The sequence below is a fragment of a genome, unplaced genomic scaffold (assembly GCF_019419815.1).
Source record: "Pyrus x bretschneideri cultivar Hongxiangsu unplaced genomic scaffold, Pyrus_bretschneideri_v1 Contig5, whole genome shotgun sequence".
Lineage (NCBI taxonomy): Eukaryota > Viridiplantae > Streptophyta > Magnoliopsida > Rosales > Rosaceae > Pyrus > Pyrus x bretschneideri.
In genome coordinates this window covers 4,808,561-4,880,649 of record NW_025999787.1, presented here as the reverse complement: position 1 = coordinate 4,880,649, position 72,089 = coordinate 4,808,561, and the positions used below count along the sequence as shown (strand labels likewise).

At 35.9% G+C, this 72,089-nt stretch overlaps 3 protein-coding genes and 1 long non-coding RNA gene across 4 annotated transcripts; all 4 read left to right on the top strand.

Annotated features, from left to right (window-relative positions):
- Positions 1-1,744: 1,744 nt before the first annotated feature.
- Positions 1,745-9,513, top strand: LOC103956789 (vacuolar fusion protein MON1 homolog). Its single transcript, XM_018649755.2, has 14 exons — positions 1,745-2,466; positions 3,966-4,045; positions 4,189-4,260; positions 4,395-4,434; positions 4,983-5,084; positions 5,267-5,388; positions 5,978-6,110; positions 6,243-6,334; positions 6,629-6,710; positions 6,834-6,898; positions 7,037-7,339; positions 7,449-7,540; positions 7,976-8,040; positions 9,196-9,513. The coding sequence occupies exons 1-14, from the start codon at positions 1,978-1,980 to the stop codon at positions 9,289-9,291; spliced, it is 1,833 nt and encodes a 610-aa protein (XP_018505271.2). The 5' UTR covers positions 1,745-1,977; the 3' UTR covers positions 9,292-9,513.
- A 17,637-nt stretch (positions 9,514-27,150) lies between these two features.
- LOC103956766 (double-stranded RNA-binding protein 2) lies at positions 27,151-30,032 on the top strand. Its single transcript, XM_009368796.3, has 3 exons — positions 27,151-27,505; positions 28,479-28,698; positions 29,079-30,032. The coding sequence occupies exons 1-3, from the start codon at positions 27,260-27,262 to the stop codon at positions 29,843-29,845; spliced, it is 1,233 nt and encodes a 410-aa protein (XP_009367071.2). The 5' UTR covers positions 27,151-27,259; the 3' UTR covers positions 29,846-30,032.
- Positions 30,033-51,369: 21,337 nt separating this feature from the next.
- Positions 51,370-58,244, top strand: LOC103956765 (homeobox-leucine zipper protein REVOLUTA). The gene is made up of 18 exons (XM_009368794.3): positions 51,370-52,553; positions 52,878-53,037; positions 53,282-53,367; positions 53,482-53,572; positions 53,707-53,802; positions 53,927-54,040; positions 54,138-54,221; positions 54,368-54,523; positions 54,597-54,671; positions 55,035-55,141; positions 55,288-55,471; positions 55,975-56,163; positions 56,362-56,442; positions 56,548-56,682; positions 56,842-57,176; positions 57,289-57,394; positions 57,525-57,674; positions 57,780-58,244. The coding sequence occupies exons 1-18, from the start codon at positions 52,321-52,323 to the stop codon at positions 57,927-57,929; spliced, it is 2,532 nt and encodes an 843-aa protein (XP_009367069.2). The 5' UTR covers positions 51,370-52,320; the 3' UTR covers positions 57,930-58,244.
- Positions 58,245-68,454: 10,210 nt separating this feature from the next.
- Positions 68,455-69,353, top strand: LOC125470479. The gene is made up of 2 exons (XR_007252754.1): positions 68,455-68,890; positions 68,990-69,353. It is a non-coding gene; the product is annotated as an uncharacterized LOC125470479 (long non-coding RNA).
- The last annotated feature ends 2,736 nt before the right edge of the window (positions 69,354-72,089 follow it).

Below are 72,089 nucleotides of genomic sequence, written 5' to 3'. Positions count from 1 at the left end.
AATGTCCTATGTTAATAAGATAAAAAAATGTGGATAGATTTTTTTCGTCATAAATCCTCTAGTTATTGGCACGGAAATCATTGTAACGATGAATCTATACCATACAAGTTGTCATCTTTAATCCGAGGTGATTACGTGAAATAAACCGTTATGCTCGTGTCATATACTAGTTCAGGATAAACCTACTATTGAATCTATTTTACCATTCAATCAAATGATCACACGTGGATTAGGAGATGCCTCTTTAATGAAAATTCTCTTGAATCGTGTAATTTTCTAAGGATAATATTAGGGAGATTAAATTTGTATAAATTTTTTGAAAACTAAAGGACATGAAAGTTGATGATTGATTTATTACTTAAGCGCTGATAAATGTACTCATTCTTATTGGTGACACATCATTTAGTTTGCAAAATTTTGTTTCCAAATTTAGTCTCTCTTGCATTTAAAACATAGGTCCTAAATAAAGATACTTGATAGATCACAACATATTATGCTTTGGTAAACGTGATGAGTTCGACACAATCTGCTTAACTATGACCACAGGCAGGATGAAATTTCTCATATTCACTCCGAGATTGAAAGGAGTGAATAATCATAATTTACAACTAGTTATCTAATTTTTAAAGAAAAATAAATAAATAATACAATAAATCAATGGTAGATAATTCTAGACCATTAAAGAAACTCGAATCTTATAATTAAAGTTATCCTGCCCCATAATCTTTGTTGGCAAATGGTCTAACATGCTAAAAGACAATTTGCTATGAGTTGTTGCGAGACAATTTGTTTTTATTTTAATTTTATTTTTTAGACTGTCAATTTGAACCAGATAAGGTGATATCTGGTAAAAATGTATGAACATCCAAATAGATAATCTGGCAATATAAAATTCCAGATATACGATGAGAAATTATTTCCATGTATAGAAACGGTTTAGTTGAGATGTTCATAAGTCAAGAGTTATGCTCTTATTAGCCAGTTTTGACATGTTATTTTATAAATTTAAAATATTAATTAAATAAATATATGTTTGAGTGTCCAACTAGATATTGATAAAATTCAATAGCCTTACCAAAAGTTAACCTGTAAGATTTTTAGGTATGATAAAGAGACTGTTAAAACTCAAAAATAACAACAATAATACTTGCATTTTCTCTGAAGTTAAAATTAAAAAATAATAAAAATAATCTTGCGTTCCCCTATGGGTGAATACACATATCTTATTTCTTTTGAATAACGAATTTTCATCATGTAAATTTTATAATCATAACAGTTTAGTTTCTTAATCCTCATTTGAAGGTCATTTCTACAGAAATCATTTGAAGCGAAGATCATTTAGTTATTCAAATGTACGAAACAAATCAACGGTGTGATTACCAAAAAGCATATTTATGATGAACCGTCAATTTCTTTCATACAGTTTGATGACTAAACGATTTCCAATTCGAATAATTTTTTCGTAAGGATGATCTTCAAATGAAGATTAAGAAATTAAAAGTTTCGATTATAGAGTTTATACGATAGAGATACGTTATTTGCAAAAGATGGAGCTCATTTTCTAATAAATTCTGTGCAGAAATTGAGATTTGTCGAGTGTAATCATATTGTGATGACAAGCCCGGTCAACCTACAATTTTCAGAAGCTTTGGGCTTGGCCCAAAAGCTCCTTTGACCTGCCCCAACCCAAAAGTATAAAATCCGAACTTTACAAAACGGCCCGTATCGTACTAGCACGGCTCAGTTCGGATTTCGGAGCCACCCACCTACTGGTCAGAGCCGCGTTGCGAATGGAGTAATTTGCAGCGGAGCACAGACAGAGCCAACGACTGGTAGACGAGCCCCTCTCTCTCTAGTCTCGACCCCTCTCTCTCTCTCTCTCTCTCTCTCTCTCTCTCTCCAAGCACACTCGATTGGAGCCCTAATTTCTCACTTTCACCAAAGCTCACCGTGATACCCTAACCTTTCTGGTTCTCCATGTCCTCCGAATCGGGAGCTTCGACCTCCGGCGACGAAGCCTCCGAGCCAAACCCTAACCCTGACCATACTCCCAAACCCCCCGAAGACCAATTGGCAGCCCTCGCATTGTCGGAGGTCGATAGCCACGGGAATGGCGTCGGACATGGATCGGCCGCGGAGAACAATCACCAGGAGATCGAAAGCGACGAGGAGGAAGTCCAGGTCAATTCGGTTGCTCCTGGTTTAGCTGAGGTGGAGGAGGCGAGCGAGGGTTCGCCACGTGGTGGAGTCGGCGGTGGTGTTGTGTGGGCGACGACCAATTCGGAGCTGGAGATTGATGGGCCGTCGAGCCCTAGCAGCAGTGGGTATGCGGGTGAAAGAGGTAGTAGTGCCAGTAGTGGTGGCTCTGGAACTGATGAGATTTCGGAAGTGAGGAAAGATGAGATTGTCGATAGGTTTCCAGATTCGCAAACCCCGTGGGTGCCCAGTAAACGGCATGTCGATGAGGTATTGCGTTCTAACAACTCCTTGGTTGTGTAATTTGTCTGAAAATTTGATTGCAATTTAGTATTGCAAAATAAACAGTAGTGATTGAGAGAGAAATTGTGAAGAGATTTAGGTAATTTCCCTACGAACTTCTTCCGGAAATGGTATTGAAAATAGCTCAAGTAGTCGGTTCATTTGTATTTTTGTGTAGTTCACGAAATTCAAAATTTCAAAAGATTTTAGTTTAGAATGTGATCAATATTTAGTTGCCTTAGAGTCTTAGACAAATATAATGGAAATAAGAATTATGATTGAACACTTTGCATTATTGTTGTCTGAAAGTACACAGAAATGTCCCTTAATGTCTGAGAATACTTGCTACTACTATAAAATAGACCAAAATCTACCGCTAATGTTACAATGAATATTTTGAAATTGAGACAGACAATGTTTTTCTTTTTGACATGTATTTATACCTTCTTTTGATGAAGCCAGTTTTGCACCTTTTTAGACGAACTCACAGTATGGAGTTATACTTAATTGTTGGAGCCAAAATTGCCAAATTTTTTACCTTTAGACTGCCCTTAACTGCTGAATGATTTGGTGCTTACTCAAACAATCTTGTTGAATTTTCACAATGCCTTAACCATATCAATGTAACTGCCAAAATTCACACCATTGTTTAATGATGAAACGGTTCCAAAGGTAGAAGGGAAGGTGTAATAACAAATTAATAATGTGTTTCTTGGACTTGAATAATTTCATTTTATTGGGAATTCAATCAATACATGAGAAATAGCTTTCATTTCTTTCATATCAACAGACGATCCAATGTCTAGGATGTTAATTTTGTGTTTGCAGTAAAAAATGCTTCAATAAAAGACGAATTAGACAATAATTCAGATTCTAAGATAATACAAAATATCCAAGGGGTATAGGCTTACTTGTAGGGGTGCTATGCATCGAACATTGTTCTACTGCTGGTGTTCTTGTTGACTAGAATAAGTGTAAATAGACTGTCTAATGTTCAAATTTAAGATATTTGCATGTACTTGTGCACCTGAATAAGGCATTCAGATTTTGAATGATAAACGTTTATTGTTCTCAGTTTTTGTAACTCTTTGGGTCTATATGGTCATATAAATTCCTGTTTACGAGAAATCTTAGTTGAGTTACAGAGCTAAAAGCCTTAAAGTTTTGATAAAGGAAAAAAAAGGATGGCTTTCCAATTTTTGTTCCCTAGCATGGTCAGTGACATAAAATAGCATATAGCATGTTCTGCAATAACTAATAATACATCATAATAGGTATTGTACAGGATGATCATATATTGCGCATTACTGTGGCATTTAGTCCTTAAACCTTGATCTTCAATAGAGAACTTGATTGAAAATAATATGCTGTTCAGTGTCTTTTTTATTCATCCACAGTTCGCTACATGCACATAGCTTTACTTTCACTGGAAAAGTGATTTTCAAGGATAACTGCAATGGTCTGTTTGATTTATAATTGAAGTGCAGGATGATGCTTCCATATCATGGAGAAAGAGGAAGAAACACTTTTTCATACTAAGTCACTCTGGCAAACCAATATATTCCAGGTTTGTCTCAGGTGCCTCAACTATCTTTTTAAATAAGTGCAAAATTTACAATAATCTCTATGGAAAATAAAGGGAAACCAGTTTATCTATATTCTGCAGTCGTGATATATTTGTCTTCTATTGAATTTCTTATTTAATGGCAGATATGGAGACGAACACAAGCTAGCAGGATTTTCAGCAACATTACAAGCCATAATTTCCTTTGTGGAGAATGGGTACACACCTTAACCTTTCTGAGTTGATTCTCTTCTCCAATTTCTTAATTATTAATTATTTGTCCACTCTTACAGATTTACTTTAATGAAAGGTAAAAAACTTCCAGTGATTTGGTTCCTTAATTGTTTTACAGTGGGGATCATGTCAAATTGGTTAGGGCTGGAAAGCATCAGGTCTGTTTTGTTCCTTTATGCGTTTAGAATTTTTGTTCTTCAAGTTATCTCTTCTATAAATAATCCACGATTGCTAGGATGATCAAAAGAACTACTTTCTCATATTCCTGGTTGTATAAACTTAACATGATCTCGCTTGAATTCTATTGACCATCCCCCCGAACAGAAAACAACTTTAATTTTGAACTAGTTGTTGTAGCTGCGCCGTCCATCCTGACACTATCTTCGGCAGAGTTTGGTCATAGTGATATTTGCATGTTATTCTACAAAAAAAATATATGGCAAGGGACCTTAGGCTTGTACTTTTTGAATTTGATTATATGAATTGAAATGAGTTAAGTTTTATTCCTGAGCATCAACTTATGTATTTTAACTTTTAAGGATATAAACATAATGTTCATCGCCTTCAAAATGCCTAGTTGTTATTGTTTTATGGACGTCTAGAATGAATGACATTATTTTACTTTGTACAATACAACTCACAGTTGTAAGTCTTATCTTTTTGGAATCAGTTAAATTAAATTGGCATGAAATATTTGTATGCTCAGGTGATTTTTCTTGTCAAGGGACCAATTTACTTAGTATGCATCAGCTGTACAGAAGAGCCTTACGAGTCTTTGAGGGTGCAATTGGAACTTATTTATGGTCAGGTAGCATTGGGTTCTTCCCTTCGTCAAAAGTCTTTATGCATAATATGTTTGACTGTTAGGTCATATTTTGTTAATGATTTGTTGAATAACCAAAATATTCTGCTTGTACTTTCCTTTTAATGGAATAAAATATCTTATGTTAGTAACTGCACTTCATTTAAATTTTTTTTATGTGGATGCAGATGCTACTTATTCTTACTAAGTCAGTAAATAGATGTTTTGAGAAGAATCCGAAGTTTGATATGACACCGTTGCTAGGAGGAACAGATACTGTCTTCTCATCCCTCATCCATTCATTCAGTTGGTTTGTTTCTCTGCTCCCCTTGGCATGCCGAATTTGGAAAATGGATTTTTTCTCTTTTCTTTTTTGGTTTTGAAAAACCATCCAGTATACTCTTGTGGTCGTCTTTATTATTTAAGTGTTTTAACACAAGTAGTATGTTACAGATAATGTTATATTGGTGATGAAATATTGTAGTTCAGACAGTAACAGATCATCCAATTTAATGAAGGGGCTGCTTCCCTGATTCAATATTATTATCATATCAAACCTGATCTGTTTTAAACTGATTGTTCACTTTCAAAATTACATGTCTGGAGATCATAAAAGTTTCAAATTAAATTTTCTTTGTAAAATTTTTAGAACATATCTGATAAAACTATGCTTTTCAATATGAAGTTTACATAAACAAAGTCATTGTTGTCTTGAAATGTGATATATATTAGATGCTGTGCTACTTTCTCATTTACTTTTTGGGTTACTACTATTGATATCCTAATTTTTCTTGTTATTATATGCTGCCAATGTGATTCTCATTGCCCCGGCCAAAAAATAAAATAAAAAATCTAAAGCAGATGATGCTTATACTATTTACTTCTTTCTGTATTTTCAGGAATCCTGCCACTTTTCTTCATGCATACACTTGTCTTCCCCTTGCTTATGCAACAAGGCAAGCAGCAGGTGCCATATTGCAAGATGTTGCTGATTCTGGTGTTCTGTTCGCAATACTGATGTGCAAACACAAGGTTCTGTCATCCACCTTATTGTTTATAATTGGGAAAACCTTTTCTTTAAGGACATTTTAAAAAATTTATATTTCGTGGCACAGTTTATGAGCCTTTTGCAGTTGCAATGTAACAACTTGAAATTGATTGCAGGTTATCTGTCTTGTTGGTGCTCAAAAGGCCTCTCTTCATCCTGATGACATGCTGCTACTTTCCAACTTTGTCATGGCATCAGAATCATTTAGGCAAGTAGATTAATTGAATAGGTCTGGTGTCATATTTTCAGTAATTTAAATGAGAATGGGAATCGAAACTGGTACGATATGATACAGTAAATACTAAGTGCTAGTTTCAATTTCCAATCCCATGTACTTGTTTCAGTTTCCAATCACAAGATTTTCAGTTTTTAAGGACAATCGTACACTAAAATGCCATATGGTACTTTCTTTCTGCTAACATGGTTTCAATTGTGGGTGATAATTATTTATGGACACTTTCAGGTGCAATAGTCTTAAAATTCTCCTTTTCTCTTTATGCAGGACATCTGAATCTTTCTCTCCAATTTGCTTGCCTAGATATAATCCCATGGCATTTTTGTATGCTTATGTCCGTTATCTTGATGTGAGTGACATTTAGGTTCATGACATTTCTTAAGTAAATTTGCGTACACATATAGTATACCTTGCCTCATGTCAGCCTTTTCTAGTTAAAATATCATGACACGATAATACTTTCTTGTGGCAGGTTGATACATACTTGATGTTGCTTACTACTAGTTCAGATGCCTTTTATCATCTCAAGGATTGCAGGTATGTTATAGAATCATAGATATTATTAAGGATATTTGTGCTGTAGGAGGGCTTCATGTGGCAATTTCTTATCCTGTTACATAGCAAATCATTAACTAGTTTTTTCTTCCCTTTATAATTTTTCCTGTGATCTTATAGGATTCGTATTGAATCGGTTCTGTTGAAGTCAAATGTACTTAGCGAGATTCAGAGATCCATGCTAGATGGTGGGATGCGTGTTGAGGAGTTGCCTCTCGATCCTTTGCCACGTGCTGGATCTTTTTCTCCTCATTTGGTTCAACATACAGTTCAAACAGATTCTCCTGACAGGTTCAGGGAACCATATATTGGCGTAGGCGGTCCCGCTGGACTTTGGCATTTTATATATAGGAGTATATTTTTGGATCAGTATGTATCATCCGAGTTCTCACCGCCAATAAGTAGTCCTCGTCAGCAGAAAAGGTGACAGCTGAATCTAACACTACATTTAAGCATAAAATCGAATGTCTCCCACAATGAAGTCGTGTGTCACTTTTTGTTGTAGGTAGATAATTAATTCTTTTTCCTGCAGATTATACAGAGCTTATCAGAAGCTTTATGCTTCCATGCATGACAAAGGAATTGGGCCACACAAAACCCAGTTTAGAAGAGATGAGAACTACGGTACTTTTGAATTTATACTGCATCATGCATATGTGGAAAGGAAAAGTTGAAACACCGAAAATTTTTAATATTGTGGATGCACTCTCATTGCATCGTCCAAATTTTGGCTTTTTAACCATGATTGTATCATTTCAAACCTGAATATTAATGTTGGCTTTTCAAACGACCGGCATTTAATGGCCAGTACTCGAGGTATTTTGAAGTCATAGTTTCTCAACTAGCCATTTGTTTGTTGATCCCTTCACATTTATGACTGTAATTAATAAAAACTCTATGGTAATCGAACTTGATCTTTACTGTGTGTCATTGTTACTGTTTCACATTACATTTTTATATAGGATACCACGGTTGACTTTTGCTTTGATCACATCATACTTTGTGTTGACATGCATGATACATTCCTGATGAAGTTATATGATCATATTGTTTTGTCAGTTTTACTATGCTGGGCCACCCAGGACTTTGAGCTTTATGCAGCTTTTGATCCACTTGCAGACAAGGTACGATTATTCTTAAGGTTTTATTGTTTCCTACCCCTTTCCACTATGCATACTTGTCCACTTTTACATATGCCAAAGGGAATAAAAGGAAAAGGGTTGATGCTTTTTACTTCCACCGGCCTCGTTTGGTTTTATTAGACAAAAGGGAGGGCAAGAATATAAAAAAGTAAAAAGTCGTGGGTCCCAGCTTATGTTAAGTAATATAATTCCCCCCCCCTCCCTGCGAATTTTTTGGCTGCCTCATTTCTCCTACAAACAGTGAATTTCAAATTGTGGGCCCAGTGAAGGGGTATATATGCAAATCCTTGCCCTTCCATCCAAATTTTTTGTTTTTCCATTTCTCTAGACTGAATATAGATTTAGGGATGAGTTGACAAGAAAGGGTTTTTCTGAATGAGGCACGATTGCTTATCCAAAGAGCATTATAGTGTTCATCTCGCGGGATAGGGGTTGAGATGTGTTTCTGGTTAAGCAGCAGAATAAATGGGCAATGCTAGAGCTTGTCACTAGTGTGATCAACTCATAGGTTATCAACGTTTTGTATGCCCTGCTTATATTATCACTAGGCTAACGCAATCTCAACCAAGTTAGTGGGACCGGAGATGCTCATAGACAAAAGGAGAAATCAGAGAAGTGAAACAGAACACCTTAGAAGATAAGAACTTGTAGCAAAGTAAGAAATAACTGCGGTAATGTGAAATGAAAGTGAAAGAAATTGAAGAAAATGAATGGCAGGGCTACCTTGAGCACTGAAAGACTGATAGTAAACGGGCCCTACAATGCACATGAAACTCAAAACCCTGTGATTCATTCATGTGTCGTTACACTTCGACATTTCATTATAATCACTTAGGGTAAGGTAGATTCAGCTGGTTACATCCACTTATTAGCATGTGACAAACAGAAATCTGCCCTTCACAAGGTGCATTTTCTTTAATGTCAAGGCATTGAGGAAAATCAACTTCTCGTCAAGCCAGTGGGAGAAATGGGCTTAGGACTTTTTCCTTGACAAAAGATTTTAAGCTTATATTATTTTTGTTTTGGCTATAATTAATATTTCTTGGAGAAGCAAGTTGTAGCTGATTTGGATTTATCTTTAGATGCATTTTTTCTTCTTTAAATGCCTTCTCAACGTAAATTCGTACTGGTTTTCAGGCATTGGCAATAAAGACTTGCAACCGGGTTTGTCAGTGGGTGAAAGATGTGGAAAACGAGATTTTTTTGCTAGGAGCAAGCCCCTTTTCATGGTGATATCCCATTATATTCTGTAATACTTCCTGTACCATAGTTCTGTTTCTTTAACAAAGTTCAAGTTATCATTTTTGTCATACGCATTTGAAATAGCAGGCGATGTTGATCTTAACTTACCACGTTGTTGCTTCAGCTTCAAAAGGTTTGCATTTGGCACAGATGTAAAAGCAGTTACAAAAACAATCCTTTTAACACATGGTTATAAGTTTTTTCACACGCAAACTTTTGTGTAAGAAAGGGTTCCATTCTGTCTGTCTGTTTTTCTCTTTTCCGGATTGAGGTCTGCTGGATGTTTGCGAAGACACTTCAGGATCATTTTAAGCCTTGTTTTCGTTGACGGGTGTAGGGTTTAACGTATGAAATTGCCATGAACAATGCCTTAATCAGCACCATTTGTCACTGCACATCTTGTACTTGTTTCGTTGTGTGTTTGTGTTTCTTATATTTGCTCTTTTGGTGCATTATTGGCATTTTTTTTTAGAGTATCCAGGCTCATGGTCCTTGATTGCCATTCTTTTCCAAAGCTAGAGTTTATGTATTTAGGGTCTGTTTATTTTTTTATTTAAAATTGAATATTAACAGTACCTGACAAAAACTGGTCGCACGATGGACGATAAACGGACACGATTGGAGGATCACTGAAATCCTCACAAAGAGGATATGGAGAGGATCCTCATTCGATGTATACACCTAAATGTTACAACTTTGACTCGGGCTTTAACATTGAGTTTGTGTATTGTTAGAATGACTTCTTTCCATGTTGGCATGAACTCCACGTCAGACTTGAATATTTACGGTCGAAGAAGCACCGTTACGGTCGAAAAATTTGATCGTTTTCGCCTTACCGTTCTTCCTCTTTGGAGATGCTACAGAATCATGCACCTTGTATCCAAACTCAAAACCCTATTGAATGTTGTGCTCCATGCATAATTTGCACCAATGACCAAGAATCTCTCTCTCTCTCTCTCTCTCTCTCTCTCTCTCTTGCTTATTTGAATGGGAGTAATGTAAATTATGTAATCAAGTGATTGAGGCCTTAGAGGCATATGTTGTGTTCACATCATTGATTAGGGTTTTGTTAATTAAACATTTGCAACTAATCTTCACAAGAATACTGTTAATTAACATGTTGGACCTGGATCCAACAATTGCGGGACAAAAATTGATCGACCTGCGATACTTAGCCAGAAGATCTCTCTCTCTCTCTCTCTCTCTCTCTCTCTCTCTCACGCAGTGATAGGATCCCGTGACTAAAGCTCTCTACTTAGTACAACTTTCGTGTGTTCAAACTGAAAGCTATCATTTTAGTTTCAACGGAAAATTTTAGCAATGGTGTCTTCATTATGCGTTGTGTTTTTTATGCCCATGAAAAAATAGGTACCTTTTCACTTGATTAGTTTTAACACTTAACAAAAAGCTTAACGAAAATTGGTAGTAGATGCCACAAAAGAAATTTTACAAAGTGTAAAAGGTGTGACAATTCCAACTGTTTGGTAAAGAGTAAAGTATAACCCGAATTACAATTCAAATGGGCATTACTAATTTTTTATTTTTAAGGTGAAACGATAGCAGTTTCTTTAAAACATTAAGAAAATTTAAAAACTTCATAGACGGCATTCTGGATTAAATCTAGTAGCTATCATATATGTTGATATGTGAGCATGACATGCATGAGAAGCAGCTAAGGAAATCAACCATCACTCTAAAAGTCAAAAGCGCTTTGATCTTGATAATTGGAAATTCAATCACTTCATAACCTAACTACATAAAAGATTATGCGCCAAAACCGCCAACAAAACTAATAAGAAAACACTCTCTATATTAGTACAACATGGTATGATCATTTAAATATCATTCCAAGTGACAAATGATATTAGTACTATAACATTGTATGATCATTTTCAAGTTTTTCTTTTCTTGCATGCCTATAAACAAGCTCCATTGACTTTGACCAATGATCAAACTCGTCTAGGATTTCACATGATGCAACAAAATAATATATATATATATATGTGTGTGTGTGTGTGTGTGTCTATATATATATATGTATGTATGTATGTATCCTCGTTTTTTTTCAAAAAAATGGGGATTAGGTGTGTGGTTCACTTCACATCGAACTTCAATGATCCGAACAGTTTATTTTGTAAGTCTCGTTTCATAGATCATCCTTACAAAAATTCAATTCAATCCGAAACCATTTGCTTATTTAATTATCAAGATAAATTTTCATTGTTTCTTATATAACAAAGTATTCGTTAATTTCTTTGAACTCAATTAGATGTCCTAAACATTTTCGATTTGGCTAATACTTTGCAAGGATGATCTATAAGGTGCAACTTAAAATATAGACGGTTTGGATCGTTAAAATTTGATGTGGTGTGAACTCCACAACTAATCCCCATTTTTATAAAAAAAAATAAGGATCCCTTCCCTTAAGGGTTTCATATATATAGTGAAGTGCCGATTTAGTCATGGAATTATTATCTCAGTGAAAATTAGATCATTGAATTAATTTTTCGGTAAAATAAGTCCCTAAATTCATAAAAATTGCTAATTTTATCCAATTTTTCGTCAACTTAAGTCACTTGACACACTTTAGAATATAATACCATCATTTTTTCACCTATAAACCCTTAATATTTTATACAGGTTGCGAATCTAATATCTATATTATCCTCCAAAGTTAAATCCATACACTAATTCTTTATGAAAAATTGCCAATCTACCCTTTAATGTGTATCACATGCAAATAGTATGACTTAAATTGATGAAAAATTGAATATATTAGTTTCAAATCTAATATTAGAGATGTAATTGAAAGATTTTTATAATTTAATGATTGATTTTTCTAAAAAAAAAAAAAAATAGTTTAGAGACCCAATTTTCACTTAAGTGATAATCTATAAATCAAGGGGAGCATTTTTGCTCACCATCATTTAGTGTCATGTATGCTCATTACCCTATTTATCACCGTTAGATGAATTTGAATTTCGAGATTCGTGTAGTAGATAAGCATAAATCTCAAAATTTAAACTCATCTAATGATAATAAATTAGGTGGAGGGCATACACTACACTAAATGATGGTAAGCAAAAATGCACTCATAAATCAGGACGTACAAAATAAATGAGTCGGATCGTTGAAATTCGATATGAAATGGGTCCCATAATTAATCATTTCCCTTGTTATTTGTAAGATTAATTATCTTATAAATTTGGAAGATGGTGCCCTCCTTGTTAGGCTACGGACATCATTAAATGCCTAATTGAATTCCATCATCATCGGCAACAACAACAGGAAGATTTAAAAGTTAGTGGGAATGCTTTTTCAAACTTTTCATTTACTCGTCCATCTTCTTTGTGGACTAACTTGCAATTTTGGGATTTGGAATTGGAACCCGGGGGCGCTATCCCCCAAAACGTCTTCCAATTTCCTTCCTCAAAAGTATAATGACATTTTCTTGAAGAAGACTATGTTTGGAGGAAATTTTTTTTTTTTGAAATTTAGATTAAAGTCAGAATTTATAAATTAACATGTACAAATTTTTTTATTTGGATTTATAAATATAGAAATTTTGACTTTTTGCGTGGAAAAAAACTTGGAATTGAGACCTTCAATTCCCAAGTTTAAATTCCATGTAAATATGTGTCATTTTCCAATTTCTATGATTGAGAGTTTAAAATTAAAAAAAATTCATATTCAATTCCATTGTTTTATAAGGTTAATCAAACAAGAAAATTTACAAATTCTAAAAAATAAAATCCCGTCATTTTAATTTCTATCATTTTAAGATTCCTTAATAATCTTAAATTTCTTCATTAAAAAAATAGTGTTAGTACTACGGTTCAGTAGTATTCATCTTTACTTGTGAGGTCTTAGGTTAGATTCTCGCCAAATGCGAATTTGAATCACATTATTATCGCTAGTCCATTGTGAGACTTGACCTACTCTTCCCTCCCCTTAATATAGATAATATCGTTTTTTTTAGTGTAGATAATATCATTTGTTAAAAAAAATATATATAGCATTTTCGGAATTTCATATTATAGTCAAACATCATCAATTTCGGAGGTTAGAGAAGTTTTTGTTTTTGTTTTGTTCCCCACTTTTACTTGTCCGTGTATCATGACCATAACACCCTTGGACAGTTGGACAAACGACTTAACTTTATGAAAATTAGGGGGCAATTTGATCATTTGATGACATTGGTGCTGGAGATTCCATGCTCCTCTGAGTTGGGAATTATAATAATGTGCATGAAAGAGTGCACTATTGACTGGCCGATGTCGACCGTGGAGGCGTTGGTTTCATGGTGTTGACACGAAACAACTGCGAGTAACATTATATGTAACATATTTTTGGTTTTAAAACAAGGATCCTGGATTATCTGCACTTCTCATTTCATACCTTTTTTATCTTCTCTTATTTATGTGGTCACGATTAACTTACGTCAACATTTTATATTTCCATTGTTTTTTATCTTATTATTTCTATAAAAAAATCAATATAAAATATTTATATGACTTAACCGTGACCACAGAAATAGAAGAAGATGAAAATGGTATGAAATGGGGAGGGCAGACAATCCAGGTTCTTAAAATAAAGGGATTTTTACTTCTTTTGTTGTACTTTGTTTAAAAGTTTGAAGGGACATGGTGCATCTGTTGTTAATAAGAGCATCTCTACCTGTTTATAGAGGGTGATGGTAATTAGAGGGTAAGGATAATAAAACTCTTACTTTTCATTTTAAACAATAGTTATCTTTGTGCAAGTTCATCAATTTGGAAGGAGGAATGGTAAATGCAGTTACTATTCACAAAAACAATATTTTGATATCTTTTTTCATCTTATCCCCACATATCATCACCGTAGATTTTTGGATAATTTTAAACGTTTAATTTGCGAGTGTGTTGAATTTTGTAAGATTTTTAAAGTGTGAACATTGTAAGTTTTATTTTAATTTTTAAATAACTTTTTTGGTAATTTATATAATTTATATTTTATTTTTACATGCCTCCCGTTTTGTGGACTGCCGGAGGAGTTTTTTTTTTAGGTGAAGGGCAACTTAATCCAATTGTCCTTGCAATTGGATGACTGGTGGAGATGCTCTAAGGGCCAACTCGATCCTCTTGCCCAAGGATCCTAGATGGAACCCTAGGAGAGCCGCCTACTCTGGCTAACGAGCATGCACAATTCATACTAAATATGATCAACTGCACATTTTATTTTCTCTGCGTTCCTGACAACCAGTAATTGTCCAGATAAAGTCTTCCGGTTGCATACCATGGATTAGAAAGACTAATATCATACAATGTGGGCAGTAGTTACGATCATAAAATATGATTAGTCTAACATTACAACTCATAAGAAGATGAAACCAAAAGGTACAATGTTAGTGGTGGCACAAAAGAAATGAGTAGGAGGAGTATCACCATTGCCAAGAAATTTGGGCATTAAAGTTGCCTGAGTAGTAGAATCTCTTCTCTTGGATATGCTTTTGACTGATGCAGCAGCTGCATGAGGTTTAAATGCATAGGTTTAATGCTTTGTACACACAATTAAATACACAAAGAAAATCCCATTGATATTTTCACAAATCAAAACAAATTTAATAATTTTTTTTAAAACACGAACTTAGAAAAAAAAATCAAAACGAAAAACTTAATTAACGAAGTTGATTAAAACAATGTGCATTATATGTGAGTCTTACCTTCATTAAACTCGAAGTGGAAAACAAGATTCAAAATTCCTTTATGTAGAAAGGGAATTTAATACTGACCAAAAAAAAAAGAAGGGGAATTTAATAACTTTGAAATGATAATTAAATACATTTTATCCAAAATGGTTTTTGAAAATTAGAATAACTCCTCACTTTGGTTTCTGAAATTTGAAATCGATAGAAGTGGTATTTGAATTTGTTCACCATCAATTATTTTGATTTGTTATTCAATGAAAAATCTCTGTTAAATAAGGATCAAATAACAAAAAAGCCAGAATTTATGTATTATTGATTAGATGGTGGTATTTATTATCTGTAAAAGGGTATGGCCCCAAACCAATCTCTAAAATTGTTCACCAGGGAAGGGGAGGGACCAATTTGGATTGGTCCACATGCTACATGGCAAAAGGCTTTTCATCCTCAAACACAATTAGCGGGCTTATTTTAATGATATATTATTTGGCTTAAAAAATTGAATTTAAAATTTTGATTTACCTGCATTATTCTTATATTTATTTTTTTATTTTTTTGAACAAATGATATTATCAATACTAAGAAAGAGGGAGTGAGTTTAGCCTCATAATGGACTAGCAGCTTATATTTTTATTTAGGATTGCATCACCTTGTCATGCAAATGCAATATACTTATGGAGCACAAAATTATGCAAGAAAAAGGAAGGGAAGGGTCACGTATGGATGACAACTTTTTGGTCCCTTTAAAAGTCTCTTGTACTCATCACCTCTATACAAAAAGATCTGTCCTTTGACCACAATGTCATTGACAAAATACATTGTGTTCATAACAAACTTGACATTCGTTAAACTCGTTCATATTCCCCTCTACCAAGAAAAATATTACTAATTTTGATTATATCTTTTACAAGATGGAAATCATTTGAGATGAATTTTTTTTGTGGACAAGAGCGGTTGCTTCTTAAACAATGGAAGCGTCGAGAAGATATTGATTATGCTTAGTTTTATTAAACTCTGATATCATCTATTAACATAATTAATTATATAGGGAGTATAATGACCGTTTAGAGTAAGATATTTCATCGTAAGGTAAGTGGTGGATTGTCTTGATAATTAAGGCATTTCTCTTTAACATACTGCGAATGTCTTATTTAGAGATTAAAATATGCCTTATCTAGAGAATAACACCTTGTTTGAGATCCATCTATATAAATGAAACTCACTCAAACGAAAATTCTTATGAATAATGTGGATTGTAAATATGATCCATATACCATTACACATTGTAATTGCAATATCTACCATTAATTTGCCACCGCAATGAAATTAGTGTGATTAATTGGGATTAGATACCAACTTAAGTAGAAATGAGGAAAGGGCATAGCACATTAGCAGAGGTAGGAGTGGGAGGTAGCTATTGTCTTCTCTAAATCAATCCAAAACAGAACAGGTAGCTATTGTTTTCTAATCAATGGAATTAAGATTTGTGGAAATAAAATTGGGTGTATATGTTAGCAACCTAAACCACAGGCCCACGCCGCAAATTGAAGTATACCTAAATTCAAAATTGTTTTATAACATTCAGCCTATGGTTGCTTTTTTTTTTTTCCTTTTCTTTTTTCAATTTTTCAAAAAAAACTAGTTGGTGAATTCGTTACGGCAATTTACTCTTTTGGGAATTGCAAAAGACACATACGCATTTCAACCTTCCTTGGTCACTATTGTGTCATTCACCAGTGCTAGGAATCGAACCCAAAGCATAAAATATGGACTTGATCACTAGGCCACCTATGATGGTTAAGAGCTACATTTAATTAAATAAATCTTTTCTGCTAAAATAGATATAAGTATTATTTTTTATCAAATGGGGGCTCGATTTTTCTTTCCTAGCCATTTATTTCTAGAGGGAAAAAAAAGAAGGAAAATTGGAAGTCCAAAACTCATGACTAAATAATTGATGGGCCTCTTTGATTCAGGTCAAAATATATGAGCAATTATTGAATTTAGTTCAGTTGCTCTTTTTCTCAATTTTAATATTTTTTATTTATGTTCTTTACTCAAAATTTTAAGTTGAATATTTTAATATAAAAGTCTAATCACTTTTGGTGAAAAATAGTTAAAAGAAAATATATAGATCATCATATATGATACCGATATTATAGATAGATGAAAGACATTTAACCTGTGTTAGAGGTTATACGAAAATAAATAAAATATAATCTATCTATTATCCATGAAAATAGTTTAAAGAAATTTCATCTTTCATACGTTCATAAATCCATATATATGTTGATAAGCTGATATATATAATACTACTACTTACAATATAAATTAGTTAAAACAGTTAACCTATGATGAAGTAGAAGGAAAAATTGAGATACAGATTAGGAGTAGGAATAAGGAGAAACAATATTTAATCCTAAAATTCAGTAAAAGATAATTATATAACTAAGGGGATACTTATCACAATTTAGTAAAAAGATAATAAAAATAAAGATAATAAGTGTTTGGACCTTATCCAACAAAGTAGATTAAATCCAACAAAAACTCATAAAATTGAACTTATATCAAGTTATGCTTGATAGCCCTCATCAACCACTAATTAAATTACGGACCCAAATTTAAAACACCAAACTAAAGTTAAGTTACCCCGAACAACTCTAAAAGTCCAAAATATAGACTGATGTGCAGCACCATTAGCTTGCTGACTGACATGGGAAGTTTTTGACGCATTGAAGCTCTGCATTATTACCCTTGAATTCTCGATGAGCCCACCTATCACTGAATTATCCGGTTCTTCCTTTTGCATTACCTTGACAACTTGTAAAGCATCATCCTCAAGAAGAACCTGGAGGTACCCTTGCACCGAAGGCAAAACAATCCCTCTTCTTGCTGCTAAAGCTTCAACATGAAATGGGGAAGTTTTTAGGATATGACAACAACAAATAACCTATTAACCTATGAATTCTCAATTTTCTAATCACCTTTCTTGCATGTGAAATAACCTAGTTTCTGGACTACCTTGGAAAAGCCTATAATACTATTGGCTCATTTACTAATTTCGAATTGTAAAGAGATGATTGAGGAGGAATCAGAATAGAAAGGAATAGAATTAAATTTCTTTTGAAGTTGTTGAAATTTTTTATGAAATAGAAGTGTAGTAAGTTGTTTTCTAATTCTCCTTAATCTAAATGGAGATAATGAGTTTCAACAAACGAACCTTGGATATGGGATCATCGAGTCAATAACGTCTCGCTACCAAAACCTAAGTCATCAGAATTTTTCAATCGCAGAAGCGCGCAATATTTCTGGCAAACGAAAACTGAAATTTCCAACTATGTCCAAATTTCACTAAATTTAACATAAAGATGACTCTCAACACAAGAAACAACTTTTATACCTGCTACGAATTACAAAAGTGGACGGAAGACAACGAAATCTCCTGAAAGCCCTCGAAAGGCACAACCACACCGCGTCTCTGTCCGACATTCGATGGACGATCATAAGATAGGGTTTTGAAGCTAGGGTTGATGCCAGCCTAAACGAGGTGGTGGTGACCGTTGCCACTTAATATATTTGTTGAAAAAAAAGAAGAGAAAAGGCCGTCAAAACTCTAGAAAGATCACGGCCTCGCACCGAAGAATGTGGTGGTTTATCGTATTGGAACTTTGGTAAGTTTTGTTCCCGGTGTCAAGGTGACACGTCCGACCTTGATATTTTCCAAACACTAGGGTAGGCACTTGCTGGCTGACACCCGAAGGTGACGAAGCCATAGTAGGATCTAGAAACAATTAACCGACATAAATAAAACTTGTAAATTTATGAATATGCAATTGTGGAACGTGTTCAGAGCATACAATTAATCCGAGACACTAAAAAGGAATAATATAAAATTGAATGAACAAAGAAATAGGTCCTACTCCAAGAGGACTAGAAGATGCAGATGCAGGAGTTCCTTGATGCCAGGATTGTACGCCTCGATTCTAAGTCTTGAAGGGGCACAAAACAAAACATGAGTGGATCAAGTTGATATAAGTAATCCTAAAAGCGTTAAAACTTTAGCATACTAACCCCCAGGTTTAGAAAACTCGTATAGCATAATAAGTAATAGGTTTTTCCGAAAATCCTAGCATGCAATAAAACATTTCATAAAACATATATTGTACATATGATGCTTAGTAGTAGTAGCACAAGACATATATATATATATATATACATACATACATATAACTTCATTCGCCCAAAGGCACTATATCTCCTGGCCAAAGCCAATATAAATATCTTCCGGCCGAAGCCATATATAAGTATCTTCTGGCTGAAGCCATCAACCAAATGCTTGGCCGAAGCCACTAACCAAACGCCCAACCGAAGCTAATATAAGTATCTTCCGCCCATAGGCATTACTGTTAACCTTCATGAATTGCAGTATATATATCTGTATATATTCTTTCTATAATATGCAAGAACTAGAGAGAGAGATTAGATAGAGAGATTAGAGAGAGAGAGAGAAGAGGAGAAGATATTATTCCTGTAAAGTATTTCTTACACATTAAGTAATCCAACAATATTGCCTTATATAGGCAGTTACACAGCTGGTTACTAATGAACCAAAACACCAAGATTGTGACAAGTGTCACAATCATGAACCATTGACTATGTATTCTAACATCCCCCCGCAAGCTCATGCTGGGATGAACCGAGCATGAGATTGAGACAATGAGTTCTAAACAGAGGACCACTTAACCCTTTGGTCAAGATATCAGCAAACTGTTCTTGGGAGGAAACAAACTGCACTGTCAATTGTTTCGTGGCCACCCTTTCGCGGACAAAATGGACATCGATTTCAATATGCTTAGTCTTCTGGTGTTGGACAAGATTAAAAGACAGAGCAATAGCCGACAAGTTATCACAGAAAAGAACAGGTGGTATGATCACTGGAATACGCAGAAAGACAAGCAGTTGCTTAATCCAATCCAATTCTGCAGAAGTAGAAGAAAGAGCTCTATATTCTGCCTCAGTAGATGAACGAGACACAGTTTGCTGTTTCTTAGAAGACCAAGATATGGGATTGGATCCTAAAAATACAACCAACCCTGTAGTGGACCGTCTGTCATTGGGATCTCCTGCCCAATCTTCGTCACTAAAGGCCTTGAGGTGAAGATCTCCGCGAGCATAGGTAACTCCCACAGTCATAGTACCTTTTAAATACCTGAGAATACGTTTGACAGCAGTATAATGAGTGACCATAGGGTGCTGCATAAACTGGCATACCTGATGCACTAAAAAGGCAATGTCAGGCCTGGTGAAAGTAAGATATTGTAATGCTCCCACAATGCTCCTATAGGTACCAGGATTAGAATAAGGATCACCATCATCCTTAAGAAGTCGATTATATGGAAGGCAGGGTGTATCACAGGCCTTGGCATCAAGCATTTCAGTCTTTTCTAACAAATCATGAATGTATTTAGTTTGGGACAGAAACAAGCCACTGGGAGTCTTGGAGATTTGAATGCCTAAGAAAAAATGTAACTGCCCCAGATCTTTGATATCAAACTCAGTAGTAAGAGCACTGATAACCTGTGGAATTGAAGTTGTAGCACTCCCAGTGATGATGATATCATCCACATAAAGCAACAGAATCACAATATTATGCTCAACATATTTGACAAACAGGGAAGAATCTGCATATGTATTGACAAATCCCAGCTGAGGCAAAAACTTTGTAAAGCGATCATTCCAGGTCCTAGGAGTTTGCTTCAAGCCATAGAGGGATTTATGAAGTTTGCACACTAAATGAGACTGAATTGGATCCTGAAAACCAGGTGGTTGGGCCATATAAACTTCTTCTTCCAACACTTCATGCAAAAATGCATTTTTAACATCCAATTGTCTAAGATCCCATCCAAAATGTGCAGCAAGAGCAAGGACTAACCTCACAGTAGTAGGCTTAACCACAGGACTAAAAGTCTCACCATAATCCAATCCCGGTTCTTGACTAAAGCCTTTAGCCACCAAACGGGCTTTATGGCGAGCAATAGAACCATCAGAGTGTCTTTTGATTTTGAATATCCACTTGCAGGCAACCAGATTTTTAGTAGATGGCAAAGAGACCAGAGTCCAAGTACCCTGAGCTTGGAGAGCAGCCAGTTCTTCTTGCATAGCTTTGAACCAGATAGGATTTTTAAGAGCTGACTTATAAGAGCTGGGTTCAATCAGAGACAAATCAGTCTCTGCACAAGGGTGAGCAGATGCAAGGAAAGCCTTCTTTTTACAAATACCATTTTTGCTCCGAGTTTGCATTGGATGTAAATTGATGGGAGGAATATCCAAAACAGCTTGCAAAGAATCAGGATGAAACTCAGTGTTGTCAGTACCCAGTAGAGGACTTGGATCAGGAACCACAGGGAGCTGAGAAGAGGATACAGGTGCACTAGTAATGGACTGAGGATTAAGGGAAGAATTTGCAGATGATGGGGAGGAAGACACAATAACATTGTTTGTATTAACCACTGCCATGGGAAGGAAAGATGAAGTGGAAATGGATGAATTAGGTGGAGGAATGGAAACTTGTGACATTAAAGCTGCATATGGGAACTGTTGTTCATAAAAAATAACATGCCTAGAAATGTAAATCTGTTTCTTAAGCACATCATAACATATATATCCCTTATACTTAGAAGCATAACCAAGGAAAACACACCTGGTGGTTTTGGGTTGAAGTTTGGTGCTGGTGAATGGTTTTAACAAGGGAAAACAGGCACAACCAAAAATTTGAAGATGAGATAATAACGGAACACTACCAGATAAGAGTTCAAATGGTGACCTGTTTTGAAGAATAGCAGTTGGCATCCTATTGATCAGATAGATAGCAGTTTGACAGGCATAAAACCAAAATTGATGGGGCAATGTAGCAGTTTGCAATAATGTCACAGTGGTTTCGATAATATGTCTATGTTTACGTTCAGCTAGCCCATTTTGCTCAGGTGTGTATGGACAGGACTTATGATGAACAATACCTTTGTCCAACAGAAAAGATTGAAGCCTATGACGCATATACTCTCCCCCACCATCACTTTGTATTATCTTAATCGAAGTAGAGAATTGATTAAGTATAAAAGAATAGAATGCAACAAAGGTAGAGTACAAATCAGACTTGTTTATTAATGGAAACAGCCAACAATGGCGACTATATTCATCAATGAAGATTACATAATATTTGTAACCATCAACAGAAACACAAGGTGTAGGACCCCACAAGTCACTATGTACAATTTGAAAGAGCTTAACAGACTTATTGACATGAGCTGGAAAGGGTAATTTGCTAAATTTGCCTTCAAGACAATGATGGCACAAATCAGATGACTTAGTAGGTGTAACAGGGACATTAGCTTTGTGTAACATAAGAGAAACAACATGATTTGTAGGGTGTCCTAACCTATGATGCCAAATATGAGATTTAACAAGTTGTCCCAGAAAAGCTGTCGCATACAGAGAACTTTGTGAAGTACCAGAGTTGAAATGGGAAAGGGAATGAAGAAGATAGAGTCCATTACTACATAGCCCTTTGTAGAGTATCATCCATGTGGCCTTGTCCTGAATCCAAAAACACAAGGCATCAAAGATTAGCCAACAATTATTATCAAGACATATCTTATGTACCGACAATAAATTGTGTGTTAGCTTGGGAACATATAACACAGAATTTAATTTGATTGGTTTGGCTGAAGTATGAATAATAGAATTCCCAACATGAGAGACTTGTAAACCTTCACCATTGGCAGTTTGTATGGTCTCACTGGTAGGATAAGGTGAAGCCAAGGATAAGTTGTTCATGTCAGCAGTCATGTGATTGGTGGCGCCAGAATCAGTCAACCAAACTTGGGGAGGTGCTGATGGAGGAGCTGGTTGAGGTGTAGAAGGGAACACAGTGTGCATAACATGCATTGAAGATTGTTGTAACTGATGTGGTTGTGAAGGCGCTTGATATGAATACTGAGGTGAATGAGACAGTATGGGAACAGATGGAACCCCATTGGAATGTGACCAACCAGGAAGGCCAATGTAATTAGGTCCTTTATCATTGTAGAAACAGAACCAGGTCACATGATTCATTTTGCCACAGATTTGACAGCCAAGCCTCTCGGAAGTCTTTGCACCACAGAATGGAGCAGTGTGACCATCCATGTTACATAACTGACAGATAGGAAGCAAAGAGGTAGATGAGGACCCCACTGAAGAGAGTGGAGAGGGACCAAGAATTCCTGATGCAGAGGTAGGTGCCTGAGTGGAGTATACTGGTCTGGGATTGAAGAATCTGTGTCCCTGATACTTTCCTTTACCCTTATGTTTATTCCCATTGTAAGCTTTGTAACCACCAGAGGTAAAAGGGGATGGACCATGAATATGACCAAATGTCTGCGAGGATGACACATTTTTTGGCTGAGAATTAGCAACCATAGCAGTCATAAAAGAAGCATTCGAATGATTCTCAACAATGATTTCTTCAGCAAGTAATTGTGCCCTAAAGTCTTTTAGGGTAATGATACTTTCACGACCTCGAATCACACAGCGAAAAGTATTGTATTCAGAAGGCAAGCCATTAAGAGCAAGGATTACAATATCCTCATCTTGAAAGAACACCCCAGCAGCTGACAAATAATCCCTAGCTTCTTTAATGCGTTGCAGGTAAACTGAAATGGAATCAGACCCCTTTTTGATTGTCTGCAAATTCAACTTCATCTGAAAGATACTGAAAGATGAATTGATTTTTCAACATGGTGTAGAAAACAAAAGGAAATAAAATATTAGAACACTTGTTTAATAGCTATTTAGTAACATAGAAAACATACAAAAAATTAACCTGAGTCTGTTTTGGAGAAAATCTTACCTACTGCAGTTTTACTTAACACGTGTCCAATATGCCCCAGTCATAACTTTTATGTCGTATAATTGCAACTAACAAGTATTGAAGATGCATTGGACATAAAAAGCCAACAATAAATCTTATTTGCCACAATTGTATTCAATGAGTGTCTAACATGCACTGGTTATAATTGACATATCCGACCCGGAATGTCCACCTGGACTCGAATCGACACTCGGAAGGTGACAAAACCGTAAAGTGTAGTGATGTGGAAAAAATATGAGTAAATTTAAACCTAAAAGTGATTAAATGCAAGAGTGCTCATGTGAGCGAGATTGAACTCATTCCACATGTGATGTCAGAGCATAAATAAAATACAGTATAAGTAAAATAAGAATTATACCATCAGAAGCAATCTCCTATAACAACATTTGCCATGAATCTATCGACACAAAAATTCTGCCACTAAGGCCATTTCCAATCGAGCTAGCCATAGGGGCCATAGGCCAAAATAGGGGTGGGTGCATGTTGGTTTGGGTCGGTTTTGGGCCAAAACCGAAACCAAACCGACCTAGTCTGTTTGGCCAAAATTACAAATTGAAACCGACCAAGCTAGGTCTACAACTGATCGAGTTGGTTAACCGAATGTGGCGGGTTGGTTTGGATTGGTTCTATGTTTATGTGAAGACAAAAATACATAATAAATTTATCTTCCAAAGGCTACATAACATAGCACCAATACGAGTGTTTGCTCAAAGGAAAACACAAATGAAGCAACCCAAGGATAGCACCAAAGCAACAACTAAGCTTTTCCGGCGATTAATACCATGTAAAGCTATAGCGATTGTTGTAGTAATGTATAACTGTGAGCGATTTTAGGGAGAGAAAGTATTAGACTTGAGGAAGAAGAAAAAAACTTGTATTAAGATAATGATCTTACAGAGAGTACATTTAGCTATATATTGTAATGCCTTATAGACTAAGTTCTCCAAATGGTGCCCCTGTTATTCTAGAAAATGACTCTTAAACTAATCAGGTTTGTTTTCATGTAGTAAAAACACGAAAACTCGTAAATAACTAATAATTTATATTACTACACGTATTAATTATGATTAAAAAATAAAATTAAATATATGCGGGTCAGTTCAGTTAACCGCACCCTAAGAATTTTGAGAACCGATTGCCAAACCAATTAAGGTCAGTGCGGTTCGGTTTAACCACCAGAATTTTTTTTTAAAAAAAAGAACCAAACCAAACCATTGATGCGGTTTGGGCGGTTCAATCAGTTTTTTTTTTTTAATGCCCAGCCTTAGGCCAAAATATAGCCAAATGGCTAGGTAAACATAGCTAGGCCAAAAAGTTAGGCACAACTGTGCTGCTAGCTGATGTCATGCAGTTTTTTTTTTTTTAAGACGAAATTTTTTTTAAAAAAATTAAAATTTTTAATTTTTTTTTCTATAAATACCTAAGTCATTTCTATACCGTACCATTCCATACTATATCACCTTATTTTAATGTCTAAGTTGTTAATATGCAAATAAAATTAAAATATTTAATAACATGAAACTTAAAACAACATTTAGCGACAAGTGGCCTTCAAAATATGTCTAAAAACCTTATTTTAATATGATAGTTTAATTCAATTAACCAATAAAATTAAAGAACAAACTTAAAATAATAAATTATTGAGGGGCTAAAAAATAGCCCATTCAGTTGGAGATGGTATATAAATATGGCATATCACTGTTCATTAAAAAATAATTGCTTGCAAGGCTATAATCTGAACGGAGGCTAAACTTAGCCTTTTTGGGTTAGAGATGGCCTAAATATTTTCAAAAAGGTTTTACAAAGCTTTATTTTTAGGCCCACTCATCATTATTTTTCACCCCTCTATGATTTAGTAGCAGAGCTGTTGTGTTGACGAGGAAATCAAATTGATTTTTCCACATGGTGAGGGAAAACGAAAGGAAATAAATTCTTGAATGCCTACACGAAACAAATCTCAATTGTTTAATAGATGTGTTTTGTAACACTGAAACAATCAACATGAGCCTGTTTTGGAGAAAATCTTACCTATTACAATTTTTTTACGGTTGTCTAATTCCAACTAACAAGTGTCGAACATGCATTGGCCATAAAAAGCAAACAATAAATCTTAAATGCCACAATTGTAATCAACAAGCGTCTAGTATGCACTGGTTATAACTGACATATCGTTGTCTCGTTGCAGACAACCCATCGATTCACATGCACTGATCATAATTGACATTAGCCGTTTTATTGCCTACAACGAGTGTCTCACATGCAGCGGTTCTACAGTCACATGATCAGCGCATATCAATGCATGTAACACGCTCGTATGCACTAAAACAACGACATGTTTTCACTCCCTTTTGAGAAACATAATTAAATGATATTAAGTTATAATCGGTAAATGGTATCAAAATAATACAATATTGATTAGCGTAAAAATAAAATAAAAAATAATTATCTTTCTCGTGTTAACAAATCTCTCATGATTTCCAATTAGTATTATAATGTAGTGATATTTTTTAATTTATTTATAAGTGAGATGTTTTAAGTTCGATTTTCGTCAAAGACAAATCTAATACTTATTGTTATCATTTCTTCATGAAATATCAATTAACCTAATAATTAATTTGTAACATTTAAAATTTTGTTTTGTTTTTTGTCGTATATTTGAAGTTTAAAAATATAGAACACGGAAAGAAAAATAAAAGAAAAATGGCGGTGAAATACATACCAAGTTTGTACGCATAGTGATGTTGTATATTTTTATATTATATAAATTTTCATCACAATTGTTAATTAAATTAAATTAGTGTCACTTCATTTCGTGCACTAGCAAGGAAAGGAAAAAAAGAAAATCTAAGAAAAGATGGCATCCACGGAACCCATGCAGAAGCAGCCTAACGTCCAGTTGACTCCCACCAATAAAACCCCACTATTTAATTTAACTCCCGTCTCTCTCTTCTCTCTCCCCCCAATATTTTATTATTACCTTCCCAAAAGACAAACTCCACTCTCCTAAAATATTACCCCCCCCTGACCCTGAGTGGCCTCCCTTCTCTCTCCTCCATCTCTCTCCCCCTCCCTCCCTCCCTCCCTTTTGCAGCTTCACATCCCCCAACTCCGAAGTCCCAACCTCCTCTCTACAAACTCAATTTCACACCACCACTCACAAAAACCCTAAAATCCTCTGATCTCAACCGGAACCATTTCCCGCCGGCCCCCAGAAACCCAAATCCACTTTCGACCCGACACAAAATCGGCGCCGATCCGATCTCGCTCCGGCTCCTCCCATTACCTAAACCCAACCTTGGAGCTCCGAGAACAGTTGGGTCGGACGGAGACGCCCAGGGAGGGAGAGTGAAGAGAAGAGGGGCGAAGAAATGTACAAGAACCAGCTGCAAGAGCTGGCCCAAAGGAGCTGCTTCAACTTGCCTTCCTACACGTGCATTCGGGAAGGTCCGGACCACGCGCCCAGGTTCAAGGCCAACGTCAACTTTAACGGCGAGATCTTCGAGAGCCCTCACCACTGCACCACTCTCCGCCAGGCCGAACACTCCGCCGCCGAGGTCGCCCTCAACTACCTCTCCAATCGCGGCCCCTCTCACTCTCTTGCCGCTAGGATTCTGGTTAGTTATCTCTCTCTTTCTCTTCACACCGTTGGGATTCCTTTAGGGTTTTGCGCGCGTGGTCTTCAGTCGCCGCTCGGTTTCTCGCTGATCAGTTTCTGTGCGAACATGATGAGCTCGCAACTGAAATCAATAATTTATAAAATTATAATTTTGTTCTTTTTGCAATTTCAAAATTTGGTGTTTTGTATGGGGTTTGCTAATGTGCGCCGTGTAAGTGATCAAGCATGTCCTGCTCACCGGACTTGTGCGGAAGTCGGAGGTGGGGATCACTGGCCGGCCGGGATTAGGCGCTTGAGGTTGGGAACTGGGCGAAATGACGGAAATGCCCCTCTTCTTTTTGTACTTGATAGCGGTGGGGCGTTCTTAAAATCCAGTTTGGATTCTCTGAATTCTGAAAAGCTGATGACTATGCTAACTGGAAACGTGCTAGTAATTAAATCGTCAGGGAGGGGTATTTTGGTCATATAAAATGTGGGTTTCCATAGTCAACTTCAGGGAACCTGTTCTCTTTCTAGTTGTCCGCCTGATTGGTTGCCGGGAAAACAGAGCAAGTCAATTTCTTTTTGTAACTTTATATGGAATTGGTTTATTATTTAATTTACAACTTGGCATGTGTTTTGGTGCAATTTGGAGGAGGAAATTTGATCTCAGGAAACTTGATTGTGTTGTTGTTGATGGAAATTGATGCATTCTCGTTAAGTTAATCGGCATCAAGGAGGTTGAAATGGCCATTAAACTTTGTTTCCATGTTTTAACTACATTTTTCGGGTCGGTTGTGAATTGATATGACACCTAAACTATCCTCCCAAAAGTATTTAGGAAATTTTGCTACCAAATGTAATTAGTTGAAATGGGTCTGTAATTTTCCAATGTCATTATCACCTTGATGTGTTAGTAACTTGGTATACAATGCGTTTTGCGATTTCATTTGGTATGTTGTCTTGATTCTGATAGGCCTTGTTTTGCTCAGGATGAGACGGGAGTTTACAAGAACCTCTTGCAGGAAATTGCTCAACGAGTAGGAGCTCCGTTGCCGCAGTACAAAACCTTCAGGTCTGGCCTTGGCCACCTACCTGTTTTCACGGGGGTAGTTGAATTGGCTGGAATCACATTTACAGGGGAACCTGCCAAGAACAAAAAACAAGCAGAGAAGAATGCAGCGATGGCAGCTTGGTCATCTTTGAAACAATGTGAGTTCCTGTGTACTAGTCACTTATATTTCATCGCATTGTATTATTTCGGATCACAGTTTTTCTGGAATTTGATTTTAGTTTAGCGCCCATCTAAAACCTAAACCCTTTTGCATCTGCTGCTTTCATTTTAATGTTCTTCTCTTTGGCAAATAAAAGAGGTTCTGATTTTCTTTTTTTTTTTTGTTGTTTCTTTCTGTATGATACTCATCTATGAAATTAACGCGATATCTCTTTGAAGTCATCCTTCCATATTATGTTCCAATTAAAAAAAAAAAAAAAAGTTCTATGTATTGAACCTGGTGATATATTATGAGAGTTGGGGTCAAAGTTTAGTAACTTTTGTGTTTAACTTGAATCGCATATTTTATATTGGACAGTGGCAAAGGAAACTGCAAGCTCTTCATCTGAGCCCGAGCACAATGATGAGCTGGAACAGATCACTATAGCACGAGCCTTAATCAATTATCGGTTAAAGGAAAAAATGACAATGGCAAATCCAACCGCTCCAATTCTATTTCCGAAGAAGTTTCCATTTCAGAACCGCAGACCTACAAGTCCACAACCTCCACCTGCTCACACCTCAAAAATACTGCCCTTAATTTGCCAAAAGCAAGCTCTGAGGAGCAGATTCCAGTCAAATGCAACGCATGATAATCGTGTTACATCATCACAGGCTTCTTCAATAGACAGTCGTGTGATGCGTCCCCAAAGATTCCCTGCTGCAGGAGCAGCTCCTTATGTACCCATCCGACAATTGAGGACTCCTTGCCATGGGATTGCACCGCCAGTGACAATAAGGACAGCGGTGCCTGTGTTCTCGGCACCACCTCATGCAATGCCCTGCCAAACAATGCATATTCCACCCGTACGAGTGGCTCCTCCTGTCACTGTGAGGCAGGCTGTACCTGTATTTTCTTCTTCACCGGTTAAGAAAGATGATCCACCGACCACTCGGAAAGAAGAATCGCCAATCATTTTGAAAGAAGATTCTCCAATCGTTCAGAAAGAAGATTCTCCTGCTGTTATTGCTCCAGCTGTGCAGAATAAATCAATAGGACAAGTAGAGGAAACTGTAAGAGCAGCAGCTGCCGATGATTTGGAGGAATTGAGGACAATTGAAATCTTGGAACAACTAAAAATTTGATGGTCGTCGGGGAGAACTTAATCCGTGGGAGGTACAAGTGGTTTTGTTGGCTTGAAGTTCGTCCTGTCAAATTTCTCATCTTATTATATGTGTTGTCTTTTTTCTTGCTGTTGCCGGTGTTTTCTTTATCCCTTTTTGTTCTGTTAAAACTTCAGTTGGCAGGTTGATTTAGAATTAGAAAATCTCATATCTATGCTCTTCAAAAGTAGCTTGCTATTTTAATTACTAATTTTGCATTAGGAAAGTGATTTCTGCACTCGCATTAGGCTCCCATGCACTCTTGTTTCTTATAGCCTCTGGATTGAATGAATCAATGCTGAGTGTGAAAATGAGTGCACAAGGAGAAAACGGGGAGTGAATATCAACTCTCTTCATATACCGTTTACGCTACTTCTGTATGCCGTTCAAAACGAGCTGCGTGCTGCAGAGAATAGGTACGACACATGATTTTGACATGTATTGATGTGAATTGCTAGGCCTCGTTTGGCAGCTCGGACTGTACTGACTATTTCTGTCGGATAGGATAAATAGCCACCGGATGGTAATGACTAAATTAGTCGGGTGTTTGGTGCAGTATCGGACTAGTGACCGTATTATTTATACTGTATTTGATATTATACTAGATAGGAGGAATCAAACTTAAAAAAAAAAAATTTAAAAAGTGAAATCATTTTTTTGTTCCCAGATCTCTCCGCACCCCCCAAACACCCTCCCTCTCTCTCCCTTCTTCCCCGACTGCAGAAGAATCCCAAATAATTGTTCCCCAGCTCTCTCCGTCACACCCCCCAAACTCCCTCCCTTTCTCTCCCATATTCTTCTTCCCCGACTAAATAATCTGGGCGTTTTGGTTGGTTTTATTAAGCGGGTGTATACCGTGTTATCCTATCCGACTGGTTAAATTAATCCAACGCTTATTTAGTACGAGTGAGCGCCAAACACTCGAGTCCGTATAACTAATCCTATCCAATTCTTTATCCGATCTCCCAAACAGGCCCCTAGTGTATGCGGTAACGACATGTTTTTCACATCATTTTTCTCTTCCTACACGTTTATTTCATTTCATAAACCAAAACAAGATGAACTGAAATGAGCGAGGGTGTGTCGAAGGAGAAAATGGGTTTGGAAATCATTTTCCTAATCAACACCCTCGCATATCAAAGTTCTAGCGAGTCAAATAAATCGCTAAACAACGGTCTAGTGAGATTCAGTATCAATCTCCAATTTGTCAGAGGAGGTCATGAGTTTCGAGTCAATTTTTAACTCGAGTCTCCATTCTAATTATGTTTTTTTAATGTAACTTGCATTACAAGTGTTGCATTTTTACCACTTGAAATAAAGCCTTTGTATTTTGCATCACTATAAACAATTTCTTCAACACTACGTTACACTTTGATGGTGCACAAAGAATTGTGGATTAACCAGATCCCTAAATCCTTTGCCAAAAAATTAAATAACAAGGCCCAAATCCTTTCCTCATCATAATCCATCTTCTCTAGGCTTGGCTCTCCCACAACAACATGAGCAATGTTTTCTCAAGACCATCCAACTGGATCGGACCTTATGCCAATATTCTAACTCCTTTCACACAAGAAATTCTTTTGAGGTCAAAAGTTCGAAGTAACTTGAACATCAAGTGCACATGATTTATTTTGGATAAAAAAAATTTAACGGGGTTAGGATGGGAAGACAAATTAATAATGTCGAAAATTGATATGACAAATTACTTAAATTTTAGTTCATATAAAAAATTGAAAAAAATCTATAAGTTCATATGACATTTCAAAAAATTTTCTTTTGCATAAGGTTATAACAACTACCAGTGAACAACTAACAAGTCATAAGACAAGAATATTTACATGTTATAGATCGACTATGCCTTTGTCCTCTTCTTAAGCCTTGACTCACCCTCCACGGCAAAGCAATGGAGATTGGAGTCTGGTAACCAAAATAATCACTTGCTGACGCTCTAACCCGAGTAACCTAGGTCACGTGGAATCTCATGTGATTTAGCAAGAATCACCTTGCAAGACTAAATCGATAATGAAGTGGTACGCATACGATTAGGCATGAGTAAACTTACTTATATGTAGAAGTGGTAAGCATATGATTCATTCTGTTTACCAATTAATATCTCTTCCTACCCAACAAAATATAAAGTTCTAAATTTATATTATAAGTAATAGAGGGCGTTGGGTGCAAGGGAGGGGTGTCGGAGAGAGACACTCTATTGTCATCAGTTTGTCACGTGACAAACATCTATTGAATGACAAATTTACTTTTAAATATGTGACAAGCGTTTATTGGACGAATGATGCTATTCAGACTATGTCTTGATTGCAGGATAAAATATTTTGTGTAAGAGGCATTGTTGGAATGAGTTGACACCAGCGGTGGACTAGATAAATTCACAAGTTCTACGAGTGAGTTTTATTTTGTGTTTTTGCATTGATTGTCTTAAGGCTAGAAATTGGGAACTCCATACGGGGAACATAAGTTTTTATTAGTTTGAATTAGAAACCCTTGAGTTATTATGTAAAATGATACAAGAACTATTGGAGTTGTGTCACCCGATACAAGCCAGAAATGTGGATGGACTTAATCTCACATTGATTTAGTCTCTCTTTGAATTCTATAACCTTCTTAGCACTTTTGTAACGTTTCGTTGATTTCAGTTCATTAAGTAATATATGTAGTTTCGTAGTCCTTTTTCTGGTTTGTGGGATGTACTCTCAGTCTCATAGAATGTTTGGCATGTGAGAAGCAAAACAATCAATTGAATTAAGCCAGTCTTCAAGTCTTTGGTATTTGGTAAGCCCCACAGGACATTGGTTCTTAACTAGGAACAATTGAACATAAGGATAGGTTGTTCAAGTCATTTGCTCATAACCCCATCTTTTCTTGCATTTGGTCACACCTAAACGGTCTACAAGGTTTTTAAAGCAAAGTTTGAGCCATATACGTCCTAATTTCTTAAAATGTAGGAGCCAAATACCAAAATGCACCAAAATTTGGGCCATATGAATGCTTATAAAACACGCAAAATGGTTATTGCAATTGAATCCATATTGTCCTCATACCACCGGGTAATTTGTCTATGTCCCTTTAACAGACAGCCAAAGAATCCCATGGATCAATAAATTTAGGTATAAATTCATTCAGTTGAAAGAGGAAATGTACAAAATCAAACTCACATCTTTGTTGGATCAGAACCTGCAGGTCGTATTTACCACTCTGCCTGGTTATAAGAGTGCACCAATTGGTTTGGGACAGATTTCTCAGGTCATCTTCATCCCAAAACGAATAGATCTAGACAGACTCTCGTCACGAGTTGTATATAATTATGAGTTTATATATCTCATCATGTGTACGTGCATGGTAAAGAAATAAATACATGATTACATATAACTAGTAATATAGTAGTTTTTTTTTCCTTCTGCGTGAACATAATGCTCTATTAGATTGTTTATAGTCACACAATAACTAAAGAGAATTGTTATGGGCACTTCAAAATTCTCATTTTGCACTCTAGATTTTCTATATTTGGAAACAAAAAGCACATTTATGAGGATTGCAAAATAAGATTTTTAGAGTGCTAATAAAAGTTCCCCAACTAAAAGCTTTGTAAATGTGTTGTTCCCAAACCAGAGTCGGATGCAGGCTGGGACCTAAGTGGTCTCCCAGGACCACCCGGAGTTTAGAAAATATATATTTGAATGTCTTCTGAGGGTAATACTTGCTAGGCATATCTTGATAAGTGTCCAACGAAATATCTCAGTGAATAATTTGATTTTTTCTTTGCGCACTTCGTGCTTTGTTTCTATCTAAAAAACTTGGACCTTTAACACTGAGACCATCTAAGATTCGAATCATGAATCCGCCACTCTCTGTACCTGCAATATCTAAAAGAGAAATGCTAAGGAGACACTCTCAGTGGGACTTTTTGTCATTTCATGTTTTTTGCACAATCTTTTATAATGTTAGTATGAAAATTAACATTAAATTGTGAGATGGAGAGTCCCACTTTGAAAAAGTCTATTTCTTGTGCCAACATTATAAAACATTGTGCAAAAAAAATAAGACAACAAAGAATATATAAAAAGTCCTGCTTTAAAAAGAATCTCGGAGCAATTCTCCTATTTAAAATAGTGGTCCAAATCATCTAGAATTTTGGCTTGCAAATCTTGTATATACCATTCATTTAATGCGTGCTTGGGTATCTCTCTGGTTCATCTACCTCAAGGCTCACTAACGTTTATAATGCCAAGTTTGACACACAATAATGTGACACCGATATATTTATTGAGTTTAAACCTAAGTGTGCTAATTTTGTTTAGAATAACATGAGATAGGATTTTCGTCAGTTTCTTTTTGTGAAGATTTCAGGGATTGTGTAATCATATCCTTTTATCATACATCATGTGATCATAAATTATTTTAAATTATATTATTTAAAATTGAATATAAATAGTATCTAACGAAAACTGACCGCACGATGTACGATGAACGAACAAAATTAAAGAATCTCCGAAATCCTCACAAAGAGAATCCGGCGAGAATCCTATCTCGAATAACATATTTTTATGGCTAAATTACAAAAAACTACCTCAACTATCGGGTAGTTAACAGTTTTATACCTCATCTTTAAAAAGTTTCAATGTCATACCTTATGTACAAATTTGTTACAATGTTCTACCTATGTTACGTTGTCTGTCAATTACTCCGTTATATGCTGACGTGACTTATGCTAGGTCTCATCCTCATGAACTTCTACGTTGGTTTCTGATACACGTAGATTGTCTAAAAGGATGACACATGTATATTACAAAAAAATTAAAATTAATTTTTTTTAAAATAACAAAAAAAATATATATATTTTATATTTAATTTCCCTTGTGAAGTGTGCAATTCGAGTTGAAGCCTGAAGCCCCAACCATGCAATTCCATTCTCATCGTTTTAATTCCCAAATCAAAGAACCCTAACCCTAATTTCATATCACCCGCCCCAAATTGTCAGCTAAATCACGATCAATAGTTCATTCAGCAAAAACCCTTTGTTTAGGGCTTGTCGTCGCCTACCTTCCTTTTGTTCGTTTTTGTTGAAAACCTTAAGTTCTTCTGGTTTTTGAAGGATTTGATAGTATTTCGAAGGAATCGAAATAGGGTGGAATGTGCGTGATGATCCCAAGAAAACGACGCCTACCTACTGTAAGTACAAATTTCAGTTCGTTTTGTGCTTCGTTGGTTCCCTTTTTTTATTCCTATTATTCTAGGTTTGTTGATTCCAAAATCTTTGTTGGCAATATGTGGGTTTCATTGATTGTTTATTCGAAATGTATACTGATATGTTGTAAAATGGGGGTCCTATGGGTGCTTTGTTTATTGTTGTCAAGAAAAAGGTTGTTTGGGTGCTAGTGATCCAGGGGGTCTGGTGGGTGCTTTGTATTTTGTTGTTGGGGAAAAGGTATTTTGGGTGTTGGTGGTCGTGGGGGTCATTTGGATAATTGTTTAACAAAAGTTCAAATTTGGGTACTTTTGTTTTGTTTGTTTATTCTAATGTTGGATAATGGAGGGTCATTTTGGTGTTTTGTTTGTTGGAGATGGGTGGGTTGTTTTCAAATTTATTCAAAATGCTTATTGATTTGTTGGATAATGAGGTCCTTTTGGGTCCTCTTGTGCCTTTGTTTGTAAAGTGCTTTGTGCTTTGCTTTGTTGTTAGTTGTTGAATATATTGAATTTCAATTGTTTACATTTGGGATGGGTGTGATCCTAAGGTTTGTTGGCTGCACTAACTAGGGGCTTTTTGGTGCTTTTTTTGTTGGTGAAGAAGATGTGTTTTCTTTGTTTAGGGCTTAGGGCTTAGGGCTTTTCTCTGTGATGTGCTTTGGGATTTGCTTTGTTTACATTTGGGGTCGGCAGTGATCCTAGGGTTTTAACCCTTTTTTTTTTTTTTTTTTTTTTGTGAATTTCAGGTTATCCAAAACTATTTTCCATTTGTTTGCATCATTGTGAGGAGCTTGGTCATGAATAATACTATGGGGGGAAAGTTACAGATATAGATTCTTGCGACAATGACTTAATGTCATTCCCTGTGATAGATGATATGGTGGAAGCTCTAGGATATAATGAGATGTTCATGAACTACTACTACTACAAGATTCCCAACATGGACATTAGTAATGGTTTGAAGCCCATTCAGAGTGATGCCGATGTATAGAAGATGTGCAACTTTGCTCCAAAGGCTCGACTATTAGACATGTACATTGAAGAATTGTTTGCAGAAGAAGCCTTTACCAAGCAACAACATTTTATGGAGTCTATGGAGTGCATCGATCCAAGCACAGTGGTTATTGAGGAATTAAGTGATGAGGAAGAGGATGTTATGGCAATAACTTGTAAACCAAGAAAAAGAAAGGGGTTGCTAGCTATTGAAGGACCCTCAGATAATAAGGGGGTGTCTGTTGAAGAAAAGGTGACTATTATCTGCTCGGACGATGGTTTTCACCAAGAAGAGGTGGCAGGTACAAGTGTGGCTGAGGTTGAAGATGTACAAGTTGGTGAAGAAGGTGAAGACGAACATGGTGATACCTTCTTTGATGTACCTGTCAATTTTGAAGGAGACCAAGAAGGAAGTGATGAAAAAGATCCTCAAGAAGACAGTGACTTTGTAGAGAGTGATTATGGGAGTGATGAAATAACCTAAATTTTGCTAAGTATGATGTGATTCAAGAAACATATGAGGTGCAATATGAGCAAAGAACATGAAGGCAATCTCAGAAAAGGGGAAAAAAAGGCAAACTGAGGAAAGCAATGAAGGAGAAGAAGAGCAAGTCAATGAAAGAGAAGGGGAAAGACAAGAAGAGGAAGGACAATAAGAGGTTAAAGAAGCTGAAGATGGGGAGGTGAATCTGGTTCATGATCCATATTATAATTCTGATGCTTTGGAAAGTGTACACTTTGAAGATGAGGAATGAGGCAAAAACAGTTAGCATTATTCAGAGTTTAATGAGAAAACGGACATGAAGAATCCAAAATTTACTCTAGGGCTTATTTTCAGAGACAATGTGCAATTCAAGAGAGCCATCATGACGTATTCCTTAGTGAATGGATATGGGGAAATTCATTTTCATAGGAATGAGAAGTTGAAGATTACTGTCAAGTGTGTAAAAGACTGCCCTTGGATGTGTGCTGCTGGCAAGATGTATGGATCAAACAACATTCAAATCAAGACAGTCCTTGATGACCACACCTGTGGGAGGACTTGGGCAAATAAGAACATGACTGCTTCTTTACTCACAGATTTGTACTTGGATCGGATAAAGCTCAATCCCACATGGCCTGTCGAATCCTTTTTATCCACTGTGGAATCCGAGTGGAATCATGGGTGTACAAATATGAAGGCTTATAGGGCATTGAATAAAGCTTTTAAGATTATTGAAAGGAAACATGCATAGCAATATACAAACTATAGGATTTTGCTGAGGAAGTAAGAAGGACTAACCATGGAAACACTGTGAAGTTGAAGTTGGATGGGGAAAGGTTTTAAAGGATATATGTTTGTTTGGGGGCATGCAAAGAAGGCTTTAAGGTAGGATGTAGACCTTTGATAGATTTAGATGGGTGCCACTTAAAGGTTTTACATGGAGGGCAGTTGTTATATACTGTTAGCATTGATCTAAACGATGAGACATGAGTTATTGCTTATGCAGTGGTGGAAATGGAAAAGAATGCAACTTGGATTTGGTTCTTATAACTGTTAGCTGGTGATGTGGGTATAGAAAACCAAAATGGGTGCACATTTATCAATGACAAGTAAAATGGGCTAATTCCAGCATTTCAAAAGGTTCTCCCCAGATGCCACCACAAATTCTATGTGAGGCATTTGCAACAAACTATAGGAATTTGTTCAAGGGGAAAACTTTAAAGGATGCTCTATAGGTAGTTGCCAAAACAACAACGGTTCCACACTTCAAAATGGCAATGGAGGAGGTTAAGAAGCTAGATAAGGCGGGCTACAAATGGCTATTGAAGAAACCTGCAACTCAATGGAGCAAGTCCCACTTTGAAACCTATCCAAAGTGTGACATGTTGCTGAATAATTTGTGTGAATCATTTAATGTAGTCATACTAGTGCCCAGGCAAAAACCTATTATAACTATGCTGCAAATAATTCACACTATGTTGATTAAGAGAATTCAAATGAGACAAGGTATAATGATGAATCAAGTAGGAGATCTTTACCCTAAGATTAAGAAGAAGTTGGAGGAAGCCAAACTCTTAAGTGGCAGATGCATTGCACAATGGTCAGGAGTGACCAAATTTCAAGTGGATGCTCAAGGTGTGGAACAATATGTGGTGGACTTAGTTGAGAAGACATGCTCTTGTAGGAAGTATGACTTGACAGGAATATCTTGCAACCATGCAATATCTACCATCCATTTCAAGAGAGAAAAACCTGAGGATTATGTGGACCCTTATTATTCAAAGGCACGGTACTTGGAAGTTTATTCTCACTTGATAATGTCAATGAATGGTATGTCATTGTGGGAGAATACTAAAAACCCACCAATCTTGCCTCTATTATATACAAGGTAACTTGGAAGACCAAGGAAGAAGAGAAATAGAGAAGCGGCTGAATTGAAGAAAGATGGTGAAAAAACTCCCACCAACTCACCAAATAATCCTAAGCCACTTAAGCTAGGAAGGAAAGGGCAAGGTGCTTTCAAGTGTACTATATGCAAGCAAGAAGGATATAATTCAAGGACCTATCATCGACATCTTCCTCCAAGGGACAAACAGGTAACATTTTGTACTTTCTTTAATCCTTTAATCCTTTAATGAATGATTTTATACTTTGTTATAGGCATCCACATCAGCACAGGGGAAAACATCATCATCAGCCAAAGCTACACATAGAAAAAGGACAAAGAAATCTAAGGTAAAAACCTATTCCTCTTCTTTGTAGTTTACAACAGCAAGTTTAGTTTAGAACCTTACTTTGCATTTGACGTTTTGTAATGAACATTGAAATTAAATAGGGGAAGGTTCATCTGCAGATCCTGAAACTCATTCGCCAAGACCCACCAAGTAGAGAAAGATAAGGCAAACCAAGACCTAAAGATGCCAGACATTGTAACAAATTACTGTTTTTTAGTTCATGTTTTATGTGCAATAGGAACTGAAATTATGGTACATGGGTTCTGGAATCAGACATCACAAACATTGAATTTCTTTTGGTTTTTTGAACTGATTTGGAACCCTAAAAAACACTGTTTTGCTAGATGGATTTCGGTAGGTTTTTGGAATTAGTGCATTGGCCATTTTGGGATATTTAAGGATGTCTAATATCTTTGTAAATCTTGGATGCATTAACGATGCCATATGAATTACAGTTCATCTTTTGGTCTTTGCAAATGTTTTGTTTGAAGTGGACTTTGTGTTCATCTTTTGGTTATATCATGTGTTTATGTAGGATTTATGTTCATCTCTATCTTACATCATGTGTTGATGCAGGATCATGTGTTTATGTAGAATTTCCATTTGATTTTTTTAGGTTGTATTATCTTCCAAAATTGGACCCCTTAAAAAATTAATTTTTTTAATATTATTTTTTTTTGCTGATGTGGACTAGTTTTGGAAGGAAAAAATTATGCTAAAAAAAATTCAAAATTTATTTATTTAAATAAAATGACGTGGAAATTAATTTTGGCGAGAAATCTACGTGGCAGACCACGTGGAAGTTCATATGTGGAGATGGTGGGACCCAGCTTTAGCCACGTCAACATGTAACGGACGAATTGACAGACAACGTAACGGAGATAGAACATTGCAACAATTTCGTAAATAAGGTATGACATTAAAACTTTTTAAAAATGAGGTATGAAACTGTTAATGATCGTGTTAATAATCCAATAGTTAAAATAGTTATGTGTAATTTACCCTATTTTTATTGTGGAATCGCAAGACTGTTAGTCCATTATAAAAGCCTTTGTGAATAACTTGTCGTGCTTCGGAGGATAAATGAGTGAAATTATGTTTTAAATTGGAGCCCTTTAAAGTGAGGATTTAGATCTATGCGTTTTATAAAAATCAAAGTGCCTAGTTTATGTGTTTTTGTAATTAAAGGTTGTTAAAGTCAGTTTGTTATTTAATGGATTACTTTTTTTTTTTTTTTTTTTTTCCTTTGGGTAATGTCGATCCATTGCTAGGGATTTGGATTTTATCCAGATCTAAATTGTAGTAATCATAGTGATCCTCACATCTTAGTTATTTATCGTGCTATGGTAAAAAATTATTGCACTTTTTTTATATAAAATTAAACACAAATAGTACCTAACGAAAACTGATCGTATGATATACGATGAACGATCAAAATGTGGAAATTCTTAAAATCCCAACAAAGTGGATCCGGAGAGGATCCTCTTCCCATTGCTAGATCCAATGCTTCAAAAAGGACTTTGTCATATAGTGCTCGTTCACTTCTTCTAGGAATTCTTTTCCATGTAAAGTTCGAGATATATTAAAAAAATTCTCTTACAAAGTGAGATTTTTTATTGATTCTCTATCATTTTATGTTTTTCATACAATATTTTATCGTGTTGTCATAGAAATTATGTCAAAAATATAAGATGACGAATAGTCTATATATAGTTTCACTTTTGAAAGAGTCTTCGTAACATTTTCATTAAGGTATTAGAGATTTATGTATTTTGCAGTAACTGATTACATGATTGACATAGAAGAGCCAGAATTTTCACTCTCCAAAGTTTACCCGTACTATTGCTTGAGTAACACCCCTTATCAATTTGGAGTCTTTTAGATCCAGCCAGCCAGCACAATGAAATGTGAAAAAAAAAAAAAAAAACATACTATCTTCATTATTAATTACAGAAAAAAAATGTAGTTGAACAATTATTATTCACTAAGAGAATAATTGACAGGGAAATTATTGTCTTAATGGAGTGGATTTGCTCTAATATTAGATAAGGATCTTTTGATATAGGTGCCTCAATTTTGAATTTTCTAAATCAAACATCCATATTTTTTAGTGATTTAATTAAACTTTTTTTGTCATAATTTTGGTGCTATATGCACATTATATTGTAACAAATTTATTATAATCTAGCATTTTGATTACACTCTCTTCCGTTAGAGATAATTGTAAAAAAAAAAAAAAAAGTTGGTTAGATTCAATTTATTTTCACAATAATGTTACAATTTAGCAATAATTATCTACGATTGAAGATATTTTCTTTTCAAAATAGTTTAAAATATTTTAAAATCCCCCAAAATCAAATGTACCGAAATGAGTTTTTTTTTTAGTACGTTAAGAGAAAATAGGATTGAGAATAGTATAAACGTACCAATACACAATGTGTACAAAATAAAACGTACCAAAATAAAAATAATGTACCAATATTAACAATATGTATCAAATCAATCGTACCAAAATTGCATATAAACGTATCAATTAATGATTTTTGTAAATTCAAACGTACCCACAGCTAATATATACGTAATATATTGTACTTAATAATAATTCGTCAATAACTATACTTAAAAAAATAACAACAAAAAATATAATTTCACAAAAAAAATTAAAAAAATTACACGGAATTGATCACCAACTATTTGAAAAAATAAATAATATTAAATGTTTGCATAAAAAAAAACATATTTGAAAGAAGAGAAAATATAGTTTAATTACTAAAATCTCCACTAAGTAAGGAAAAATACATCATGCAGATAAAATGATAAATTCATAATTTATTTTAATTTTAAAAAATAGAGGTGATTATTAGTCAAGGCATTTTGATCAAATTTTAAAAAGGCACATGTTTAATTTAAATGATATAGAAAAACTGTAAGGAATTCTAATTTTCCTTTCATTTCCTTGGGTTTTGCAAATTTTTCAAATGATGTGGATGTCCACATCATATGTCAACTAAAGTGGTGTAAAAATATAGTATAAAAATATAATATGAATAACATTACTCTTTAGTTTATCAAATTTTATTTACCAATTTAACCTCTGTAGTGAATTCAAAGAAGAGCATACAACACAACAGGCTAGTGCATTAGGGTTAAGATAAACTTTTTCTAAACCAATTTCTAACCAAGTAACCATTCGTGGCATTCATCCATTTGTCGGTAAAACTTTATGGTGGAAATAACAGAGCGTGTGTACCAAACCAGCAAAGATTTAATAAAATTTTAATGAAAAGCTCTTAGTACTGTTTATTTTAACGAAAAATTATATTTTTACATTAAAAAGTCAATCATTGTATTATTCACTTTATCTTTTATTTTATTATTTTTATTAAAACTCAAAATTTTCACTTTATTTTTTATTTTATCATTTTCGTTAAAATCTAAAGTTTTCAAATGATTTTGATTAGTTTTTTCAACATTCAGATGAGAGAGAGAGAGATAGAGAGAGAGAGCTGTCACACTTCACACAGAACAGTCTTACACGATGACAAAGTAGCGTGTTTGGGGTGGGGCCAAGTCTCCACTTCGACGACACCTACCCCTCAAAGCAGATGCCACGTGAGCAGTCTATTGATTTACGCAACAACGTTTTTTAATGAATAGAGAGCAAATGTATGGGGCCTGCCCAGACAGAATGGGCCCACATGATTGGACTGGAAATGGCCCCTAAAAAAGGGCTTTCAGAAGCACTGGCAATATTCCTTTCCTATGAGAAAAGCAATGGCTCAAGGAAAAAGGAGAAAGATGGGAACCCACCACCCATTTGGAAGAAAAAAATATCAAACAAATAAACCAAACAAAAAATGCACAAGTATTGTTATTTTGTACTACGATTTAATGATATTTATCATTATTTATAAATGAGAAAGTGTAAATTAAACTCTCGTTGACGAGTTGAAATCAAAGTATTATAATTATTGTGTACTTTAATTTAAAGAGAAATGCTATGGATATCAAATTTCTTAAACTAAATTTGTAAACCAATAATATGGCTGTATATGATTGAATTGTTAATCAACTGTTATTAACGTGTTTATTTCTTATTAGTGACACATCATTTAATTTATAAATTTGATTTAAAATTTTGATCTCTCTAGCATTATAAATCTTGGAAAATGATCCTTGCCAGATCCTTTTCCTCGCGATTCGAGGTATCTCGGGATCAAGACTGTTCATCATACATCTTGCGGTCAGTTTTTGTTAGGAACTATTTATATTTAATTTTAAATTTTAAATAATTTCTGATCGCACGATATACAATGAACGATCATGATCACATAATATCCTGAATCTTCAGAAGAAAAAAAAATCTGGCGAGAATCCTTTTCCATAAATCTTCACCTCTTAATATCATTGTATAAAAATATTGTCAAAAAAATAAAGGGCAGAATAAGGGAGGAGGGGGACAAAGTGGAAGGATGTCAATCTCATCATCTAAAGTTTATAAAGAAGAAAAAGTATTTTACCCCATTTGACTTTGTTAAGGGCAACAGGATCCTCTTTGGATTCTTATGGTGAGGATTCTGGAGATTTGTGAATTGTGTTTGTTTATTGTATATCATGTGATTAGTTTTTATCAATTACTATTTATGTTTAATTTGAAATAAAAATATTTAAAATAATTTCTGATCACATGATATATGATAAAAGGATATTATTCATGAATATCTAAAATCTTCACAAAGAAGATCTGACGAAGATCTAGATTCTTGTTATTGCCCATCATACCTCATTGATTGTGTACTATATATACATATATATATATATATATATGGAAACAGTTATTATATATATGATGCATAACCCACCTACCATGTGTTATATGGCTCCTCTTTTGCAACCATGAATCATAATATGTACTTTGGAATAGGTATAATCTACTTTCTTATTAAGCCTGCATATGTCAAGGAATAGAAGAACTCCGCTATCTTTGTTCACTTTTAGCCAAAAGATGCTTGGTATTTCTTAATGTTGATGATAAAATTTTGTATTGCATAAATGCTTCATACGGTATATTCTCTAAACGTATGGTCTTGATTGACATTCTGTGGTTAGAGCATATACAACATTTATGCACGAACATAGTTGTAAAGCGTTTGTTATTACGACCATCGTAACGTTCAAGTACCTTTGTCCCATTAGCCTTGTTTTGGTCTGAGAGACTTTTGAACTGAGACAGAGCACAATGTTGTATATTGAAACTATCATAACGATTAGCATGACCTTGTCTTTAGATTGCAAAATCCAAGATCAAGAAGGTCTTTCATCGACGGTAATTGTTTGATTTGAAGTTTAGACCAGTGCAAAACATCAGCACGCTAAATATACATGCGGCCTCTCGGTTGCACATTGGCAAGCGTGTTCCACTCAAGACTCTCGAATGGCGTACTCAAGTCCTAAATTCTTGGTTTAAATTCCAAGTAGGCTTGCAGATTTTAGGGTTAACACCATGTTCATACGGTTTATTCCCTTTCATATTATGGTAAGAAACATTTCATTGATAAAATAGAACGAGGAACATCATCAATTGGGAATACAATTCCATGATACAAACGCAGCCAAAAGACAATACAAAACCTAGCCACATAACCATACTCAACCAAATAGAAAGATAACGTTACGAATACAAACCTTGCGTCACCTTCTAATAAATTGTATTTGCAAAAGAAGACGCTCCTCAAGCAAAGACGGCCTGCTATGAGGGATCACGAAGATATACATAGTCCCTTGCATGACGGACAGATTATTAAACCACAAAAAAGAAAATAAAACATAATACAAAAAATCATCCACATGAGAAACCTAACCAATATGAAAGATATGCTCATAGAGCCTAAACCCTAGAAGCCGAACCCAACACCATCAAACACACAAGGGAAACATCGTATCATCATCTAACGGTCTTGAAAATGACAAACGACAAGAAAATGTGGCTATGAATCCTTCAAAACCACTACAACAAAAAGAGTGCACTACCCTTTGATTATCTTGCAATTGCCAGCAAAAAAGACCCTCCTACAAGTCACTTCCAACAAAGGTTGAGCTTCCACCTCATAGCTATTGCTTAGCGCACAAACCACAAAACTATCACCTCAAATTCGAACAAGTGTTGTCGCTTTAAGCTCAAAAGTTGAGCTGTAAGTCAAAATTACAACAACATGCTCTCCTCCTCAGAAGGATAAAGTCACTACAGCCGCGAAGACTCTTCTCAACAAAATCATATAGCTACTACTTCTAAGATACGGCTTATACTCGATATGTATGGTGCTGATAGATATCGTAACACCAATATTAGGTATGAAATAGGCACATCATGATTGATGCTCCCAAAATCTTGCCAATACATAAAGAATATCCTTGGTTTCCCCTTCCCTCCATGTGCATGAAAGAGAGACTTGTGTCGGGGCTGATTATGCACAATCATGCCAACACCACCATATCCATACATGGGAGCATGAAAAACTTTTTCAATGCAGAAAGTCAAATTCTTATGCTTTTTACTATTTTCTTCCGTATTCTTTTGTTTCCACATGTTCTTCTTACTTGGATCATCTCATTTCGCATGCTTCATGTGCTTGGAAGGTAGCGAATGCAAAGTCATATTGGGCAGACAGCACACTGGAATGTCAAACTTCCTTTTTGTTGAATTAAGCTTCCCGTTATCAGATCCAAACAAAATACATCTATCCCAGTTATAGTGCCAAGATATGAACCACGATTCGCCAGATCAGTGCCGATTCACGTTCCGAAAATGGAAGTGGGAACGGCGGAATTTGCCAAGATTTTATTAATTAATAGAAATTTTATTAATGAGACTTTTCTAAAAAATGCTAAGGAAATTTTCTCAAAAGTAGAACTTTTTAAAAAATGAGACTTTTCGTAGATTACTTGCAACTTTATGTTTTTGACATAATATTTTATAATTTTTTAGTACAAAAATTGATATTAAACTATAAAGTCTTTTTGATATATATGTAGATAGGATCATAGAGGAATTAGGATCTCTTGATATGACATGCTCTAAATTCTCACTGACGTCCAGGATTTGTTCCTTCATGAATTTGTGCTATTTTTTTTAGGAGTAGGATTGAATTTGTGCTATGTTTTTTTATCCATTTTTGGAGTACAAAATTCTCTCTCTTGCAGTGCTTTCATCGGAAATTGTATTTTGAAAATTGTACATTGAAAATTGTATCTGTTTATTTTACATAATTATACATAGAAAATTGTATCTGTTTATTTTTTTTTATCTTTTGGCTAACCATGTTGCATATTTATTTTATAGATGTGATATCCACAAATCATTTTTTACTTCTTACACATTCTTATTAATTTATATCTGTTAATCTTCTTCATTTCATCCAATTCGAAGGCCAAAAATTAGAATGATATGTGAAAAGTAAAAAGGGGTGTGTGGATATCACATCCCTTATTTTAAATAAATGTTAAAAAGATTCTTTTAAAAGTGAAATTCTTCATGTGCTCAGTTATTTTATATTTTTTGCATAATTTGTATACCAATATTATAAAATATTATGTCAAAAAGGTGCATTGATGGAAAGACTATAAAAAGTCTCACTTTGGAGAGATTTTTCAATGTGACCATCACACCAGGTGGTACAACACATGTTCCTATATAAATGGTGAGATACGTGTGTTAAAATATTAATAACTTAAAAATTAAAATTTTCCACTACTTACATAAAAATATATGGTGTACCATATGTATTCCCGTCACAACTAAAAATTTCTCTTCACATTGAGAGAACCTCCTTTACATTTCTCTTTATTTTAATAATAATTCTTTTATTGGTTAAAATAAACAATTTTTTCATCATTTGCTCATTATTTTAGTACAAATAATTGTTCCACAATCTTTATGGAAAACAAGTGGAATTTTAAAGGTAAGGATGGACGGACAGATGGTAAAGTGGGGAAAAGAATCTTCGCCAGATTCTTTTCCTAAGGATTTCGTGATCGTGATCGTTCATCGTATATCGTGTGATTATAAATCATTCTAAAATTAAATGTACATAGTACCTAACGAAAAGAATCCGACGATGATCGTTTTTCATAAAATGGGGATGGTCTTGTGACATTTATATTTGTTAATGGCACTAACCCAAACCCTCATACAAGTTCATGGGGTAGAATTTTGATATGCCTAATGACATTCTCTTAAGTGGAGTATGGTCGAACCTTGAGATAAAATCCAACTTTTTTTTGCTTTCGGATCAAATGAATTAAATAATGTTAAAAAATATAAATGAACAAAAAGTGTGGAAGGTATAAATGATGTGTGTATAGCAACACTCAAAACATAATTACTACACGAAATTGAATTAGTTTAGTTATTTAATAAATATATCAGTACTACGACAATAATTGTTCCTCCTTCAATAACGACACGACACCGTTTAGTCATATAAATGTTATAAACATAATCGTTTATCTTCATTATAATTGTCTAAAGAAAAATTTATTAAATTTAAAGAATGTTTAGCTATCCGTATGTGTCAAACAAAATTGACGATTATAGTAACAAAGCAGATGGATAATGATTCAATCAAATTGCAAATGCGAATTCTTCATGGGGTCATAGCTCTGTACCTTGAACTTAGGGCCACTTTGATCATCTCAATTGTTTAAATATTCTACTTCAACAAATTCAACAAAAAAATAAACAATGATAGTATGATTGTATCAAAAAGATTAATTTGAACCCTATGTGGAAAACTATAGTTTTTTATACCACCTTGTTGTTTCTGATGCAATATCCTTTTGGTAATTGGGTATTTCCTTCTTTATTCAATAAAATTAAAAACAGAAAGACATTTGCTTGCCCAATGCTGAAAAAAACATTAATTAAGTCAAATTGACTATGATTTCTCATGAAGTACATTTTTAATAATAAGAAAAATTACATGTTTTGTAGATGGTATAATGGGAACATGGGAAGCACGTGAGATTCCTTTTTACGCATGCCAAAAGCAAGTGAAAATGCCATAAAACAAATTTGAATCAAATCCCACTTAGTTTTTTGTATTAATAGAAATTAAAAAGTGCATCAAATATGATTAGAAATATAAAGAGTAGTGTTATCTACATACCAATTTTTACTTTTAACTTATCCTTCTCAATTTTTGATCACGCATCAAATATAATATTAAATTTTTCGAAAAATTATAGAGTTGTTGCCGCTTGGATGCAGCGGATGGCGCGCATATATTGTTGTTATATTCATCATATTATCTTATTTTTCCTAATAAACAAAAACCCACTCTATTTTTTTTCTTCTTACTTTTGATGATGTTTGGTCTTGGATTAAATGAAACTTCCCTTGGAAATCATATTCAGAGCCACTGGTCCTCCTTGTTCCTTTATTCTATGGCTTCAAAAATGTCTTTCGCTTCGTTCATGGAGGATTGAATTATAATGTATAATTTTTTTAAATTCACGACCTATTGAAAGTAAAGGAGAAAGATTTTTTTTATTTTATTTTAAAGGGAGTAGAAGGAGAATAGATTAGACATGAACGAAACTTCTCATTTGTAATCCTACTATACTTTGAAGAGGAATGGAATTGATAACTTTTATTCTTGAGTAATATTTATCCCCTACATCTAAGTTAGTCATAATGTTTTTTTTCATTTTTTCCTTCAAAATACTTAAAAATTCTTATTCATTTCATTCCAATCTTATTAGAAAACGAGGTTTTCATGTTTAGGACCAAACCAATTGTATTACTATAAGGAGGTTATTACTTATTAGACTGTAATTTAATATCGCTTGTTCAAAAAAATAATCTTAATTAAGGAAAGTTGTATGAATACAAGGGAACTACCTTAATAATGGAGCATGCAAATATCGAAAATGTAACAATGAAAAAGGGGGGACACCTAAGCTCTAAAAGCATACAAAAGTTTCATACCAAGAAACTGTAAACAACCTTGAGAAGTTAGAAGCACAAGGTATTACGCACATGCAAGCTCAACAATGTGGCATCAAATCTAAAATAAAACATGGTCCCAAACAAGTTTAGAGAAATATTTTAGTTTATCTTAAACCTTTATTTGTAGCATTTGATATTTTTGGACTTATTTACAATTACTACTATGATGAGACAAGTTTATTCAAGACCGAAATAAAAAGATAATAACTTATTATAATGTAGAGTTTATTCTTACTTTATAATTGGCTTAAGTTGGGACCATAAATTTAAAGAAAAACTAATGAAAAAGGCTTGAAAACTTTGAGTTTTAATGATAAAGATAAAATAAAGGGTAAAGTGAATAGTACTATGATTGACTTTTTAGTGTAAAAATATGATTTTTCGTTAAAATAAACAGTACCGAAGGTTTTTCGTTAAAACTTTCTAAATTTAATGACTATAAAAAGGTTATTCTTCATAGTACCACTTTGCTATAATTTTTTTTAGAGAAAACTTGATAAAGTCTAACTTTTTGAACCAATATTAAGAATACTCCATTTTATTAAAATAGGTATGATCCTTTGTATTCATGATTATTTTATTATCATTAATTATTTTTTTAATGATAAAATTCACTATAGAAAATAAATCTCTTCCTAATTATCTTTGTAATTATTTCTTCTTGTTTCGTTTTCTTTTTGTTATTTCTTCATCTTCTTCATACTCTAAACCCCATTCATATATGTTATTTCTTCTTCTTCCTCCTCTAAACCCGATTCATATATTTTATTTCTAATTTTTATAATCAACCTATGTCACAAGTAATTAACGCTAGCATTTTTTCCTAAAAATCCCATACCAAAAAAAAAAAATCCCAATCCTATACCGAAAAATTCCAAAACCGATAATACTGAAAATTTTGAAACTCCATACCAAACCAATCCCGAACCTTCAGTACGGGAATCGGTATTACATATTCAATGGTTTGGAAATCCCAAACCAAACCAAATATATATATTTATTTTGGTTGCTGTTAAATGTTAAATTTGAGTAGTTTGATAGTAGACTATATTAGAAACAGAAGTATGAAATTGAGTATTTTGGAACTTTGGAATATCAAATTGACTTGGTATGAATGAATTGGTATTTCAATTGATATAAAATTGAGTAACAAAATTTCAGGCCAAAAGCTCAAATTTTAGCCTCCCAAAAATCTCAAATTTCAGCCCAAAACACAAAATCTAGTCTTGATCCATCCTGAAATACTGAAAACATTCGGGAATTTTGAAAATTAGGAATATCGAATTTCAGCTCAAGATTGGTTTTCAATTCCCATCCTGAAAATTTTCGGTTTGGAATTTGAGATCCATTTTCGATTTGGGATCCCATATTGAACCACCCCTACATGTAATTGTATTTATCTTCTTATATGCCAAATACTTTTTTTATAGTATCACATGTTAATGTGTCTTACTTGTAGATATATTATGTTTTTGTGCCCTTTAATTAGATTTCATATCTTGTTTATAAGTATATTATTCATTCATGTATTTCTTCCTTGAGTTAGATCGTATACTTTGTAGGTGAGTTTATGTTAGCGTATTAGTTTTTTGTTAGAAAAAAAGATAATATCAGACTTTACTTAATAGCATGTTAATTTTTTGAACTCAAATCTAAATGCCCCTTTTTATGTCCAATTGAAATAAATATATTTTCCTAGAAGGAATTATTTTATTAGGTATTATTAGTGATACTCTCAAAATCGAGTTGAAGAAAAGATTCTATATGTAATTAAAGTGTTAGAATATTCAATATCCTAGTAGATATGGTGTTGAATTTCCACCCATGTATCATGAGTTCAAAGCTCCTAATTCTCTAAATTATTGTAATAATTTCAAACCTTCATGTGACATCTAAATAATAAAAAAGAAAAAGTATACGCAATGGTTAGAACTAATATAATTAGAAAACTTCCAAACTTTTCTATAGAAACATACGTTTTTAGCCGTTTTAGAATCATTTCTAAACAGAAGAACCGAAGTGAAGTGAATTTGGTTTTTTTTTTTTTTTTTTTTGTTTGAGAAATTGAGACTTTGAAAAATTGAAAAGAAATGCTAATGAGACTTTTTCAAATGTGAGATTCTATGAACTCTCTGTCACCTCATGTTTTTTATACAATATTTTATAATGTTAGCATGAAAATTAATATTAAACTATAGATTTATAAATGTGTTTTCTGAGAAATGCTTAGAAGTCTCTCTTAAAAGAAAAATTATTTATAAACTTTCTATCATCTTTTACTATTTACACAATATTTGTTAGTATTAATACGAAAATTAAAGTTAAACAAAGTTGACAAAAAATGCGTAGAGAGCCCACTTTGAAGGACTCTCTTTAGCATTTCTTGTTTTTTTGGATGCGAAGATAAGATTTGGTTTACTTGACCGAGGCATTTGACAGGAGAGCCTCAGCCCCTATAGATGTGTCCCCTACGGTATAAGACGTCATTACAAAAATACACTAGGGACAACGACGTAAATGCGCCGAAATCATATAAATAATCATCCATATTAAACTACTCAAAATAAAAAATTGGGAGCTCGACACTGCTAAATGTGTCGATATGCGTGCCACATAAACACTCCCTTTCTCTCTCCTCTACCTTTCTCTCTCCTCTCTTCTATTCTCCACTGTTTCTGCTCAGCTCAGATCACTGCCTTTTTAGCTCCCCTCCCCTCTCTCTGATAAAATAATCAAATAATGAAGCCAACCCCATAACTCTTCTCTCACATTTTCTCACTGGAAAGTGGCAAAAACAGCTTCCCTCTTTAGGATAATTATGATTAGGGTTTCTCTCTCTCTTCTTATGGATTGTCTTCTCCTACATCCATCTCTCTGATGCTTCTGGAGATTTCATTTCTCCTGACACTATGATTTTGAGCTTTGTATTTTTTGTTCAAACCAAAGTTGCAATGTGTAACAAGCTTCTATTCATTGTATGATAAAATGGATCTATGGGTGGAAAAAGACTGATTGAGGTGGTGGTTTTTGGAAACTCAATGGAATAAGTGGGTTTTGTGTGTCTGTGTCATATCTTTGGACTTTCTTGGAAAGAGAAGAAGTTGGTATCTTTCTGTTCAAAAGAGCTAGAAGTTTTGGCTTTGAGCTTTCGTTTGTAAAATTTTGTATTGTATTCAACGTTCCAATCACAGCAACCAATAACAGAGAGCTGTGTGAAGAAATTAAGGAAAAACCCAGACTTTGATTTTATAACCGAAACCCCGAATTGGGTCTTCACCAACAAGCAAGCAGCCACTGCCCCTGTTCACACAAACCCAAGAATCTTCTGTCTCAAAAATCCAGTCTTGCTCAACCATTTACACTTAATCTCTCTCTCCTCACTCTCTCTTTAGACGGACTTTACAAAGCAGAAAATCTTTAACCTTCTTCTGAAATCCAGAGAAAAACCAAAACAAACCATCACTCTCCTCTCTCTCCTCCCACTTTTTGCTGTTTATATTAGCTTTAAGCTTTTGTTGGTTTGGGGTTTGGGAAAATGGCCATGGTTGTGGCTCACCACAGGGAGAGCAGCAGTGGGAGCAGCATAAACAAGCACCTCGATGCCGGAAAATATGTACGTTACACATCTGAGCAAGTGGAAGCTCTTGAGAGAGTCTACGCCGAGTGCCCCAAGCCGAGCTCTCTGCGTAGGCAACAATTGATCCGGGAGTGCCCCATTTTATCAAACATTGAGCCCAGACAGATCAAAGTCTGGTTCCAGAACCGCAGGTACATATGAAAAGGACTGATTCGCAACTGGGTTTTTTACCCTCATTGCTTTTGTCCTTTTGGGTGCATCAAGTTTGATTCTTGGGTAATTTTGAAAACTTGGTTTTGGTCAATTTCCCAGTTTGATCAAAGTTCAAGACCATACTTTTTAGAATTTAGCTTTTACATATGGGATTTTTTCTTCATTTTTTTTATATATGAGGTGATTTAAAAATTGGGTTTTACTCAATTCCACTTTTTTGAAGGTTTTAATGTTTGATTTGGCCTTGAGATTATTCATTTTGGGTTAAAAAAAGAAGGGGATTTGGTGTTTTGCGTATGCAGGTGTAGGGAGAAGCAGAGAAAAGAGTCCTCAAGACTGCAGATTGTAAACAGAAAGTTATCAGCAATGAACAAACTGCTGATGGAGGAAAATGATCGATTACAGAAACAAGTCTCTCAGCTTGTTTGTGAAAATGGTTATATGCGCCAACAATTGCATACTGTAAGTATAATTATCATAGATTTTAGGGAATGAATTTTCTTTTTATAGTCCGGGATTGGAATTATATTTTGTCTTTTAGCAGTTATTTATTAGAAAGTTTTAATATGTTTTGGCCAAGTTTTAATATTGCATCTGCAAGTTTTGCATTTATTCCAATTTAATGGAGTTTAGCATGGCCAACTGAATTGCAGTAGAATTTAGTGGTTGCTAGAACTTAACCCTCTAATAAGTGATTTTCTTGTAGGCACCAGCTGCAACTACTGATGCAAGCTGTGACTCTCTGGTGACAACTCCTCAGCATTCTCTTAGAGATGCTAATAACCCTGCTGGGTAAATTTTTACTGCCAATTGAGTTTCACCTTTCCTAATTCCCTTTGTAAATATTTACTGGCATGTTGATTTTCTTGTATTACATGATCTAATCTTCATTATGTTATTTGGCAGACTCCTATCCATAGCGGAGGAGACCTTGGCAGAGTTCCTATCCAAGGCTACAGGAACTGCTGTCGATTGGGTCCAGATGCCTGGGATGAAGGTTGCTTCTTGTTTTTATTATTTTTGGGAAATGCTCGTTTGTGTATCTTCTCTCTTGTTAAATTTTTGTGCAATCATATGGTATAAATTGTTCATCTTATGCATGCTGAATCATCTTATTCAATTGTTTGCCAGCCTGGTCCGGATTCGGTTGGGATCTTTGCCATTTCACAAAGTTGCAGTGGAGTGGCTGCAAGAGCCTGTGGCCTCGTAAGTTTAGAGCCTACGAAGGTAAGAATGTACATCATTTGATAGTGCTAGAATTTTTTTTGCTACATATTTGTATACGCCTTAGTTTCATGTGACAAGGTACATGAAGCATTTGAATTTGAAGTTAATTATTCATGTACAACAGATTGCAGAGATCCTTAAAGATCGTCCATCTTGGTTCCGGGACTGTCGGAGCCTTGAAGTTTTTACCATGTTTCCTGCTGGAAATGGAGGAACCATAGAACTTATATATACACAGGTGAACAAAAAGTGTTGGAAACTTGGAAATTTTTTCCCTGATTATGTTTTACCGTGTGTTTTTGTTTAAAGGAATAACTAACATTTAATTGTTCTAGACATATGCTCCAACTACTTTGGCTCCTGCAAGGGATTTTTGGACCCTGAGATACACTACAACTCTAGACAATGGCAGTTTTGTGGTAAGCATTCTGGTGTATATTATGTTGTCATACTTTGTGCATACCAGTTTATGACAAATACAAATTTGACTTCCTTCTCTATTTTTGTACTCCTGTAAGTGGATACCTAATGTGCTCTAAAAATATTTTGTTATCTATGTTACAAGGTGTGTGAAAGATCTCTTTCTGGTTCTGGCGCTGGCCCAAATCCAGCTTCTGCTTCACAGTTTGTTAGAGGCGTGATGCTTCCTAGTGGTTATCTGATTCGACCATGTGAGGGTGGAGGATCAATCATTCATATCGTTGACCACCTGAATCTTGAGGTATGAATTTCGGATTCTTACTCTCGTAAGTCTCTTAGTTAGAAAAACTCAATTGTTTCTCATCTTATTTCAGGCATGGAGTGTGCCAGAGGTGCTGCGACCGCTTTATGAATCGTCCAAAGTGGTGGCACAAAGAATGACTATTGCGGTGAGTAGTTAATGATTGAGTCATTGACTTGATACTTTCTTCTGTACAATCAATGTATAAGTGCTTGATATTCTGATTTCTGTATAAAAAGTGAATTTTCTGAGCTCACATTATGTGATCAACTTCCTTTATGTCTTTAGACATTAAGTTTTAAACCCTTTGATATGAACCAAAGGCACCCTGGAAAGTAGAATTTCTCAATGTAAATTCCATTTATTCTTTAGAATACTGTGGTGTGCTAGTGTTAATAGCATGTTGACTGTAGAACGGAAAGATAAACTAATAAACCCCTCCCCTCCCCATCCTACAAAATTCATTAGATATTTTGAGAATAGAAGTACTAACTAAGCTTCTTTTATGAAGGCGTTACGGTATATCAGGCAAATAGCTCAGGAAACGAGTGGTGAAGTGGTATACAGCTTGGGCAGGCAGCCAGCTGTTCTGCGAACCTTTAGCCAAAGATTGATCAGGTGGGTTATTATACTTCACTTATTAATCATTTGCTCATTTGATACATCTGTTTGTATAATTGCTTTGTCACCTTTTTCAGTGTTAATAACCACCATCTTTCTATATCATTTATGTAAATAAAATTTATCGATATGTCTTCTTGTAGAGGCTTCAATGATGCTGTCAATGGATTCAATGATGATGGATGGTCATTGGTCAACTGTGATGGTGCTGAAGATGTTATAATTACAGTTAATTCAACCAAGAATTTAACTTCTACTTCGAACCATGCCAATTCCCTTGCATTACTTGGAGGTGTTCTTTGTGCAAAGGCTTCCATGTTACTACAAGTACGTCTGGAATCTGACGACCATCAACTCTAAAAATGATAGTTTCTGTGTTATGATCTAAGATGCCTTTCTTATCTACTCTTCTCGGATCACGAATGAGCATATTTGCTTTGTTATCTAATCTTCTTGCATGATGAATGAGGATATATGTCTTTTGAACTCAATTTATGTTTCTTGATACCTAAGATGTATATGTTTGTCCCGAGTCCCTGACCTATTTTGTAGAGTTTGAGTAGCCTTTTCTGTGTTGGGAAAATAGTAGAATGTCCATGATTCTTCTTTATTGCTTTGTTGTTCTGAGATTGGGCATTGAGCTTTATCCAGAGGGCTGCATTTACAATGATTTTGTCCCGTCTGCATCTCTTAATATTGCTGTCTAATTGGATTAGTGGAAATCAGTGTTAGTTTTGAATGGCTAAGAGCTTATGCTTTCTCCAGCTTGTTGGCTAAACCGTAAATTTTAGCTAATGAGAACTTGGCATGCGTATCTTTTTCAACTCCAGAATGTTCCCCCAGCTGTTCTCGTTCGTTTCTTGAGGGAGCACCGTTCAGAGTGGGCAGATTTCAATGTTGATGCCTACTCTGCCGCATCTTTGAAAGCTGGTTCGTATGCTTATCCTGGGATGAGGCCAACAAGGTTTACCGGGGGACAAATTATCATGCCGCTTGGTCACACAATTGAACAAGAGGAGGTATGCTGTTTCAATTGGTTCAGATTTTTATTTTACTTTTGTGAGTAACATCTGAACCATTGTTGTGAAACATTACATCAACAGGATGATAATTGCAACCACTTTCTGTCATGTTAGAGTGCAAGTATATTCTACAGGGTGCTTCTCATCCCCCTTTTCTTTTCTTTTCTTTTTTCTAACCTCTAATTTTGATTCCAGTTGCTTGAAGTTGTTCGACTTGAAGGCCATTCTCTCACTCAAGAGGATGCTTTTGCATCAAGGGACATTCATCTCTTGCAGGTGCTTTTTCCTGCTGCTTGTTCAGCTACTGCCGTCCTTGCTACTATCTGTTGGGGTACTATTGTGTACTGATCATACGAAAAAATGTCTTGTTTCTATTGGCAGATATGTAGTGGAGTTGATGAGAATGCTGCCGGAGCCTGTTCTGAGCTTGTTTTTGCCCCAATTGATGAGATGTTTCCAGATGATGCTCCCTTGCTTCCCTCTGGTTTCCGTATTATCCCATTGGATTCAAAAACAGTTGAGTTTTTTTTGTGCTTCACGTGGGTTTTACCTGTTAATTCAACCAAATAGACATATGCATCAATATTTTCATAGCCTTCGGGCCATGCTGGACTACATCTTAATGTGTTTTTTGGGCTCCCCCAACATGCTAATGTCTTGCAATTATGAATACAGAGTGATTCAAAGGCTACTTTGAATACGCATCGAACATTAGATCTGGCATCCAGTCTTGAAGTCGGCTCAACAACGAGCAATGCAGCTGGAGATCTAACTACATTTCACAATACTCGATCAGTATTGACGATTGCCTTCCAGTTTCCGCTTGATAATAGTCTACAAGAGAATGTGGCAAACATGGCACGGCAGTATGTTCGTAGCGTAATTTCATCCGTGCAGAGAGTTGCAATGGCTATATCTCCATCTGGATTGAGTCCGTCTGTGGGACCAAAACTATCTCCCAGCTCTCCAGAAGCTGAGACACTGGCTCACTGGATCTGCCAGAGTTACAGGCAAGTTCTTTGTTGAATACTTTAGATTGCATGCATGATTCATCTGTTGGGAAAAACGTACCGTATTTGCGCATAATTTCTATTTCTCAATCCGTTTCTTTCTCACCTACAGTTATCATGTTGGGGGAGAACTGCTGAGACCTGATTCCTTTGGTGGTGACTCGATGTTGAAACATTTATGGCATCACCAAGATGCTATTTTGTGTTGTTCATTAAAGGTACATTGCATCATGACTGACACACATGCTAAGTCTTTATATCGATTCCGAGTAGCGGGACAAATTTAACATGTCATTCTGATTAATAATTTGTGGAGATCGTAATCTGCGCAATTTGTTTGTTTTGCAGTCAATGCCGGTTTTCACCTTTGCAAACCAGGCAGGACTTGACATGCTGGAAACAACATTAGTCGCCCTTCAGGACATCTCATTGGATAAGATTTTTGACGAGGCCGGACGCAAGACGTTGTGCGCAGACTTTTCTAAACTAATGAACCAGGTACATGAGATGTTTGAACTTTCTTCCCTCCCTCAGTTACGTGTAAAGCCATATGCTGTCTCTCATTGTAGCCTAATTCATCTTTTATCCTTTCTTCCTCATCAGGGTTTTGCGTACTTGCCAGCCGGCATTTGCATGTCAACGATGGCTCGCCACGTGTCGTACGAACAAGCGATTGCATGGAAAGTACTTGCTGCAGAAGAAAACTCTGTCCATTGCCTGGCCTTCTCCTTCATAAACTGGTCTTTTGTGTGAGCATTTTAATTGGTTCCATCCCTCACCTTTCTTCCACAAGACATGCAAAGGAAGCTTTGATAGAAAAAGAAAATCAGAAATGTGGAAAAAGGAAAAGAAGTTTTGTAATATCTCTACCCCTGCCGGAGGTTTTGCATCAGATTAATTTAAGTTGATTTTGATTTGCAACTGTGCTGCAATTGGCAATGTTGGCATTTAAGTGATCAAGGCTAAAAAGGCACAAGCACTTGTATATACTTGACTTACATTGGCTTCTGATAGGACATTTCTCTTTGCAGACAGATTAGAAATTGGACTGGTAAAAAGTTTTCGTTTTGTGGTTTGTGTTTTAATATTTTTCTAAATTTTGCAGTTCAAAATTTTTATTTGATTTTTCAGTTAAGGTGCCATGTAGTGTTTCTAATTTCCATAGTAACCATAAGGGAGGGCTTGATTTTGGCCTTTTTGCCGACAAACTTCAAAGCAAGCTGCCCAAGGTCGTATTTACAGCTTCAATTTGCCCATCTCATCGAGGGTGATAGATACAACTATAATTTCACGAGTGTACTAAAAATGGCTAAATTAATTTTGAGGATTATATCATGGACTCCCAACTTGTTATATTTACTCTTGACTACACATTTATTTGTATGATCACGATAAGTTCATGTGCTTAGAATAATTTTCTGTAACATTTGTATGTCTTGCTTGAGGTGGTCAAAATAAATGTGCAATATGTAGAAAGAGTTGCCTATATATATAGAACAGATGTGTGGAAGTCGTCTCAAAGAGGATATGTAAACTAGGGGTGGACAAATGGGTCTAGGACCCATGGGGCATGGGCTGGGTACAATCGGTTCGGTACGGGTATGGGGCAGGTTCGATTTTAGTAGAGAATGAACGAGACGGGGCGGGGCGGGGTGGTTCCAAAACTTTAGTTTCACTGGCCCCCGAATGGACCCGTTTATAGCATACCAGAACAACACAGTGTCCACCACTTCTCAAATTTTTAAAAATCTCTCTGTCCTTCAAACTTTCTCACATGCCACAGAATCTCGGCACTCACTGCCCTCAAATTTCTTTTGGACCTAACACCCCAAAGGTAAATTTCAATCTCATCCTTCTTTGATTTCGTTTTCAATGTTTAGATTAAGGAACAATTAAAGGACAGTGTCTCATGCAAGTTGTTATTTGTGTAGGGATCTTGCAATCGAAGGGTATAAACCCAGATCCCTTTCTTGATTTTGAAAAGGAACTGGAGACATAGGGTAACTCGACCAGCGACAGAAAAAACTTTGTCGCAATACCTGTTGATTTTGAGTCTAAAATTGGAAAGGTATAAACCTAGATTCCTTTGTTGATTTTGAATCATTGATGCCATGATGTTGAATCAATGATGCCATTATTTATGTGTATGAATAATTTTGGTCTCTAGAAATTTGCTGTCAAGTGGAAGCCTACAATAAAGATTATCTGTATTGAAAACAATGGCAGAGGCAGGTTGAGTTTTGGAAGTTAGAACTTGCCTGAGAATCATGGTCAGCACCATCACTCTTTAGTTGTTGTCTTACCATTTTGGCCCACAACTTGCATTTGTTTGCAGTCTCGCCGTTTAATTCTTATCAAACTTGTTACTAAACCATTCGGTTCATCGAAGAAGAAAACTGGTCCATAACAATATAATAATGATAAGGGCAATTGAACCAAGGGCAACGATGATTAGAATTGAATGAACTGTTAATTGAATAATTGGGAACTTGATGTGGAGGATAACCAGGACTAAAGAATACCGAAGATAAATTGATAAATTTCATATTTGGGAGATATTTTTGTGGCTTGTTTTAGGAAGCCACGTTTGTGGTTGTGAATGGAAAGTTAGGGAGAGGAAATGAGGGGCTACTACCTAATCAGAGAAGGAAAGGGCTGCTGCCCAATTGGAGAAGAGAAGGGAGAATGAGAGAAAGGAAGGTGGATGGACCAACCAGAAGAAGGAGGTGAGGAGAGTGACCAGTCAGGAGGAGAAGAAAGGAGAGAAAATGAGGGGGAGAGAGAGAGAGTACTGGATCACCCTAATCCGGTTCCTTCCCGCCCACCCGACACAAGTTCGAAACACCCCAAAGCCGACTTTGGCGTTCTTTCGGTGAAATGATTGTCACCACTACCCAAAATCGACTCCACCGCCCTTCTTCTTCAAGTTCCACCCCAAACCCGAGTGAAATTGGCCTTGAAATTGTGAAGAACCCCACGGTGGGTTTGTGGGTGTCACGACGGCAATCCGTCATTCGTGCAGTTATCACCGTCGACCACCACCCTTGTTCAACTCTCCTTGAGGTATGGATCAAAGCCCAAACAAGTTTGGGGGCGTCAGAGTTTGATTTGAGGTTGAATCGAAGTGCACCCTTTTTAGGGTTTCCGGCGGGTTAAAGACGAATTGGAGCTTTTTCCAACCAAATTGGCCTTAGTCATAGACGATGATTGTTCATGACGTCTCGATATTCGTGCTAGGAAGTTATAGCGCGAACTTCAGGTTTTAGTAGCTGAGCTTTCTTATCGACAAGGATTCGTGGTAAATCTTGGTATTGGAGATTACCTTCGATGGTATGATTCTCAATCCACTCCACTGTACTTTACTTATGCTTTGACATCACATGTGAAATGGGTTCATTTCTGCTCACAGTGCACTCTTATACTTAGGCACTTTTATGTTTAAATTTATTCATATTTTCTACATCACTACACTTTATGGCTTCATCAACTTCCAAATGTCGGCCATCATAGCTCGATTCGAAGTCCAAGTGGACATTTCGGATCGAGATGTGTCGTTTATGATATCGACTATCTACTTTTTTTATATAATAATTAAATGCATTGTTTCTTGCTGTATGAAAATCTACTTTAGATTTGCTTTTGCAACAGAAAAGAAGAACTGAAAGTTACGTTATGGGGAGTTGTTGTAGAGAGAGAATTTGTGTTCATTGTCGATGGAAGCATTGTCTCCACCAATTATTGTCGTTTTCACGCGTTTGAAAGTAAATTTATACCTATTTATTTAATTCGATTAAAAATTAACATATTTCATATCGTTATTACCCTATTTTTAAATATCATATGGTGTAAATTGTGTTAACCATCTCTTATAACACGACTTCAAAGCATTTACTATCTCTGATTGGTTTTTTTTTTATTTTTTCTATCTAATTTGTTATCAATAATGAAATAGGTTACGATTCTATACTTAGAAACTTTAAACGTATATGACATTATATGGACTCTTTATTAATGTTGTATTCATGTTGTTTCCATTATTTTTCCGATGCACAGATAAGATTGTGTTGAATACCACTGTTTCCATTATTAATGTTAGTTCCTTGCTTTTCTTCCTTGATGCGGACATCCCAGAGTTAAACTCATACAAATCAGTGTGGGTACGTTTACATTTCTCCAGAGAGAACAAAAATATACCTATTATTTTTACAACAAAAGATATGTTATTTTTACAAACTTATTCAAGTCACATTATTTTTTAAAACCTGCAAGTTTACTCGCATAGAGACTGTTAAAACACTGCCACCCTCTTCGCGGCAGGCAAATGAAGCTCAAATTTTACAAACTGCCAAGAGATTAACGATTGATGAATTAGCTTTCTTGGATCCAAATTTATATAAGGTATAAAACTTTAATAAAACTTTTTATATTTTCTAAATTTGATAACTACAAATTTACTCAAAATTATTTACATGCTGACTCATCATTATACAAATATATATCAAAACATTTTCCAGAACTACACGTTTTTGTGCAAGGCATCCGTCAATTGTTTTGACAAGCGATTTGATTGGTGGTACAATTCTTGTCCAAATTGTGTAAAGCAGATGCATAAGGATCCAGCGAGTGGACAACTAGTTTGCCAAAAACACCACGATCAAATTCCAATGCCTTGGTAATGTGTTACATCCTCAGTTTCAATTTTCTATCTTGCAAATTTAAATACAATCTGTCACCATTTTTTTTTCAATTTATATATAATTAATAATTTATGCTCTTCCTCACTTAACATGAATACTATTTCGCGTTTAATGCATTGGTACAAAAAACATTTCTCCCTTGAATGATCGATTGTGTCAAAAATATATCACCCAAATTTTAAATATAGGTACAAAGTAAATTTGATTCTTGAGGACCACACCAATGAAATCACTACTTTGATAATTGGTAAATCTGGCAAAAAGTTTTTGGAACGCCTTGCAAAGATTTGATCCTAAATCAGAGATTGGTGGATTAACAACAATTACCCAATGAGTTTCTCATATTGATAGGGCAGAAAAAAAAATTATCACCTACGTTTTGGCAATAGAAGAAACAACTTTAATTGAAGTGATGTTCTCATTTACAATGTCTCTGACGATGCGAGTATTGAGCCAACAACTCCACATACATTGTTAAGGGAAATTACTATGCCCACAACTGCGGTTTCATCTTTTATGTCAACACCAGACACAACTGCAGAATCCCACAAGCGAAAAAGAGAGTCGGTGAGAAGACCTCTTTTTATTGGTAAAGAACAAAGGTTTGTTTGCTATCTTTGCTTTGTACAGGTTTTAAACTATTCTCTGTTCATTTTTTCTAACATTTGTTATCGATTTGAAACATTAATGTAGAAGATATATCAAGACCAAGTGAAAAAAGACTGATCAAATTCCCATCAAGCTGTTAAAAAAATAAAAAAATAAAAAATCACCTCCCACTCCTCGAAAGGCAGATTTGACTCTTCCAAAAAAACAATAGGTGACAATACTCTACCATCAGTTTTTCTTTTGATCTAAATTTATTGAAGCATAAATTTAATGCCTATCTAAATGTTTCCCATTCTTTTCCTTTGTTTAGGTTGGTTTCTCCATTGTGAAAAATACTCTACTATCACTTTGGGTACTCTAGGTGAAAATTTTTCCAGCTTTTCCTAATTTGCATCAGACAATGCTTCTAATATTTTTTTGGGATGTAAATAGTCCTTGGTGATAAACATTGTATGGTATTTTTTGCATGTACATACACCAGCGCTTTGTAATGTTTTCTAAGTGTTGCTGCTCACCGAAATTACATAGAACTCCTAGAATACAATAGATGGGTGTAATATTTTTTGCCTGCAGATGTACACAGATTTGACAGCCTTTTGTATGCAAATGTTGCTGTTGATGGAAAATTATGTATAATTGCTGCAACAAAATGGATGACTGTCGTGTATTTTGCATATGGACAAATAACAATGCCACTCTTTTAAACATACATTGCACCAGCTAAATCTTTAGGCTGCAAAATATTTTAAATCTTTGTTATAAACAATGTTAATGCTTTAAGCCACCATCTCTACATCTTTTGAACACATCGTTTCATATAATTTTCGAACCCGTAGTATCGGGCACTACTAGCTAGTATACACTCAAACCCAAATTGTTTCACTGTTCATAAGCATAGTGTGATTCCCATTTGCCCTTGCCATGTTTGTGTTATTACTTCTTCTGCCACTATCTCAGAAAATATAAATACACTTTATTTTTATTTTCTTCTTCTGCATCTCTCTTCCCCTCTCGCTCCTTCCGACTCCGACTCCCCGTTCAAACACAAACCCAAACATTTTCATCTCCTTCCCCAAATCAACATGATCATCCATTAATCTTAATTCGCACCCAAGCCCTTAGAACCCTCAAACCCAGTTTGGGTTCGACATTTCCGGCGACTTTCAGAGGTTTTCCGGTGGCGGCCGGCTCTGCAACCGCAACTATTCGACTCATAGAGTCCCAACAACATCATTTGAGCTTTGCATGCTCGAATCTACCCCTTGATCGAAGATTTCCATAAGTCCAGCTTACGGTAGGTTTTTCCTACGAAGATCCGATTTTTTTGGGGCCAATTTCAGGCCTTTCATACCTTTTTTGGGTCCGGCGAAGGTAATATTTTTACTCTACACCTTCGAATTAGATTTCGTTGTGAGCTAATCGAAGTCTGTTTTCCGGCAAATTTTTTTTTCAAAAACCAGCGATAATTTCTCCGCATTATATATTGGGTAAATCTCAGTTTACTTCGCTCAAGTTTCGTGGTTTTCAACATTTGATACATGAAGTTTTTTTCATCCCAGAGTTATACCTAAAATGTTAATTTTACGATAATGTCGTACATCCGTTAATCTGAATGTTAAATCTCCCGTTAATTGATGACATGACATCCATGTGGATGATGATTGAGTGTCATGTGTCATTAAAAAAAATTTAATTAAATAAAAGTATTAAAAAAAAAAATAGAACCCAGAACACTCAGAAGCCAGAACCCTTCATCCTTTCTACAGCATTGTTGCAAATGAGCCTCGATGACATCAACAGCTCCGCGAACCAGACCGAGTCCAACCAGAAATCTCGTTCCGTTCGAAATCAATCCCCTAGCGGTGAAGTAACTCGACCGAGTCATGCGCGTGGGCGTCCTGCCCGACGTCGAAGTCCCGGAAATTGAATTCCTATATGTACAGATTCTTGGTCCCCAAATCCGACAGATTTCCTCTGTCGTCCGAGAAGGTGAGGCCGACCTAGATCAAATTGAGGTCATCGACGTTGACCTTGAGCATGAGGTAGTGTGCGGCGAGCTCGCGGTGGTAGAAATTGGGATCGTTAGAGTCGGATCGGACCACAATGCTCAAGAATTCGATGTCCATGGAAATCAAAGGGTAATCATCTCAAACTCGAGGTTATCAGACCACACCGAGCGGATCAGGATGTCTCGTGGCAGCAAAGGCTTGGGTGGAGGCAAGGGCGGATCCACATAGGCACCTAGAAGGTCCCAGGACCCGTTGTCGATTCTAAATCACTACTATAAATTTTTCGAGGATCCCTCGTACTTGAGTATGAGGTCTGTGCAGGTGGTAGGTTGCAGGTTGTTGTGGTTGTCTTCTTCTTATAGAAGATGACCACGCACGGAGAAGAAAGAAAATAGGACCCTTCCTGCCTCTCTCCTCCTTGCTTCTGCCATGGTCTCATCCGTCGGTGCCACCCACTTCTCCTCCAACCTTTCTCTGTCGTTTGGCGGGGGCAGTACATAAGCCCAAATTTCTCCAAATTATTTCAACCATCTTGGTAATTTTTCTTATGGGTGAAATTTCCTTCGTAAGGTTAATAAGATGGATATGATCTGTCATGGGTTGGTGAAATTTGCGGGTGGAGCTGCCATGGCTTCGGGAGAATGGGGAGGGAGGCGGTTGGTGAAGGTATGGCAGCTTTATTCTTAGTGAGAGAGAAGGTGGATGTTTGGAAACTAGTAAAAGAGAAAAATGGTATGTTTGATTGGAAAGATAGTGAGAGTTTGGGGAGAGTTTTATTTGACCGGTGTTTTAAATTTTGTGGTTCATATTAGATAATCAATAACCTATGTACTCCCTAGTAACTTATGAAACCTCGTAATGGCAATAGAAGAAACAACTTTAATTGAAGTGATGTTCTCATTTACAATGTCTCTGACGATGCAAGTATTGAGCCAACAACTCCACAAACATTGTTAAGGGAAATTACTATGCCCACAACTGCGGTTTCATCTTTTATGTCAACACCAGACACAACTGCAGAATCCCACAAGCGAAAAAGAGAGTCGGTGAGAAGACCTCTTTTTATTGGTAAAGAACAAAGGTTTGTTTGCTATCTTTCCTTTGTACAGGTTTTAAACTATTCTCTGTTCATTTTTTCTAACATTTGTTATCGATTTGAAACATTAATGTAGAAGATATATCAAGACCAAGTGAAAAAAGACTTTGATCAAATTCCCATCAAGCTGTTAAAAAAATAAAAAAATAAAAAATCACCTCCCACTCCTCGAAAGGCAGATTTGACTCTTCCAAAAAAACAATAGGTGACAATACTCTACCATCAGTTTTTCTTTTGATCTAAATTTATTGAAGCATAAATTTAATGCCTATCTAAATGTTTCCCATTCTTTTCCTTTGTTTAGGTTGGTTTCTCCATTGTGAAAAATACTCTACTATCACTTTGGGTACTCTAGGTGAAAATTTTTCCAGCTTTTCCTAATTTGCATCAGACAATGCTTCTAATATTTTTTTGGGATGTAAATAGTCCTTGGTGATAAACATTGTATGGTATTTTTTGCATGTACATACACCAGCGCTTTGTAATGTTTTCTAAGTGTTGCTGCTCACCGAAATTACATAGAACTCCTAGAATACAATAGATGGGTGTAATATTTTTTGCCTGCAGATGTACACAGATTTGACAGCCTTTTGTATGCAAATGTTGCTGTTGATGGAAAATTATGTATAATTGCTGCAACAAAATGGATGACTGTCGTGTATTTTGCATATGGACAAATAACAATGCCACTCTTTTAAACATACATTGCACCAGCTAAATCTTTAGGCTGCAAAATATTTTAAATCTTTGTTATAAACAATGTTAATGCTTTAAGCCACCATCTCTACATCTTTTGAACACATCGTTTCATATAATTTTCGAACCCGTAGTATCGGGCACTACTAGCTAGTATACACTCAAACCCAAATTGTTTCACTGTTCATAAGCATAGTGTGATTCCCATTTGCCCTTGCCATGTTTGTGTTATTACTTCTTCTGCCACTATCTCAGAAAATATAAATACACTTTATTTTTATTTTCTTCTTCTGCATCTCTCTTCCCCTCTCGCTCCTTCCGACTCCGACTCCCCGTTCAAACACAAACCCAAACATTTTCATCTCCTTCCCCAAATCAACATGATCATCCATTAATCTTAATTCGCACCCAAGCCCTTAGAACCCTCAAACCCAGTTTGGGTTCGACATTTCCGGCGACTTTCAGAGGTTTTCCGGTGGCGGCCGGCTCTGCAACCGCAACTATTCGACTCATAGAGTCCCAACAACATCATTTGAGCTTTGCATGCTCGAATCTACCCCTTGATCGAAGATTTCCATAAGTCCAGCTTACGGTAGGTTTTTCCTACGAAGATCCGATTTTTTTGGGGCCAATTTCAGGCCTTTCATACCTTTTTTGGGTCCGGCGAAGGTAATATTTTTACTCTACACCTTCGAATTAGATTTCGTTGTGAGCTAATCGAAGTCTGTTTTCCGGCAAATTTTTTTTTCAAAAACCAGCGATAATTTCTCCGCATTATATATTGGGTAAATCTCAGTTTACTTCGCTCAAGTTTCGTGGTTTTCAACATTTGATACATGAAGTTTTTTTCATCCCAGAGTTATACCTAAAATGTTAATTTTACGATAATGTCGTACATCCGTTAATCTGAATGTTAAATCTCCCGTTAATTGATGACATGACATCCATGTGGATGATGATTGAGTGTCATGTGTCATTAAAAAAATTTAATTAAATAAAAGTATTAAAAAAAAAAATAGAACCCAGAACACTCAGAAGCCAGAACCCTTCATCCTTTCTACAGCATTGTTGCAAATGAGCCTCGATGACATCAACAGCTCCGCGAACCAGACCGAGTCCAACCAGAAATCTCGTTCCGTTCGAAATCAATCCCCTAGCGGTGAAGTAACTCGACCGAGTCATGCGCGTGGGCGTCCTGCCCGACGTCGAAGTCCCGGAAATTGAATTCCTATATGTACAGATTCTTGGTCCCCAAATCCGACAGATTTCCTCTGTCGTCCGAGAAGGTGAGGCCGACCTAGATCAAATTGAGGTCATCGACGTTGACCTTGAGCATGAGGTAGTGTGCGGCGAGCTCGCGGTGGTAGAAATTGGGATCGTTAGAGTCGGATCGGACCACAATGCTCAAGAATTCGATGTCCATGGAAATCAAAGGGTAATCATCTCAAACTCGAGGTTATCAGACCACACCGAGCGGATCAGGATGTCTCGTGGCAGCAAAGGCTTGGGTGGAGGCAAGGGCGGATCCACATAGGCACCTAGAAGGTCCCAGGACCCGTTGTCGATTCTAAATCACTACTATAAATTTTTCGAGGATCCCTCGTACTTGAGTATGAGGTCTGTGCAGGTGGTAGGTTGCAGGTTGTTGTGGTTGTCTTCTTCTTATAGAAGATGACCACGCACGGAGAAGAAAGAAAATAGGACCCTTCCTGCCTCTCTCCTCCTTGCTTCTGCCATGGTCTCATCCGTCGGTGCCACCCACTTCTCCTCCAACCTTTCTCTGTCGTTTGGCGGGGGCAGTACATAAGCCCAAATTTCTCCAAATTATTTCAACCATCTTGGTAATTTTTCTTATGGGTGAAATTTCCTTCGTAAGGTTAATAAGATGGATATGATCTGTCATGGGTTGGTGAAATTTGCGGGTGGAGCTGCCATGGCTTCGGGAGAATGGGGAGGGAGGCGGTTGGTGAAGGTATGGCAGCTTTATTCTTAGTGAGAGAGAAGGTGGATGTTTGGAAACTAGTAAAAGAGAAAAATGGTATGTTTGATTGGAAAGATAGTGAGAGTTTGGGGAGAGTTTTATTTGACCGGTGTTTTAAATTTTGTGGTTCATATTAGATAATCAATAACCTATGTACTCCCTAGTAACTTATGAAACCTCGTAATGGCAATAGAAGAAACAACTTTAATTGAAGTGATGTTCTCATTTACAATGTCTCTGACGATGCAAGTATTGAGCCAACAACTCCACAAACATTGTTAAGGGAAATTACTATGCCCACAACTGCGGTTTCATCTTTTATGTCAACACCAGACACAACTGCAGAATCCCACAAGCGAAAAAGAGAGTCGGTGAGAAGACCTCTTTTTATTGGTAAAGAACAAAGGTTTGTTTGCTATCTTTCCTTTGTACAGGTTTTAAACTATTCTCTGTTCATTTTTTCTAACATTTGTTATCGATTTGAAACATTAATGTAGAAGATATATCAAGACCAAGTGAAAAAAGACTTTGATCAAATTCCCATCAAGCTGTTAAAAAAATAAAAAAATAAAAAATCACCTCCCACTCCTCGAAAGGCAGATTTGACTCTTCCAAAAAAACAATAGGTGACAATACTCTACCATCAGTTTTTCTTTTGATCTAAATTTATTGAAGCATAAATTTAATGCCTATCTAAATGTTTCCCATTCTTTTCCTTTGTTTAGGTTGGTTTCTCCATTGTGAAAAATACTCTACTATCACTTTGGGTACTCTAGGTGAAAATTTTTCCAGCTTTTCCTAATTTGCATCAGACAATGCTTCTAATATTTTTTTGGGATGTAAATAGTCCTTGGTGATAAACATTGTATGGTATTTTTTGCATGTACATACACCAGCGCTTTGTAATGTTTTCTAAGTGTTGCTGCTCACCGAAATTACATAGAACTCCTAGAATACAATAGATGGGTGTAATATTTTTTGCCTGCAGATGTACACAGATTTGACAGCCTTTTGTATGCAAATGTTGCTGTTGATGGAAAATTATGTATAATTGCTGCAACAAAATGGATGACCGTCGTGTATTTTGCATATGGACAAATAACAATGCCACTCTTTTAAACATACATTGCACCAGCTAAATCTTTAGGCTGCAAAATATTTTAAATCGTTGTTATAAACAATGTTAATGCTTTAAGCCACCATCTCTACATCTTTTGAACACAGCGTTTCATATAATTTTCGAACCCGTAATATCGGGCACTACTAGCTAGTATACACTCAAATCCAAATTGTTTCACTATTCATAAGCATAGTGTGATTCCCATTTGCACTTGCCATGTTTGTGTTATTACTTCTTCTGCCACTATCTCAGAAAATATAAATACTTTATTTTTATTTTCTTCTTCTGCATCTCTCTTCCCCTCTCGCTCCTCCCGACTCTGACTCCCCGTTCGAACACAAACCCAAACATTTTCATCTCCTTCCCCAAATCAACACGATCATCCATTAATCTTAATTCGCACCCAAGCCTTTAGAACCCTTGAACCCAATTTGGGTTTGACATTCCCGGCGACTTTCAGAGGTTTTCCGGTGGCGGCCAGCTCTGCAACCGCAACTATTCGACTCATAGAGTCCCAACAACATCATTTGAGCTTTGCATGCTCGAATCTACCCCTCGATCGAAGATTTCCATAAGTCCAGCTTGCGGTAGGTTTTTCCTACGAAGATCCGATTTTTTGGGGGCCAATTTCAGGCCTTTCATACCTTTTTTGGGTCCGGCGAAGATAATATTTTTACTCTACACCTTCGAATTAGATTTCGTTGTGAGCTAATCGAAGTCTGTTTTCCGGCAAATTTTTTTTTCAAAAACCAGCGATAATTTCTCCACATTATATATTGGGTAAATCTCAGTTGACTTCCCTCAAGTTTCGTGGTTTTCAACATTTGATACATGAAGTTTTTTTCATCCTAGAGTCATACCTAAAATGTTAATTTTGCGATAATGTCGTACATCCGTTAGTCTGAATGTTAAATCTCTCGTTAATTGATGACGTGACATCCATGTGGATGATGATTGAGTGTCATGTGTCATTAAAAAAAATTTAATTAAATAAAAGTATTAAATAAAAAAATAGAACCCAGAACGCTCAGAAGCCAGAACCCTTCATCCCTTCTACAGCATTGTTGCAGATGAGCCTCGACGACATCAACAGCTCTGCGAACCAGACCGAGTCCAACCAGAAATCTCGTTCCGTTCGAAATCAATCCCCTAGCGGTGAAGTAACTCGACCGAGTCATGTGCGTGGGCGTCCTGCCCAACGTTGAAGTCCCGGAAATTGAATTCCTATATGTACAGATTCTTGGTCCCCAAATCCGACAGATTTCCTCTGTCGTCCGAGAAGGTGAGGCCGACCTAGATCAAATTGAGGTCATCGACGTTGACCTTGAGCATGAGGTAGTGTGCGGCGAGCTCGCGGTGGTAGAAATTAGGATCATTAGAGTCGGATCGGACCACAATGCTCGAGAATTCGATGTCCATGGAAATCAAAGGGTAATCATCTCAAACTCGAGGTTATCAGACCACACCGAGCGGATCAGGATGTCTCGTGGCAGCAAAGGCTTGGGTGGAGGCAAGGGCGGATCCACATAGGCACCTAGAAGGTCCCAGGACCCGTCGTCGATCCTAAATCACTACTATAAATTTTCCGAGGACCCCTCGTACTCGAGTATGAGGTCTGTGCAGGTTGTAGGTTGCAGGTTGTTGTGGTTGTCTTCTTCTTATAGAAGATGACCACGCACGGAGAAGAAAGAAAATAGGGACCCTTCCTGCCTCTCTCCTCCTTGCTTCTGCCATGGTCTCATCCGTCGGTGTCACCCACTTCTCCTCCAACCTTTCTCTGTCGTTTGGCAGGGGCAGTACATAAACCCAAATTTCTCCAAATTATTTCAACCATCTTGGTAATTTTTCTTATAGGTGAAATGTCCTTCATAAGGTTAGTAAGATGGATATGATCTGTCATGGGTTGGTGAAATTTGCGGGTGAAGCTGCCATGGCTTCGGGAGAATGGGGAGGGAGGCGGTTGGTGAAGGTATGGCAGCTTTGTTCTTAGTGAGAGAAAAGGTGGATGTTTGGAAACTAGTAAAAGAGAAAAATGGTATGTTTGGTTGGAAAGATAGTGAGAGTTTTATTTGACCGGTATTTTAAATTTTGTGGTTCATATTAGATAATCAATAACCTATGTACTCCCTAGTAACTTATGAAACCTCATAATGGATGCTTGAATTATGATTTTATAATTTGTAATATTGTTTTGCATATAATTTTTGAATGAAATGTATTATATTTAAATTTTCAATGTTATTTTTGTCTATAATTTTTTCGACCTTTATAATTGGGACTCTCCGAGTTTAAAATCCTGAATCCACCACTGGATGAAGGGGGGTCGGATGATGACAAAGGGGTTTGGGTGGGGAAGACAAAGGTGTTTTGGGTTATGGGTTATGGGGTTTTTTTTTATTTTTTAATTTTAAATTTTTTTAATGACACGTGGCGCCTAGTCATCGTCTACATGGGCTCCACATCATCAGTTAACGGGAGACTTAACAGCCAGACTAACGGATGTATAAGACTGTTCTAAAATTAACACTTTAGATATGACTCTAGGACGAAAAAAACTTCATGCACTAAATGTTGAAAATCACGAAACTTGAGGGTAGTAAACTGAGATTTACCCTTATATATATTCTATCCAATTTGGTGTTTAATTAAATATACAAAAGTGTTCTGTAGCACTATTAATCGGAATTGCACTCTTGATTTGTTAT

Excerpts from the sequence above, each read along its gene's own strand:
- LOC103956789 (XM_018649755.2), top strand. The coding sequence starts at position 1,978 with ATGTCCTCCGAATCGGGAGCTTCGACCTCCGGCGACGAAGCCTCCGAG. Across the intron at positions 4,261-4,394 it reads ATTTCCTTTGTGGAGAATGG|TGGGGATCATGTCAAATTGG; the intron begins GTACACACCTTA and ends ATTGTTTTACAG. Across the intron at positions 8,041-9,195 it reads TTGATCCACTTGCAGACAAG|GCATTGGCAATAAAGACTTG; the intron begins GTACGATTATTC and ends ACTGGTTTTCAG.
- LOC103956766 (XM_009368796.3), top strand. The coding sequence starts at position 27,260 with ATGTACAAGAACCAGCTGCAAGAGCTGGCCCAAAGGAGCTGCTTCAAC. Across the intron at positions 27,506-28,478 it reads CTCTTGCCGCTAGGATTCTG|GATGAGACGGGAGTTTACAA; the intron begins GTTAGTTATCTC and ends TGTTTTGCTCAG. Across the intron at positions 28,699-29,078 it reads TTGGTCATCTTTGAAACAAT|TGGCAAAGGAAACTGCAAGC; the intron begins GTGAGTTCCTGT and ends TATATTGGACAG.
- LOC103956765 (XM_009368794.3), top strand. The coding sequence starts at position 52,321 with ATGGCCATGGTTGTGGCTCACCACAGGGAGAGCAGCAGTGGGAGCAGC. Across the intron at positions 52,554-52,877 it reads GTCTGGTTCCAGAACCGCAG|GTGTAGGGAGAAGCAGAGAA; the intron begins GTACATATGAAA and ends TTGCGTATGCAG. Across the intron at positions 53,368-53,481 it reads GATGCTAATAACCCTGCTGG|ACTCCTATCCATAGCGGAGG; the intron begins GTAAATTTTTAC and ends GTTATTTGGCAG.